At 29.7% G+C, this 60,763-nt stretch overlaps 1 protein-coding gene and 3 pseudogenes across 4 annotated transcripts; 3 read left to right on the forward strand and 1 right to left on the reverse strand.

The window, feature by feature from the left end:
• Positions 1 to 14,565: 14,565 nt before the first annotated feature.
• Positions 14,566 to 14,653, reverse strand: BDBG_17412 (annotated as a pseudogene). The gene has a single exon. The product of its transcript is annotated as a tRNA-OTHER (tRNA).
• Positions 14,654 to 30,775: 16,122 nt separating this feature from the next.
• On the forward strand, positions 30,776 to 31,006 carry BDBG_17413 (uncharacterized protein; the record flags this gene model as incomplete). The annotated part of the gene is made up of 1 exon (XM_031725139.1): positions 30,776 to 31,006. The coding sequence occupies one exon, from the start codon at positions 30,776 to 30,778 to the stop codon at positions 31,004 to 31,006; it is 231 nt and encodes a 76-aa protein (XP_031579493.1).
• A 10,082-nt stretch (positions 31,007 to 41,088) lies between these two features.
• On the forward strand, positions 41,089 to 41,177 carry BDBG_17414 (annotated as a pseudogene). The gene has a single exon. The product of its transcript is annotated as a tRNA-OTHER (tRNA).
• A 3,175-nt stretch (positions 41,178 to 44,352) lies between these two features.
• BDBG_17415 lies at positions 44,353 to 44,441 on the forward strand (annotated as a pseudogene). The gene has a single exon. The product of its transcript is annotated as a tRNA-OTHER (tRNA).
• The last annotated feature ends 16,322 nt before the right edge of the window (positions 44,442 to 60,763 follow it).

Here is a 60,763-nt window from a genome sequence, read left to right on the forward strand (position 1 = left end):
TCATCAAAAAAAATACAGACTTACTAGTTAAGAAATCAAGTCTCAAGATGAGAATGTGAATTCTTATACATAATGAGAGCTCTGAGAAGTTTCAATCTAGATGATTTGAACTCTATAAAATACTCAAATCACATTCTCTGAGAATATACACATTGAAAGAATCAGAGGGACCGATCTTACACAATTTAATAAATAATTCATATCTTATAAAGATAAAGATGCAAGATCTGAGTGAATTATAATTATTCACAGCACTCTCATCAGTGTTGAAGAAGAAGAAACTTATAATTAAAAAGTCTCATGAAGTAAGAGAAATCATAGATGCTTACAAATCAGATGATCTTACTTATTTCAATCTTTTCATAATTATAAGAAAAGAATGAGAAGAAATGAAGAAATCAGATGAACATCACATTTTAATAAGTAATGAGACTGTAGCTGATCATACAATAACACACTGTAGATAGCAGATGCAACACAGTAAAGAGCAGTCTCAAAGCAGCAGACTTATATATAAGTCAGATCACAGAAGAAAAAGAAATTCAGAGTTAAATTCAACTGTTTATATCAGTTCAATTGCAGAGATAACAGAGAATAAAGCATCTGAAACATTCACAGACATGTGAGATCAAGTCATCTCAATCTCTGAGAACACTCAGAGATTGAGTAAGATTAGTTTCAATGAGCTGTTCACTGTAGTGATCTGAGTGAGTGAAGAGAGACAGTATAATATATGAGAAAGAATTATAAAAGATGAAAGCTGCTGAATCTAGTCACTGAACACTGTATTATATAGAGATTATATAAGAGTAGTAACTAGCAGATAAAGAAAAAGTGTAAGAAAGAAAAGAAATAATGAATTGATTATCAACTGTAAAAGTCAGCTGTAAAAAGATAAATATTATTATACACATCTCATTCATTTTCATACATCACATGTTAATTCATTTCCAACATCATATCATCTGAAAAACAATAAAAAAATAAGAAAATCTCAAAACTCAAGATCTGTAAGAGATTTGAGAGCTGTAAGTCACTCTTGTAACAATGCTGTACATGTCTCTGATTTCTCTACTGCTCTATGTACAACATTAATATTATTTATCACAAGATTGACTGGAATGCTAATATAGAAATGTGTATATGTGTGTGTAGAAAAATTAAAGAAGAGCATGAAATCTGCAGAATTAGAAGCCAGAATAGAGAAGACAGAGATAGAAGAAATGAAAGAAGAAGAAGACACAGAATCAGATAAATAACAGTGAGAGTCACTCAAAGCTGAATACTTATAATTCAGTGTACACATAATCTTTCTCACAGAGAAGAGAGAGAAAGCACTGAGAGAAGATTAAGAGTGAAAGAAAGTAGTCTCAGCAGTGTTATCATCTTCAATTAAAATAATCTCTAGCATCAGAGCAACTAAGAACTATTATTAGTATATAAAACTGTAAAAAGCAGAGATAACAATTATCAAATGAATACTCACTGATCTTAGAATTGTATATGTAATTTCAACATGTATAAGACTTCTTAGAAAGAGAGAGAGAGACACAGAGAAATGCAGAAAGCAGAACACAGTGTGTGAACAGCTCATTCTCACAATAACATCTCAGACAAGGCATATAAGTCTTATATCTGTGAGTGTAAAAGAGTACAACATCTGTATTCTTATTTCTGAAAACACAGATATTCTTCATCTGCATTATAAAGTCAGATAATAAATATTAGAGAATAGACTGATACAGATCAATCATTCTAAAAGTATTCATTAGAGCAGATATATCTATAATATTGAATTTAATAGTTATAAAAAAATTTCTTGATATCTGTGAATATCATGACTTCATGTATAATAAAACTCATAACAATTTTTTCTAAGAATAGAAAAATCAGTATCAGAAAGAGAAGAGAAAAAAAGAAAGACTTATAATTTTAACACTGTTAAGAAGAGAGATGATTCTTCAGTATAAATGAATAATTGCTTCATCATGAATATTTAAAATAAATATAATAATCAGTATCTGTAACTGAGCTTCAGACAGTTATATTATACACAGTCTTCATATAATAAATTATTCTAGAAGTCAGTAAGAAGGATGAGAGTGTATATACTAATAGATATAATTCATTAAGTCTATATAATATCTTCTTGAAACAGGGAGAGCTGATAATGAAAGCAGAGATAGCAGAAGCAGAGAGAGTAGAAGTAGTAGAAGTGAGAGTTGCAGAAACAGAGATAGTGAGAGAGAGAGAATCAGACACAGAGACAGATGTAAGAGATTGAGAGAGAGTAATAGAGAAAGAAACAGAGAGAGTAGAGAGAGATATGAGAGACTCAGTTATATATAACACAGACAATTTCTTCATTATTATATTCTTCAAGTTTTCAATTAATAATTCAACATTGAGATATTCATTATCATCAGTGAACACAGATCTATCAACATGTGAAGATTCTATATAAATTAAAACAAAATATCAGTATCTGTGTTCATGTAAAACATGATCAGATACTCATTAGAACAAGAAGATCAAGAGTGTATAAGAAGATGAAGAAGATGTGTTATTTATAATAGTATATTCTGATAATCATTAGAAGATAAACAAGTTCTGATCATATTTCATAATGTGTTATACTTACTGCTAATGAACTGCTCAGTATGAGTACTATGAGAATGCTTATTATGAAAATAGAAGGCTATTATCAGAAATACATACAATGTGATAGATGAATAACAGATAGAAGATGTTAAACAGAAGAAGAGACAGAAATCTTGAATGAGATGATAATGTTCATGATGACAATGATAAAGAAAATGATTGAAGAATGAGAAAAGTTAGTGAATGAGTGATATAATATAGTGAAAGTTTCTTGATGAGAGTGTATATGAGATGCTAGCTGAATCAGGAATAGATTACATGATTATGAAAATTAGTGACATGCTAATCTGCATGAAGCTAGAGTGGATAACATAGTCACATAGGTGTGACCAAATCTGATAAGAGAGAATGTAATTTGAAAGAACATACAACTGTCAGATAATAACACGGCCGCTCCCGAACTTGCTTACAAATGTAAAGGGGCCATAGCGGCCATCAATTAATTTAGTGTATGATATAAGAAGCCGGCGTACACCTGTAATTGTACGCTGGCTCAAGCAACCTTTGAATCACAATGAGCTACAGAGTTATTATGAGAATATCATAGATATAGTACTTAGTATGCTAAGAAGATTGTATGAGAAATGCAGTAACTCTTGTATATATTATCAGTAGAAGAAAAATAAATCACTGACTTTTTTTAATAAGAAGTCAGTATCTAGCTATTCTATATAAATAATGAGTGAATATCTCTCTTCTATTCTATAAGTGAGAATAGCTGAAGTGATATCTCAGCAGTGTCTTACTATTGTAAGAGAAGTAATCTGCTGACCTTATATAGAAGTGAGATTCTTATATTTATTAATTAAATCTCTCTATATTGCATCTGAATGATATCATAGAGCGGTTGAAAACTGGTTCAAACAGTCTGTAGAATGAATAGAATCATTCACAGAGAAGTAATAAGCCGTGTGAAACCGTAACAGAGTCTTAGCGCGGCTGGGAGCGTGACAGAAGTGTAATTATATAAATATTTTATATATCTAAGATGTCAGAACTCTCAGATTCTTTACTAATATTTTCTTTGTAAGATCTTATTACCGAGTCAGAGCAGCTGATAAGTAAGCTTTTATCTATCTAGTAGAGACTCAGTGTTCATCTAGCTGATTATTTATTTCTTTATTATTACATTTTATTACATATTCAGATATTTTTTTAATAATTAAGCATTTTTAATGAGAAGATAATGAACATTTTTCAAGTGTAATAAGCCTACACTGAATAGATCAGTATTAAGATATAGATCTTATATAACAAAAGTGAAAAATATTAGAGAAGAAAAAAGAGAAAGTGTGAGAATCAGTGATTGAAGCAGATGTTTATATATGTATAAGATGAAGCTTCAGAGCTGCAGAATAAAAACTTTGTGAGTTCTTCAGCTGAGAATCAGTGACTGAGAATCAGAGCTTTCAGCAGAAATCTATAAAGTGTAATGAAATGATCTATCAATTAAGTGTAGTCTGCTACATAATAGTTCAGTGTATAAGATGAGTATATAATCTGTATATTTTTAAGATTCAATTATATCAGATCTTCTATCTTATATTACTCAGTGAGATTTTATCAGACATTGAGTTAATTCTCTTAATCTTATTTAATACTTATTATAAAGACTTCTACTCAGTCATACATGTCTTAAAGCTTTATTACTATATTATTAGCAATCTGAATTAAACTATAAGAGTTCAGTATGAACTGTGTAATCTCTAAAAGATTCAACATCTTCATGTGATAATTATATAGAAGAAAGAATAAGCTTACATCTATTAAATCAGCATCTCAGCTATTGATAGTAACTTCTGTATATAGAAGATTATGTTAATTATCTTATAAATAATTACAGAACTTATAAAGATAAATCTTTATAGTCTGAATTATTCATTCTGATACATTATCAGTCTCAAAGTGATAAGTAGTTAATAAATAGTATGTAATCTTGAGAAGTTGACAGATTCTTATTCAGAGAGTACTTATAAATTAACAGTCTCAGTTAAATACTATAAATCTCAGCAAGTTATATATCTGATAGAATAAGCTTGATAAGAAAGCTTTACTAATCTATTCAGTGTTTATCTTATTACAAGATTTTAATATTATATCTTTACTTAATTGATTATAATGATCAGAACATTCTTACAACTCTTACTCTCAGAGAGATTAACAGTGAAGTTAACAATTATATCTCATCAGATTTTATTAGAGATGTTAAGTAGTTTCAGTAGATCTTTTCTATAATTCTTTTATAAGATGATAGAAGAATAATAATTACAGTTTCAGACAAAGTATCTGTTACTGTTCAATATCTCAGATCAGTAGAACTCTCAAGAGATTATTTAATATAGTTATTTATAACTCAGATAATCAGTTATATACAAATTATATATCTCTTATATTATTCAGATATGTAAGAGTTCAGACTAAGAAACTCAGTATTATTTATAAAATTACAGAGTATTATTATTATCAATTAAATATTTTAAGATATCAATTCTTATATATAGTTCTGAAAGAAATCAGAATGCTTCTTAATATACTACTTCAGTAAGTACTTAAAGAAGTTTATCAGTTTAAGCTATTATACATCACAGTTTATTCAGTGTAGATTTGAAAGAAGTTGAGATATCAGTAACAGTTCAGAGAGAGAGTATTCTAATTAAAAAGATATATATAGTGTCATAAGGTATTTCATTGTAATTAACTAGTATTTTCAGATTCAAGAGTCAGTACTCTCAGTTTATTCATGTAAGAATAAGTGCTCGCAGGCGATTATTCAGGTGTTTGCAGCTTGGTGTGATATGTACTGTTAACTACTAGAAGTATTTGTGATAGAAAGATAAAATGTAGAGATCAATGTATAATAGTATTCAAGCTGAGTTGTGAATCATATTCGCGAACTCCAGTCTATATAGTTGTGTGTAGCCAAGGGCCGCTAACCCTATTGATTACGCGAGAGATAGGAATAGAGGTAAAGAATCCGCGAGGAGCGGGATTTCTTACAATTCAGTAAATATCTATTATATCAGAAGACATACCTTACTCTTATTATAAGAGAGTATCTATTATTGAGTTCTGACTACTTAGATAATAGTATATTATGAAATGAAAACAGCTTAATAGTTCAGATCAGTGTATCTGCTGTTCAGTAAGCTTATAAATGATTATAAAATATTTAAGATTCTTATAATGTGTGATTATCTTAAATTAAAAGATACTTCAGAGTTCAAAGTCTTATTCTTTTAAACAGTATACTATTATAAGAAGTTTCTTATCATAGATCTTATAATTGCACTTAACAGAACTCAGTTTCTTAGATATAATGATATATGATTGTAAGACATCTTTATTATTATATTACAATATAGCTTCTTCTATATTATAGTTAGAGAACTCATTTTTAACAACTATCTTATAATCAGAATTAAAGATTATTAGCAGAGAGGTATTAATAAACATCTTCTTCATTTATATAAATGTAGCTTCAGTGTCTACTAATTATTAAAATACTGAGTTCTTCTTAGTAAGTTCTATAAGTGATTAAATAATATCTGAGAAGTTTCATATGAATCATTGATAGAAGTTGATGAATCTAATAAAGCTTTATACATCTTTCACAGTATATAAAGCTTCTCATTCAAGAATAGTAGAAACTTTCTCAGAGTTTATTCAGATACTCTTATTAACTTCTATAATAAAATCTAGATACTTTATACTCTTGACTTTAAAATCATACTTATCTATATCTATCAGTAGTTCTGCTTCTTATAGTTATTATAATACTCTTTATATATATTCTTGGTATTCTTTTCCAAACTTTTCAGTAAAGATGAGAATGTTATTAAGATAAGTGAATATAAACTTATCAAGAAAATCTCAGAGTACTCAGTTGATATACTTCTAAAATATACTCAGAGTGTTAGCTAATTCAAAAGATGTGACTACTCATTCAAAGAAACTATATTATGTTCAGAATACTGTAAGCTATTCATCTTCTTCAGTGATATAAATCTTATAAAAAGTGATGATGATATCTAGTTTCATAAATCATTGAGCTTACTCAATACATGTTAGAATTTCATTGATAAGAGATAAAGAGTAACAGTTCTTCTTTATTAATCTATTCAGTTGTTGATAGTTTATACAGAATCAGAGTTCTCTGTCTGATTTCTTTGCAATAAGAATAGAAGCTGAAGTGAAGAAGTTGCTAATATATATAAATCTCTTATTTAACAGATTATTAAGTGTCTTTTAAAGAAGAAGAAGTGCATCTCAGAATATATTATAAAGAGAGTCTCATGATAATTCAGAATCTTTATTATTCTTCTTTTTCAGTATGATACTATAATCTATCTCTGACTCTTATAAGAGTAATAGATTTGTAACATTATCTTATCAGAAGACATCTAGATATTCATAATATTATTAAGAGAGTTTTGTACAAGAATCTGTTATTTTAATATGAGATAACTTTTCTAGAGCTCTCTTAATATCAGCTAGACTGATGCAGTAGATTATTATATAATTCTGTGATCAGTGATCTTATTAGTGACTTTATTAAAAGCTCTTTCAGAGTATTTTATAAGTATTAACAGAGATCTGAGTAAGATTCATAGTCTTGTAAATATCATTCTCATGAACTCAATCATTATTAGAGAATATTAAACTTCTGTTTTAAGTATTTAATAAGATATCTTATTCAGATAGTCAGAAGAGTTCTAGTATAAGATTATAATTAAGATTATTAACTTTGTATATACAAGTGTCTTCATATTAATATTCTCTGACATCAATGTTTAGTTTTATCATATAATGATTGCAAACATTTCTTAGACTATTAAATTCTACGAGAAGTCAAATTTTTGATAGGAAAATACACTGAAGATTACAGTGTCTTATAACTGATGATTTAATTATTACATAGTAATATAGATCACTGTCTATTATAGCTTTTATATTATACATGTTATTTATCACAGTAGATATAATAATTATATTCATTATCATTTTCTCTTTAAATTATTATTATCTGACTTCTTCAAGCTTCTACTTACAAGTTTGAGTAGAAGTTAATCTTTTCTCTATTTCATTGAAGTGTTCTTATAGTTATCATCTGAATCTTTCTCTAATATAATGTGATTAATGCAGACTGACACTGATCTTTTCTTTGAATAAGAAGATATATAGATTAATTAACAGTTGAAACTGATATGTTCTGATTAGTTACAGTTGATACATACTTCTTATTAATGTTAAACAGCTGCGATATCTCGGATCATTATCAAGCGCTCCACCACGAACTCGCTCAATTTTTCGAATAGGAACGCGCCGATAGATCCATCGAAAAGCCCTCGATCATACGAGCATTTTGACCCTATCGCCGACCGCATACCCCGTGTGGTGGTGGAGTTATCCAGCCAAACATGAACCAGACGTTGTTCGAAACTCCTGTGTGGGGTTATCCCCCATTCACCCCTACCACACCACAACCCCGGGCCAAATTGCCATGCAAATTGTAAGGCGAAGAGACCTAGCCATATGCATCAATCTTCTTAAGTTTGAAAGATCCTCAATCTCTCTATATATTATAGAAAAACCAACTTTTCCGAGTAAAATGCCCTGCAATGTGACCTCACATGATATCATGTGCACCTTATCAAAATGAATCCATCTGAACAGCCAGCTCTGCAGCCTGTACAGCTCTGATATTAATCTTCATTCTTTCCTTTACAGATGTTCTCTACTGTATTTACATTCTTTATACTCTTCTCCACATTCATTTCAATCTATATGTTCATTAATATACTCATTTCATGCACTGCTGCTCAGTGTGTGAGGATTCTCATTCGCTCAGTGCATTTGAATGATCTCAATTCAATGCATTGTTCTGTATATGCTCTACATGCTGTCAAGCTCAATGTTACATATATCAGTCATATTCAGTTCAAATCTCCCGCCCGTCATTGAAGGATGTAGCTGCTTTTATGCTTAACTCATAGCAAGTTAAGCTGTTACACTATGATACATGCTGTGAAGACTGTTCATCTCATCTGTTCTGCACTGTCAATTGTGTCTTCAAGAACTGCAATGACTGTCAGACTCTTAATCATGAATATGTCTGTGATGTCAAATATTATTGTTTAGCAGCTGCTGCAGCAGTTGCTGCAGCAGATAAGTCTGCTGATCATATATATATGAATTCACTGAAGCAGCTGACTCTTGATGATCTTAACACTTGAACTGACTCCACTATCTCTGAATCAGTTATTAATTCTTTAATCACTCAAAGTCATCAGTCTGTTCTCTGTAGCTTTCACTTCTACATCTGTCACTGTCAATCACTTAATTTTAACTGGATGAATATCTGCTGCTCTGTCTACAGAGCTAAGTATTGAATTGATAAATATATACACAGATTGTCAAAGACTCTCTCAGTGTTTTTCACATGATGTGTAAGAGATGCTGTAAGACTATCATCTGTCAGAGAACTCTTATCAGAGCTATATAAGCTGTTTAATGATAATACAGCTGATACAAAGCATTTCTGTAAGTATATTCAGAACTACAACTCTGCTCTGACATTTACATCTCTTAAGTACAAGCAGAATTCATGTCTGAGTTATCTAACTACTAGCAGTCTAGTGTTATTTCAAATATAGAGAGAACTCTATTATCTGTAAGAATTATTAGAGTCTGAGTCAGATAATGATATCTGTTTTGTACAAATATGAATTCACAATCTGTAGTTTGATACAGATATTGTAAATGATGCAGACTCTGTTATATATTCTAGCATATTTAATCATATCTGTATTACATTGCTTACTGTTTATTCATTTACTTTTTTATATTCTTCTATTATATTGTTGACTGCTAATGTTTCTAAGATTAACTCTTTTATTCAGCTTTACTGATCTGTATGAAAGATACTACAGAGTAGTTCTGCTATGTATGTTGATTTAAACTCTGTTATATAACTGAAGACAGACAATGATCACTGTCATGAGAATCTGTCTACTGTCTCAGAGATTGTAGTTGTTATATAGAATACTTCTAGCAGCACTCATCATTCTCATATCATTCTTCTGACACTATAACAACTCAGTGCTGACTTGAGTCTTACATATATTAACTCTCACAGTTCATTATATCTTTCACTGTATTACATTCTACTTTTTTCTTCAGAAGATCACAGCTGATATATTGATATAAACATGCTTACACATCTCTCACCTATCTGTAACAGCTCTGATGATGATGATGTTAATAATGCTGCTGAGAATGAAGATGAGTGTGACAGCTGTAGCCTGACTCTGCATATGTAGCATGCATATAATCTTTTTTAATAAGATGATGTTAACACTTCTCTTTTCCAGATCAGACATCTATTTCAGCAGTATTTAATTAATGTCTACACAAACATTGATAAACAGCAGCTGAATTGAGTTCACACTCATCAATCAGAAATTCATACAGATCAATATAGTGATCTATATGATACTATACAGACAGATGATACAGATTACAAGTAGCTTGATTACTATATGATATTATCTGCTTCTCATACAGACAGTGAACATTTTATGTATAAACTATTTCAGAATTCTATAATAATTGTCTTTAATTACAGATATTTAATTCTTTTCATTATATTCACAGCTAACTCTGAGTGAAAGAAGATTATCTATAAGTTACTCTCTGATCAGACTGCAGTGAATTATTCAGATTTGATTGTATATATTTTTACAATGAAGATTTTTCATTTTCTTAATATTCTTAAATTCAGACAGCTGTTCAGACTGATGTTGATCAGAATATGAATAATTAAGTATTAAAAATATAAACTGTCTTATATATATCTGTTGATCTGACTAGAGAACTCTGAGCAGTTTTTACAGTCTGAGACAATTGATGAGATTATATCTGCAGAGCTGCTAAGCACTGCTGAGAATATAGACAGATTGAGTGAATTGATCTATAAATTCATAATTCATGATTCATGTAATACTGACAGAGTGAGTCTCTGTCACAAGAATGACAGATGTATAAAACATTTTCTCAAAGCTTTTCAGAGTGCTACAGCTGTTGAAGAGAAAGACTATTCTCTGTACAGACAGTAGTATAATTCATCTATCTTCTTTAAATATACTGTTAATAACAGTGAGATTGTAATTAACAACTGATGAATTATTTTATACAATCTCTATCTCATTCATATATATAAAGTGCATATAAATGTTGAGATCTGCATCTTCATTAAAGTTATTGAATATATTAACAAATACATCTACAAGGGCCTGAACTGCACTATTCTTCATATTATTAGCTTCAATGATGAGATTGATATTTAACTGCACAGATGTTATATCAGCTCAACTGAGACTGTATGATGTATATTCATATTCTGTATATATTAGAAGTTTTCATCTGTTGAGATGTTATCTATTTATCTATCAGACTGTCAGATGATTTACTTCTCTGAATCTGAATATGAAGATTATAAATGTATGACTGATTATTTAATAAATAATATATCTAAGTTCATAGTATTCTTTATCTATAACTGTTTACATCTGAATGCTCAGTATCTCTATCAAGAATTTCTTCATCATTTTATTTGAAACAAATGTAATCAGAGGTGAAAGAACTGTGTGAAGAGAAGATCAGTTAATTATCTGTCTCATCTCAGTTTATATAATAATGAGATATTCTTTTTACAGCTGCTTCTTATTAATATACATGATTCTTCAAGCTTCAAGACTCTGTGAACAGTGTATGATGTTTGCTACTCTATATTTTATACAGTATGTCAGACACTTGATCTTCTGTATAATAATAATGAGTGAATTATTACATTTGAATCTGCTGTTGTATTTACAACTGTTTATTACATAGAGTCAGTATTCATCACTGTATTAATTCATAAGAATGTTACAGATTCATCTGTTCTCTGAGTATATTTTCATCATACTCTCTGTAATAATCTTCTATATTAACTGTATCAGATGAATTCAGACTGTGTTAATAATACTTCTTCAGAAGATTTATATTATAACTATAGTCTGTTTCTTATTCAGCAGCTTCTGTATGAGTTTGATAAGACTCTTACAGACTTTAATCTGTCTGCATGCAGCTCTGTATAAGATAATCTTATTAAAAACTAGCTACTTTTTAAGAAGTAAAACTACAATCTTATAGAGGAAATCATCACTGCAGATGCTCTGCAGATGCAGTTGAATAATGATCAATACTATGCATATGATTTAATTCTGGTCACAATAGAATTACAGCCATCTCACTATTTTATACAGAGTTCAGATAGTACTGATAAAACATTTCTTTACAGAGCTCTCTATAGCTGTCTACATGCAGGTGAAAAAACAGTTCTTTATATAACTTTCTCTGACATTGCAGCTGTTCTTTTACTATGTAGCAGAACAGCTCACTCATGTTTTATTATTCTGATTGAATTGAATGCAGATTTCATATCAAAGATAACTGTTCACAGTGAACTGAGTTATCTGCTACAGACTGTGAATTTGATTATTTGAGATAAGATTCTCATACAGCACTGCTATTATATGAAGATTGTTGATCATCTTCTTCAAGATTTACATTCATTAGATAAGCTTTTTAATGATATCTCTGTTATATTTAATAATGATTTTGCACAGACTCTATCTATTGTATTATATGATAGCTATACTGCAGTTGTTACAGCTTATCTACAGTGTTTATATATATAACAGTGATTAACTGTACTGTGCTTGATAAGATATATAAGACTCACTGTGAATAATGACAATGTGATATTTATAAATTGACTTGATTAAATATCATATAATTCAGACTGTATTGACTGTATTAATCTTTCATTATATATTCATTAAATCACTAACATCAGTGTGCTGTGTAAGAGAGTGTTTTCTACAGCTGAATTTAGAACTGCAGTAGTCTGCTTTAATTACTTCAAAAGCTATGTCATTCTCACTGTATTAAATCAGATTGTATTTTACATTAATGAATGAGTTATAACAGTTATATCAGAGAATATTCATACATTCTATACTACAGATATGACTTATACAGATGATCTGACTCTGAGCTGTAAGAAGTTCTTCTGTAAATATCTAACTGTTATTAACTATTCAGCTCTGTTATCATCTATATTAAGATTGAAAGTGAGTACTTCTGTTATACTTCTATATAATCTCTGATCATCTGAAGAGCTCTGTAATAGCATAAGAATAATTATATAGTAGATGACAATCTGTTTACTCAAGATAAAGATTATATTCAGTATATATAAGAGTTCAGTTCATATACTGTCATGAATTAATTGATATACTCAATCTATTGAGATTTTATTTAATATAACTTATCATTAGTTTTCAGTCTGTTCATGCTTTGCAATGATAATTAACAAGTCTCAGAGACAGTCTCTTTCTACTGTTGATATTAATCTCAGAAACCCTGTATTCTTATATAATCAGCTGTATATTGTACTTGCTCAAACTACAGATATTAGTCAGTTAACTGTTCTGCTGAATGAGAATGATAAGAGATATATATTAAATAAAATATATTCAGAGATTCTACAGTTTCTTAATGAATTCTTCTACTACTGCTGTTTTTTCTTCATTGTCTATAGAATGTTATTTTCAGATATTAAAATAAAGATCTTTAAATATGTAAAAAACTGTCATTTCAAATTGACACTAACTATTAAAAAAAAGAAAAAAGTAATAATATCTCATCAGGCTCATACAGCCTGTTCATATCATTTTCTATTTTTTGAATTTTTTAATCAGAGCTGTAATATCTATAAAGATGCTCTATTAACTGAGCTGAGTTATCTGTAACAGACTCACAGTCTCACTCTACTCTCTATATAAATACTTCATCTCTTTCTCTATCTTACAGAGCTGAGACATCTTTATCTACAGCTATAATAACTTCAACTTTATGATCTTACTGTCACTCATCTCATCATTCTTCTCTTCATTCTTCAGAGTTATAAATATTGTCTATTTCTTTTTAACTGAACTGAATGACTCAGCTGTCTGATCTGACTTTATACTAACAGTCTGCTTCTTCTTCTTTCTCTTTCTCTTCTTATTCCTCTCTATAGCAGTTATATTAACAGAGACAGCAGTCTGCTGATTCTCTGTTATTTACATGTCAGTATATACATTTTGTATATACATTTTACTAATGAATTTACATGCTGTAGAGATAATTTATTACTTATCAGACTGCAAGCTGCAGTGTTTACTTAGTAAATTATAGTGATAATTTATACAGACTCTCTTCAACATGTAAGAGATTATAATACACTTAATAAACAGATTATAACTCTTCTCACATGAGTCACCCAGTGAGATGACTTTGATATCACAGCTGTGAACAAGTGCTGATTCTATATTTATTATTCTTTTTAGCTGAGACTTAAAATTCTTCTTATACAGCACTATATCTCTCTTAAGCTTCATCTCTCACAGCTGTGTAATGACTCTACTGTCATTCTTAATAATCTATTCTATCAGCAGCTGTAGTCTACATTCAGATGTTCACATGTTGATGAGCTGCTGGCATGACTGCTGAAAGACAGGTGCAGGCGGGTTGATGATTATTATTATTATTATTCTTTCATTATACTCATATGCAAGCGAAGCTTATGATGAGTCCTTGCGTGATGTTAAATACAGGTCAAGTGTTAGTTATACAGGAGGAAATACAGGTGTTGAGACCATGTCAAGATAACAAGAACATAGGAAAATACAAAGGAGTGACAATTAGATACATGCGATAATAACTTCCCAGCCCAGGAACATAGAGCGATTCATTGGAGCGATTTGTACACCTCTGTATTTATTAGAAACCTGAGGTGCTTGAGTTCCAGATTTAATATATCCCTGCGGGTTTCGAACCCACGCGCCTTGGTTTCCCACGCCAAGGCGCTACCAGGTGGCCGCATTAACCATTCGGCCACCGGGGCGGCGGGTTGATGAGCTGCTGAGGCTGCTGAGAGTGAGACAGAGACAGGTTGACAAGCAGTGCAGGCTGCTGAGTCTCTAGAACTTACTGAGCTTGCTCTGTACTATTATTAACTGTAATTTCATTATTTCTGAGCTGTTTTTTTTTTTTTGATTTTTTAATAGTTCTCTACTTATATTCAGTCATTTTATCTGCTTTGATGTTTTGAAGATTGATAGGTGTAAATTATGATATTTCAAATGCTTACTATTTGATTGTAATTACTATATTCTCTATATAAGCTGTTTGATATTTAATTACATCTCACTTAGAGCTTCTACATTTACTCTACAACACTACTATGATATTATTCATCTTTTTCATCTATGTGATTGTTCTCTATTAATATATTAACAGTTGTGAATTACATGAAATTCATCTATATAAGTTATATGCAGTTGTTCATATCTCATTACATTCATCTGAGGGATTAAACAGCGCGTTTTTCAAGCTGAATAAGCGAGCGCAAGTGAGTGATTGAGGCTTGTCTGTAATTATGAAGATATCTGAGAAGTAACTTTCATAAAAACCCTGTCTATCTTTGATGTTTCAAAACATCAATGCTAAGTCTCACTCACATATCACTCTTCTCAATCTGGCTCACCTTCAGCAGAAAAATATAAAAAGATACCTTAGTAATAGTATCAGACATATAATCAATGAATATATCTGAAGTGTATTCTCTGTAAAAAACTCTCTCTGTCTTTGATGTATCAAGACATCAACACTAAGTCTCACTCTTGTATCACCTCTTTCAATCTGACTCATTTCTGGCAGAAAAATACAAAAAGATACCTCAGCAACTGTATTCAATACATAATCAGCAGACATAATAACTATAAAATTAGTATATCTCAAGATCTGACTGAGCCTTTGATCCCTGTACAGTGAGATATATTAAATCTAGTTTTAATATCTTAATATTCAATAGATTCTGTAAGAGATTAAGAACAGCAACACTCAATTTCTATTGAATTTGAGAATTAACTCTATATTAATATAATCATTGATAAAGTCTTCTATTTTGAGATATAAATAATCAGTTTCTCTACATTCTGCGGATAATATTTATATTATTATATAGAAATAGACTTATATTCTCTATAATATCAAGACTCTGAAGAGAGAAAGTCTTGATAGAGAGTATACAGTAGTATATATCTTAGCAGTTTCTATCTCATTCTTCTGCAGCAGTTAATATAAAAAAAAGATCTTAGAAATAGTTTTTTTACTTCTCTTGAAAAAGTAAGATGTTTTTCTCTGAATTTTATACAATATTCTTACAAAGAATTAAAAACAGAGTTATTTTCTATCATAATTTCATATTCTTTTAAGTAAGAATTACTTTTTCAGTGACTGAAGAGCTTTCATTAATACTTAATTCTTTTTTACACTCTTTATTAACTGATTTGAGTTGTACACTTGTTGTGTGAGAAGAATTGAATGATTTAGAATAAAATTGAATAGTTTTAATCAATTTCTCTGCAAAAAATTGATTTATTTTTTGTCAGTTTTTCTCTCAAAAACTGTTATATCATCTAATTTATTATCAATTGATATCATACTTTTTCCCACTGTATTTCAAGAAAGAGATTGTAAAGATTTTATTAATTTATCTTAAAAATCAATCTCAGTTTATTAGATTCTCTTCAAAAATCTAATCTAGTTGCTGAACGAGTGTGAAAAAAATCAGGTATTCTATACATAAAAGTCTTTTATTCTTCTTTTAAAACAGTCTGATCAACTTTTCAATTGAAAACAGACTTAGAAATCTCTTAATTGAAACAGTCTGATCAACTTTTTAAAAGAGTTCAATAAATATCTTAATTGAAATAGTCTGATTAACTTTTCATTGAGTGAGAATAATGAGTTCAAAAATACACTCAGTTAATGTGAAAAAAGATGCTTTCTCAAATGCTATTTCTGAGTTTGAAATTCTGAAGAGAAGAAAGATAGAAGAAATAGAGAAATAACAAGTTCTTGAAATACAGAAACTTGAAAAAGCAAGCAAGATTCTTAAAAAGCAGTGTCTGAGTGAGATGAATGAAGAAGTTCTGTTAATTCTTCATACTCAGACTAGATAACTACAGAAGATGATCAAGTTCAAACTTGGAATTTCAAACACAGTTCAAAAAACATTGAAAATTCCAAGTATAATTACTGACTCTTCATTTTACTCTTCTTCTTTTTGTACTTCTTCTTCTTCTTTAAATTAGAAGAAAACATATACTCAAGCAGCTGAATCTGCTGTTACTAAACCTGCTGTCTCAAAATATACTCAAAATCCTAAGAAAACTGAGAAGAATACTGCTCATACTTCTATTCATAGAAAAGTAGAGAAAAAAATGTAAAAAGAGAAAAACTTTCAAATCTTCAGAAATAGAAGACTTATTCTTAAAATCTTAAATCAGAACATCTTGCAAAGAAACAAGCTAAACTCAAATCTCATTTTCAGAATCAGAAATAAAATTAATCAGTAGTTTTTTTCTCAGTTGATAATTAATATTGAAGTTCAAAAATCAGTTATAGCTTCAATTAAGCTAGTCTTCTTTGAAAACTTCATCATTCTGACTACAATATCTGAATTCAGTGCAGAATTCCTTATTCAGAATGAGAATCTCTGAAAATTAGTAGTAGAATCTTTGTTAAACATAATAATTCTATCTGAGAGAGATGAAAAGTGAGATAAATTCATTCTTTATAATATTTCAGTTGAAATTTTTGACTGTGAAGAAGAAATACTACTTCTCAAAAATAAATTAGAAGAATACAACTCTATTCAACTGAGAAAAGAGTCTGTATAACTAAATTCAATTGAGTTCAGATAAAGCAGAAGAAATGCCTCTGTTCTAGTATATATAAAGACACTTAAACAGTTAAAGATCTCTGAAGTAAGAGTAGCAGGTTTGAAAATAAGAGTTCATAAATACAAAGACTCAAGAATGAATCTCAAAGCTTAAACACAGTATTCAAATCATCAGAGATATAAACACTTTACAATCTCTTGTTTTAGAGACTCAAAATGTGTATTCTGTGTCAGAGATCACAAAACTAGTGAGCATAAATGTGACATATGCTTAAAAAGAGATAAAATATGTTAATACACTCTACTTAAATGCTCTAATTGTAAAGAAAAATATATATCTAGCTCAAAAGAATGTATGTTTGCTTCAAGAACTCAAAAGAACTGAAGAAAAGATGAAGCTCAAAGTCAATCTAGAACTGAAGAGAATAGTCAAGTCAGTAAATTCACAACTGTAAGCTTAAAAAGAAGAAACTCTCAACTATCTAAATCTTCAATCTTCAATTCTTCAGCTAAATGTAAACAGAATTTGAATTCTCACACTTCTGTTAAGATTAGAGAATTGAGAAATGACTCTGATAATAAACTAGATATAACACAAGCAGTTAAGATTCCTACTTTTTAAAATAGTTATAATCTACTATCTGATGATAGTGATTAGATTCTACTCTATCTCTACTCTCTTTTAGTATGAATATACAACAAAAACAATAAAAAAAGTTTAAAAACTCTTCAAAAATCACATTTATTTTAAAATAATATGAATAGAAACTCAAATTGCATTTATTCTTATCTTCAAATTGTATTTGAATAAAAAGTTGATTTTATACTGCTTCAGAAACCGAATTTTGATGCTGAGTAAAAATACATTATTTCTCATTCAAGCTACTACACTACTGCTTTCTATTTTAAAAGTCTGAGATAAAGTCATGAGAAGTGATCTATGAAAGAAAGAGATTAAGATATTAATTTGATTCTAAGATTTAATATCATGTCTGACTCTGATATTCTGATGAGTGATATTATAGATAAAGAGAATGAGTTTGATACTATACAGCTTATAAATATCTATAATGAAAAGTCATTGAAGAAAAATAATAATATCTGAACAATTAATAGAGAATTTCTAAACATATCTTCATTAAGAAACTCTATAATTGCAGGAGATTTCAATACACATCATCTCTGATAAAATTCAGAATGCAAAAGAGCAGTAAGAGCTGATAATCTGATTAAATGAATCTTTGAGTATTCAATAGATTTAGTTAACAAGTCTGATTAACAAACATTCTTTAGAAAAGATATGAAACAGAAATCTATTATAGATTCAATCTTCATGTCACAAAATCTAATGAAAAAAAGACTTATAAACTGATTTATTAATTCAAATAAGACATCAGAATAAAATCATGAGATTATTCATTTTAATATTGAACTGAGTGAAAAATAAATAAGTGAAAATTCTCTTCTCTCTAATCAGTTTAACTTTGAAAAAGCTGATTAGAAAGCAGTTAAAGAAAGTATAAAACTGTTAAAATCTCAAAGACAGAGTGAGCTATATTGAAATCCTGATCAAGATATCTCAAATGAAATGCTTGAGAATAGAGTAAAGCTTATTACATCTATTATTCTAACAAGTGTTAGAGATAATATTTCAAAGAGAAAGTCTTCTGAGTATTCAAAATCTTGATAAAATGAGAATATCTTATCTAAAAGAAAACAATTAGCTACTGCTAGAAGAGATTGAAAGAATGATATAATATCTGATAAAGAGTTCAAAGCTGTCAGAAATGAATATTTTTCAGATATTAAAAGAGCTAAAACAGACTGCTGAAATAAATTTCTTAAAGAAGCATAAGAAAAGAAAGTTTTTAAAGCTTTTAACTATACTAAAACAAGAAGTATGGCAAAACTTTCAGTCTTAGAATATGAGTTTCAGAATGAATCATATACAGCACACTCTTTTGAGAAAAAATGTCAAGCTTTTATAAGAATTCTCTTTCAAAACTCATCAGATTCAGAGAAAGAGAAAGAGAATATATTACTTCTTAACTATATTAATGAAAATGACTGAAAATGATCTGATCTTACATAAGATGAATTAGAGTCAGCTATCTTCTCAAGATCAGTTAAAACTGCTACAGGGCCTGATTCAATTAATTACTTAATTATTCAAAATACATACTTCTACTTAAAGAATGAATATTTTGAGCTCTTTTTTAATCACTTGAAAAATGAATAGTATTCTGAATGCTGAAGAGAAGTTACTGAAGTGATTCTTATAAAATCTAATAGAAAAACTTCAATTTCTAAGTTATATAGAGTAATATCTCTATTGAACTGTCTAGAAAAGGTTTTAGAAAAGATAATAGCTACTTAACTATCTTTTATAAGCTCTATTAATAACTCTCTTTTATTCAGTGAATAAATGAGAGATAGAAAACAATGTTCTACAATTGACACTGTTCTCTCAGTTATTCATGATATTTAAATAGCAAAGTATGAAGATCTGTTCTCAACTGCAGTTTTTATTGATATAAAAGAAGCATTTAATCATGTTTCAAAGTCAAAGTTAATTCAGACTTTGAAGATGTTAAAACTGTCACTTTCTCTAATAAAATGAGTTAACTGTTTTATATCTAAAAGAATCATACAACTTTTCTTTGATGAAATAAAATAAGATAAGACTGAGATAAAAATAGAAGTACTGCAAGAATCTTCAATCTCACTCATTTTATTTGTAATATACACTGTATACCTATTCAAAAATTGAAATATGAAAATAGTGTGATCTCTGAGTTATATGAATGATATTGATCTACTCTACAGCTCAAAAACTATCAAAGAAAATTTGAAAGTGATTGAAAAAGCTGTAAATAAAATCTTTGTTAGAGCAGATATTAATTAAATTCAATTTAATATGAATAATACTGTGGCGGGCTGCGCCCGATCAATCATATAGACTATTTCGTTACACACCACAGATTTCAACCGCTCCGCCACGAACGCGTACGCTCCGATTCTTAGCCATTCTTGATCGCTCATCCTCGGCCACCACGAACGCGTATAGATTCTTCCGCTCTGAAGCTTCATCATGTACACCATCACATACATGTATAAATATTCACTTTGATTACTGATTCTCACACTTTCTCTTTCTTTTTCTTCTCTAACATTTTTCTCTTTGTTATATAAGACCTATTAATATAATACTGATCTATTCAGTATAGGCCTCTTATACTAGAAAAATGTTCATTATCTTCTTATGAGAAATGATTATTCATGCATCATCTTCTCATTGGAAACAATTATTCATTAAGAGATATTCAAACACATAACAATACATAAGAAAGAGAAACAGTTAAGTGAATACTGAGTTCTCAGATAGAAGCTTGCTCATCAGTCACTCTGATCTTATAATATGATTTTACAAGAGAATGTCAGTAAAAGGCCTGAGAGTTCTGACACTCAGTTGTATGAGATATTCATATAATTACATATCTGATAATTGATATAATCATGTCTAATGATAATATGAAACTCTCAAATATGAGCATAGATGTGATGTCACAGTGGCTTTAAACAATGTTAAAATTACAATAATAATAAATAGCTGATATACATGTAACTCAATAACACTAATATAAAGAGATTTAACAATTATCATAACAAGAAACTCATGCAATTTCAATATCTACAGAATTGAATATAAAAGTGCTGAAAGAATACTTAGATACTTCTATATATTTCAAAACTTTTAATCTCACTCTCTACTTATTATGAAGAATGGAAATGCTTACAAAACTGAGTGTAGATGAAGATGTTATCAGTTTATTAATTAATCAAGATTGATATATCAATGAACAATTGAAGAATTGTATGAAATAGAAATTTTATTCATGAATGAAAGCATGTGAATCAGCATTACAAACATCTGACAATATTATCAAATATCTTGATATTCTGTTCTGAGACACTGCTATGCAACAGAAAGTATTAAATTGATTACAGAGTATCTGACAGAGAAGCACTTCTCTTACAATATTCATTTCTGACTTCAACATCAAGATTCTAGAAGCAGGTGATCAATCTTGAGAGAATTGAATAAAGATTAGTATGCTTAAGAAGACATTAATCTTCACACTCTTACAGACTCTTGTAAGTATAGATAAAGATCAGACTTATGAAGGTTTCTGTACACAGCTTCAGACATTGAATGAGTGTCTTATCAAGCTCAAAAGTATACAGAACAGAGATACAAGATATTATACTTCAGTTATTCACACATCTGTGCTGAGAAATAATAATAATGATACAGATGCTGTAAACTGAGTAGACTTAAATATCTATGTATAAGCAAGAGTTTCTGCTGTCTGAACAGGCTTCTGAGTCTCTGAGATCACTTCTGAAGAAGTTGTCAATCAATGTTAATGAGAAGTGTGAATCAACTGTAACTGATCAGAGTATATTACTTTTAACTATCAATCAGCCTATGTATCTTCTTATTCAAAGAATGAATCAGTGTCTGTCTGCATCAATCACATTACATTAGAGAAGGATTTAAAAGATAACTATGAGAATATTCTGATGAAACAGGGAAAAGATTAGCTCCTGTTTAAATTTATAAACAGAAGCTTGAAGAGATCAGATGATAATAATTTGAAGAGAAAATAACAATAAATACAATTCTTGTATCTACTGTGATTAATAACATGTATAATATGAAAGTCATGATAGAAAGTAATCTATGTCACTATGCAATGATAAAATCTTCAGTTGTAAGATATCATAATCTTCAGTGTATTCTCTTATCAAAACTCTGACTTCTCACAGAATTTGATGATTTAAAAGATGTTTGTACTCATTACATGATGAAACTAAATATAGATGTGAGAGGACATCAATATGAAGATGTCTATATATACAAAGTTGATAATCTTGATTATAATCTTATATTAGAACTTGTCTGACTATCTGAATAAGACATCTTATTAAATACTTGAAACAGAAGCTTGATATTCTCTAATAATAATAGAATTCATAAAGATGATATTTACAAGACTATGAACCTTACACAGATCTCTGTCAACACTTATAAAATACTCTGAAAAAGAGGTCATCATCAAAACTGCTGACAGAGTCACTGATAAGATTATTAATAGCAGAATTATATATCAATCTATTTCATCAGTCTGACTGATATTAAAAAGACTCTAGAAAAGTTATTCTGTGTTATAATAACAGATTCTCATACAAAACTCTCTTAATAATATCATGAATATCTAGATGTCTTCTGACAAGATAATAATGTTACAAATCTACCTCTCTTATAAGGTTTAGAAGTGAATCACAGTATCAGATTGAAAAAGAGAGACAGTAAGAACTCTGAATTATTATAAGACTCTCTTTATAATATATTCTGAGATGAACTTCTTCTTCTTCAAAAGACACTCAATGATCTGTTGAATAAAGAATTTATATATATTAGTAACTCTTCTACTGCAGCCTCTATTCTCTTTACAAAGAAACTGAGTGAAGAACTTCAGTTCTGTGTGAATTATTGAGAATTGAACAGATTAATAAAGAAGAACTGTTATTCTTTATCTCTTATTAATGAAACTCTAGCTTGTATTGAACAAGCTCAATAATTTACAAAGTTAGATGTCATTACTGTGTTTTATAAGATCTGTATCACTGAAGAAGATGAGTGACTTACAATATTCTAAACATGATATGATCTCTTTGAATGAGTAGTCACACTCTTTGAACTGATTAATACTCTCAGTATATTTCAGAAGTATATTAACTGAGCACTCTGAGACTTTCTTAATGAATTTGTATCTGTATATCTTAATAATATTCTCATCTTCACTAATGAATTTAGAAAAGAATATCAAGAACATATGTGAAAGATACTATAATAACTATGAAAAGCAGAACTGCTGATAGATATACACAAGTGTGATTTTGAGATTAAAAGTATAAAATATCTAGACTTTATTATAGAAGCTGATAAGAAAATCTGAATGAATTCTGAGAAGATCTCTGCTATTCTTGAATAAGAGATTCTATGCACTGTGAAAGATGTACAGAGCTTCATCAGATTTACTAACTTCTATTAGTGATTTATATAAAACTTCTCAGATATTGTGAGATTACTTACAGAACTTACTAAGAAAGACTCAGTATTTCAATGATCAGCAGATGCTGAAGCTGCATTTATACAGATAAAGAAGATATTTATTAATATCTCTCTGCTAATAACATTCAATTCTGATTATAAGATAGTTGTTAAAGCGGATTTCTCTGACTATATTATATAAGAAGCTATATTATAATATAATAATGAAGATGTCTTATAATTATACATCTTTCATGTCTAAGAAACTGAGTTCTGCTGAATGCAACTATGAGATCTATGATAAGAAACTTTCTTATGATTATATACTATTTAGAAGAATAAGACTCTGAACTCTGAAGTGTCTCTGAATTTAAGATAATCATAGATTATAAGAATCTTAAGTACTTTATAACTATCTATAAACTCACTGAATGACAGATATAATAATCTGAGTTCTTAAGCTGCTTTCATTTTATAATACACTACTGCTCTGACAGTCAGAACTCAATGATAGATGCTCTCTCATGATGAGAGTAAGATATATCATCTGATATAATAGATACTTACTGAATGAACTGAGAGCATCAGCTCTTGAATCTGAAGATATTAGTTGATTAAGATGAAATAGCTCATGACACTATACATGCTTCTCTGCTTAGAATACTCTCTCTCTGAACTGTTACTGATACTGACACTGATACTGACACTGATATCTCAACTTCTTTTAAATCTATACTGAATGAATTATAACATGTAACAGCTCAAACTGATGAACTTCTCTAAGCACTCACTGAAGCAGTATATCAAGAAGCACTCTGATTTCTCTCAGAACTATGTATAAGAACTGACATCTCAGAATGCTTAATTGATGATAATAATACTCTACAGTTTCATAAACAATATTGAGTTCTTTACTCTGAACTCTTACATACTCAGATAATACAAGAGATGTATGATTTATATATAATTAGTCACTCAGATTATGAATAATTATACTGAATAATCTCTCAAGAGTTCTACTAATCTGAGATATTAAATAGTATCAGACATTTCATTTGAAACTGTAATCACTGTTCTTCTATCATCTTGTGAAAGAACTATAGAAAAGATCTACTAAAATCACTTAATATTTCTGATAGAATCTGATAAGATATGATAATTAACTTCACTATTAATCTCTCTAAGAGTAAGAATTATAGAAATATTCTGATCATTGTAAACTGATTGAGTAAGAGTGTAATATTGAAGTCTTGTAATAAGATAAATATTAAACAAGTTACTAAAGCTTTTCTACAGAGTCTGTTCTATCAGATATATAAATTACTGAGATTCATAGTATTAGATCAGTGTCATCAATTTACAAGCACTCTCTGAACAAGAATCTGTTAAGTTCTTAAGATTATATACTATCTATCAACTGTCTATCATTCTGAGACTGATGATATGTCAGAATGAATAATTCAGACTATAAAGAATTATCTTTATAAGTTTTACAATCACTTATAAGATTATTGATATAATCTGTTTCTATATATAGAGATTGCTATCAATGAATAAGATACTGTTTTAACAGACATAAGTCTGTTCTTTCTTATATATAGTTATTACATGAAAGTGTTGAATCTTCTAGAGATCACACAGTTCACACTGAACCTCTGCAGTTTAATTCAGATCACTGATAATATAGTAATAAAGCTCTGAGATACTCATAACTGAGCAGAGATCTTCATAGTAACTATAAAACAAGATCAAGAGAATTAAATTAATGTTTATTAAGACTTCACTGAACAATATAAGATAGAAGACTTGATATAATTGAATCTTAAGAATATACAGATCACATATTCATCTTATATACTGAATTACTGCTACATCAAGTATAAAGTAATAGAAGTTTTAGATAGTCATAACTACTGTCTTAACATATTATCAGAAATTCATGATATCTTTTATACAAGCTTGCTTCACTGCACTATCACTGATCTATTCTCTTCTCAACTGACTTCTGACTGACAGCTGTCAGACATCATAGAAGAAGATAATGAGCTTGAGTGAGAGATTGAGAATATTCTTGATAAGAGACCTCACATCTGCAGCTGATAATATCTCATGAAATGAGTCAGCTATAATCAACTGATCTGAACTCTGAGTTTCATGCTATCTGAAACAGCAGCTCTTGATCAATGAGAACTGCTTCTGAAAGAGAGAGGCTAATGTAATGAGCTGCGCTCAATCAATCATATAGACTATTCTGTTACACTTCACAGATTTCAACCACTGTGCCATGAACATGTACACTCTGATTCTCAGTCATTCTCAATTGCTGATCCTCAGCCACTATGAATGTGTATAGATTCTTCCGCCCCGAAGCTCCATTACATACACCATCACATATATGTATAAATATTCACTTTGATCACTGATTCTCACACTTTCTCTTTCTTTTCCTTCTCTAATGTTTTTCTCTTTGTTATATAAGACCTATCAATATAATACCGATCTATTCAGCGTAGGCCTCTTACAAAAACTGAGTTAATTCATTTCTTTTCTAGATTCAATGAGCAAGAACTATCTCTAACTCTTTTAAATAGAGAGATTAAACCCAGTTTAAATGTCAAATGATTAGAAGTATGGTTAAATTTCAAGTTGAATTTTAAATATTATATTCAACAAAGAACTGTTAAGGCAGAAAGACTATTGAATAACATAATCAGACTATTAAATACAGAGAGAGATCTATTCTTCCAGACTATGAGACAGTTATATATAGCCTGTATTACCTCAGTAGCTGATTATGAAGTTCAAGTTTAATGAAATAATCAAGGAAATTTCACTGAACTCTTTCAAAGTCTGTAAAACAGAGCTTTGAGAAGAATTCTGAGAGTATTCAAATCATCTTCTATTAAAGTAATAGAAATTGAAGCTTCAATTCTCTCTTCTGCTATTAGATTTGAAAAGGCCTGTATAAACTATGCTCTGAGAGTTATAAAGATGAGCTCAAATCATATAATCAGAGATAGACTGATCGTGTGACCGTGTCTGAGACCAGGATCAAACTTTACAGTTATTATATTGCCTAAAAGCATTACTTCTGATCATTGTTTATATTTATCACATTGATCTCAAATCACATTATTTTAAATATTAAAGGTCTCAGATTCACTTTTCAAATAAAAATCTGATTTCAGATAAAGAATATATTTAAATTCTTAGTTATATTTTCATTCTGATCTCATTATTGAAAATGATATTAAATGAGATTATGAAATTATTTCTCACTTATATAATATCATAATATAGTGCTCATTTGTTGAAAATTTAATAGAGAGTATTATTAAATATCATTACTTTTCTGAACACAGATTATAATTCATATAATTTTAATTATGAAAAAAATATAAAATACAAAAAAAAACAAAAAATAAAAAACAAAATAAAAATAAGAAAAAATCACAATGAAAAAAAAAAAGAGAAAGAAAAAAAAAAGAAAAAAAAAGAAAAAAATAAAAAAGAAAAATAAAAAAAATCAAGATTGCAGAGTCACAGTATTCTTAAAATACTCACTTTTCAGAGTCTTTGCAATATTTATTATCAACTGTGTATCTCTTACAGTGAGAATAACACAGCTGTAATAAGTTATTATCTTAACATTATCTAATAAATAATCAGTATATATCTGTATAAATGTGAATAATTAGAAAATATACACTTAAAAAGTGTGATCAGAGTAAACTCTGCTGTCACTTGAATAATATCAAGAGTAGAATACTGAAATCAATGATTTCTCTTATTAATTGTATAAATAAGATATATAAAGATGATCTTGAGAAATATAAGATCTTCTGACTTCTGATAAAAATGAATCTCATGAAGAGACTCTATTTTTATAATATCAGAGACTGAGTGTTATTAAAAAGTGTTACTTTCATATAATGTACATGCACTTACTACAGTAATTCACTCTCTGTATATATAGTTAAGAGTTATAACTTTCTTATACTGTATAACTCTTTCTGAGATGCTGCTGTCAGTTTGTAACTCACACAGTCTCTCAGTTCAGTATATACTGTATGTATACAGTTCTATATGCTGAAGCTGTATTGATTATTATGATCTGACATGATACTTACTTTTCACAGGCTATGTTTCATTTGATGAGAGGAAAGAAAGATATAACTGTTGTTTTATTAAAAGAGAAATGAATAATTAGTATTATTGAATATAACTTAATTCATCTGTATTTAAAATTTGATTAGTCTATACTCTTCAATTTGAGAATTTCTAGAAGTGTTTTAATCATTTTCATATCATCTTGAACGTAGTGATGAGTTGAAAAAGAAGAGAAAGAAGAGAAGAAAGAAATAAGAATAACTTATCTTTATAATATAAAAATAGAGAATTACTATAATTATTCTTTCTAGTAACAAAGATCTGTTTTCTGCATGTATCTCTAATATAGATTATATAATAACTGTATATAAAGAATATCAATAGTATTATTATTATTATTCTTCAATTATAGATGTATGCAGTCAGAGACTATGACATTTACTTGAGAACCTTTAGATCTCAGAGTTTTTCCTATATCTATAGATTTAACTATTATACATTTATCAATTTCAGATATGTAAAATCAGAAAATTCCAGATCAGAATATAAAAACTGTTTATAAATTGCAGTATATCAACACCTTCTGATACTTTGAAATCATTTGAAAATATCATGACAAAGAAAAAGAGAACATAGTCTTAAAGATAGACACATTAAGTAGATAGATAGAAAAGAACAGAAAGAAACAAGTACAGTAAAGAGAGACTATAACAAAATAAAATTATTAAAAGATAGTATATAGCTGTTTTAACAGACTATATCTAATCAATTTCCATCTTTTCATATTGAGATACTTCTGAATTCAGCTATTTTCTTGTAGTGGCTTGAGTTTCTGAAAGAAAGTCTATTAAGTATTTAATTCCTGTCTCAGTTGAGAATAATAACCTCATATTTAATTGATTGAAATCATACTTCTTCTTTAATCTGACTCTCAGACTATTATATAATGCACAGTGTATTACAATATACTCAGAATTCTCATTTACATTGCAGAATGAGTATTCTATTGAATCAAATCTATCATTAAATCTTTGTATGTAAGATTTGAAATAGCCATGTTCTAGTTTCAGCTGTATTATAGATGAAAATATTTTCTTTTTACATTTAATTAAACAAGATTTTCACTTAGGTTTTATTTCAAATCTTGAATAATGTATACTCTTCTTTTGTTTCTACCAGCTTTCATTTCACTTATCTAAACAAGATTCTTTTATTTTTCTCTTTATAAAAGATCAGGACACAATTTTTTGAATAGATCTGCTTAATTCTGAACTCTTTTTTACAGCTGAATCAGCCAATTTATTGTCATGAATATTTATATGAGCAGGAACTCAATGTAGATGAATTATCAGTTTTGATGTTCTTCTCTTTTGAATTTTCAAAACAGAGTTTAAAATCAGTTCAAGATTCATTTGATCATTATGAATCTGACTCTTTCTAAGTCTTTTTAAAGCAGCTTGACTATCAGAGAATATTCATGTCTCTTTCAAACTATTTCCTCTTTTATGAGATTTTATTTCAATGAGTTTGAAAGCTTTCACTATTGTAAATAGTTCAGCATCAAAGACTTCAGATTCACAGCCTAAATTTCAGAAATCTGAGATAAAATTGATATTATCTTCAGTATAAGCAATGCCTGCGCCTAATCTATTCAAATTCTCATTTTTTGAGTCATCTGAGTAAATCAGAATAGAGTCTTTTATATTGATTATAGAGATCTTCTTCAAATGCTGTTCATATTCTCTTTCTTTAGATAGTTCACTTATTTATAAGTCTATGAGAGATTTCAGCTTTTCTCTTCAGAGAGATATCTTCTCATGATCAATTTTCTCAACATTTAATGTAGAAAATTGATTCTTAATAAGTGAACATAGTCTATACAGTTGAGAGGGCATTTTATTTAAAGCATTATTCACATTTCAATCAAGAAATCTATTTCAATTCAGTTCATTTCCTGAGTTAACTGATGAAAATGAAGAAGAGACTCTTTTCTGATTATATAATTTACACTCATCTTCATGACTCTCAGAGTATAGTTTATACAGGCCTTTTCAAATTGAATAGCAGAAGGTGAAATTGAAGCTTCAATTTCCATTGCTTTAATAGAAGATGATTTGAATACTCTCAGAATTCTTCTCAAAGCTCTGTTTTATAGACTTTGAAAGAGTTCAGTGAAGTTACCTTGATTGTTTCATCAAACTTGAACTTCATAATCAGCTACTGAGGTAATAGAATATCAATAGTGTATATATTGAATAAAGATAATATTACTATGCAATACTGTAGTCATTTCTATATATCTCTGAAAGCTATTAATAGTTTCTTTGTCTCTTTATATTTGATAAGTTAATAATATATTCTGATACACTTTCCCTTTCATCATTATCATCATTATTATTATTATCATCATCATCACTATCATCATCATCATTATTATTATTATTATTACTATTATATCATTGCTAGCTGTCTTCTCTGTCTTCACTCTCTCTTAACACTTATTAAAATCAATTATATCATTCTTCTTTAAATATTCTGCAGTCCTGCGGATCATCAAGGTATATAAGCATCATCACAGATTGAAGAGAGAGAAGAAGAAGGTGTTTAAGTATAGAGAGATAGATTGTAAGATATATTATAATGCCTTGAAGAGACTCTGTAAGAAAGTAGAATGATAATGATTTTAAGTAACACTTCTGATAGATTTAGACTGAACTAAGTATAGAAATAATACAGATGACACTGCTTATAAGAGATTGAAAAAGAAGACAGTGAAGAGTCTTATACAGTAGTGATAAGACTAGAAGAAGTTCTGAGAATGATTTAAGATTGAGATGAAGAGAGAGAGAAAGAAGAAAAGTATTATTATAAATAAGCAGTGACAGAAGAAGATTAAGAAGATATTAAAGTAGAAGATAAAGAAGTCAAAACTGATAAATTTTTTATTAAGAGATAATGATTTTTGATAACACTTCTGTTCTCTAATTGATTAGCAGGAGCTGACAGAGAACAAGGAAATTGAGGCCTTGTTCAGATCTTAAATATGCTTCATGATTCAAAATATTAAGAAGATAGCTCTGCTCTCTGAGCATGTCAATCTGCTTACTGCTGAAGTGAAATCTGAGACAGCAGATCAGAAAATGCAGGATTTTAAGATACAGATTGATCTGACTGAGAGAGAGCAGCAGAAACTCTTCTCTGAGAACATAGCAGAGAGAGATTTTGAGATGATTATTATCTCAGATAAGAAGAAGAAGAAGAAGAATAAGAATAAGAAATGAATTATAAAGAATAATAAGAAGAATGACAAAGAGAAGAAAGATAATAAGTAGAAAAAGTTTTTTTCTTTTTATATTAATTAGTTATAAGTTCATAACTATTAGTTAATAATTAAAATTAATTTTGAGTTTTCAAAAATTATTGTATAAATTGTAATCAATTATCAATATCAGAAATAATATATATATATATATTCAACTATTATGTTACTATAATATATAAGTATCAACATTTTTTCAATATTGATATTTATAATATTAATATATTTTTAATGATATTATCTGATAATATAATTTGATAACACTCTCTTTCATAATATTAATATATTTCAAGAAATATGACAGAGATTAATCAAGATTATTTATTTACTTTTATATATTAATAATATTCAATCTGAGTTAGTACTAAAATTATAACTAAGCTAAGAAAGAAGATTATTTTCTCTTATATTCATTCTTCTTATATATATCAGTAATCAGTTATTGAAAATAAATTATTATCTTTCTTAAATTATTATTATATCTTCTAAATTCACTTCTTTCACTTCTTTTACTTCTATTAAAGATTCATAAACTCTTCAAGAAATCACTATGAATTATAAAGTCTATGTTATTTATAATTTAACACAGAATGCTCTCTTTTAATTATGATAAATAATCACTTCATTCTTCATATCTGATTCCAGGTCATGAAATTTATAGAAAACTTAACACAAATATCAAGATGAACTATGAAATAATTATTAATAGATTGTATTATAGATTACTGAAGAGTCATCTCTCTGCTGTAATTACTATAACTTCATTCAGAAATATTCATTATAAACTGATTATAACTCTGAAGAAATTTTCTGACATCTGAAGTTATCAGAATGCAGACAATAAAAGAAAAGTAATCAGAAAATTACTACTGAGCTGATAAGTTACTCTATCAGATAATAATTTTTAATAATACTCACTTTCTAATTTGAAGAAAATCATGTGATAATAATTATATATCAGTACTCTGATTTCATAACTCTTATCTGATAACTTCTGTGAATAATTACTTTATATATATATATCTCTGAATCTTTCTCTTCAATTAATTGAAAATCCTGAATTCTGAACACTTCTTCAAATACTTAATTCAAATCTTTATATTTTATATCAATTCTGTCTTCAGTCTAACCTTGAGATATACTACAAAGTTAATATGCAATATCTAGAATCAGAGTTGAAGAATTATCAAAGAGTGTCTCTCACAGTGAATGTATAATCTAGTACAAATAATGTTACATTTATAAGAGTTATATGTTATTATATTGATAAGAACTGAACATATCAAGAGACATTAATTGAATTTAAATCATTGATCAGTAGTCATACTGAGAATTATATAACAGAGATATTAATGACTATGATTAAAAATAACTATTAAGATATTAGTCTCAGTCTTCTTATAATTATAACTGATAATGCTGTGAATAACTATACTATGATAAAGAGCTTGAAGCAAAAATTGACTTTGTATTTCTGAAATAATAAACAAGGTCATATTCTCTGCATTGCTCATATGATTCAACTTGTAATATAAACACTAATAAAGAATCTTAACATTGAGATGAAGAATAATGAGATGACTGATTCTTGAGATAAGAATAAAATAAAAGTGATTACTTAAGTAACTTTTATATTCATTTTATAAAAGATAATGTTTTTTAATACTACTTTTTAATATTGTTTTTTAATAACACTTTTTACTAATGCTACTGTTAATTTTGAATAGATTGACTAATAATTTAAATATCACAGATTTGAAATATTACTAATGTAATTTGTATCTTCTCTAAATAATAATAATAATTCTATAATATTCAATAAATAAATAAATCAGTTATATCACTGAATATGATACAGAATGTTAGAACATGGTGAAGTTCAATATATAAGATAACTATTCAGACTCTTCAACTGTATCAGATGATTGATTATTAAGTATAACACTCTAATTGAGAAAAGATTCAGATATTGAAACTTTCTGATATGAAGTGAACTCAGTTGAAATATATGATTGATTTACTGTTTCAGTTTTATAAGATAATAAAGACAGTTTCAATTACTTATACATCAATGCTGCAGTCAGTCTGATGAGTGTATAACAGTGTATTTACTCATCTTAAGAAGCAGTTGAATCACTTAAAAAGAAATTCAGTCTGAGATAATACTATAGCATAGACTATTATTACTGTAAGAAATAAACTGATATATTACTACAGTAAAACTGAATAATTATTTACAGAGTACTATGCTGTAGCAGCTCTACTAGATCTCTCTTATCAAGTTAATATCTACACTTCTCAAGATTGAACAGAGAAGAAATAAGACTTGTATATTAAATTAGCTCAAGACTACTACAATGTCAACTATCAGAGATTTAAATAAGCAGATGTTAAAGATGTGAAGACAGTGAAATACAATTCTCTAGTAAGTAACAATCTTTGATAACACTTTATATTATATAGAACTATAATACTAACTTTGAAACAGAACTTACATATACTAATTACAACTGAAAATCAGGCAAAACTATATACTTATAAAACTGAATTTGACTGCTATCTTCAAGATGATTCAATAAATTTATACATCAAATCAATTCTAGAGCTATAAAAAATTATTAAGAGTATATATTTAACTGTTGTACTAATAATACATGATATTCTGATAATTTCATTAACAGAGATGAAAATGAAGTGAAAGATCAACTCAAACTGAGATATTTATCACTATTATCAGAGACAATTACAAGAAGAAACAATCAAGAAACTCATGATTGTAAAATATGAAATTATCAGACAGTTAAATACCTCTGATTACAGTATATCAGAGAAGTGTAGTTTTCATGAGAAAGTAAAGAATAAACATGTATAAGAATGTATTTAGTTATTTTATAAGTGTTATCAATAATCATTATCAAATTCTGATTATATAAGCAATCACTGAATGAACTGAATAAGACTGAATTTGATCTTCAGTCTCAGTTTCATTCTGATTTTGAAAGAATGATTATCTTTCACAGTTTATTCTGAGAAATTACTTTCATTTTACTGTTCTTGAATTAAATCTGGTCATTTTTCACATCATTTCTCTCAGAAATGATTCATTTTCAGATTTTTTTGAGACTTGATTCTGGTGGGACTCACTTCAAGAAATGTATGAGACCAGATCAAATGAGACTAAATGTGAAATTCATGGTCCCGGCAGCCAGTCTAATCAGAGAAAGAGTCTCTTCTTTATTTTTATCAACTAACTCTGAAAATGAACTGAATTGAAATAGATTTCTTGATTGAAATGAAAATAATTCCTCAAAGAAAATGTCTTCTCAACTGTACAGACTATACTCACTGATTAAAAATCAATTTTATTCTTTAAATGTTGAAAAAGTTGATCATGAGAAGATATCTCTCTGAAGAGAAAAGCTTGAATCTCTTATAGACTTACAAATAAGTTAACTATCTAAAGAGAAAGAATATGAACAGTATTTAAAGAGAATTTCTACAATTAATATAAAAGACTCTATTCTGATTTATTCAGATAACTCAAAAAATAAGAATTTGAATAGATTAGGCACAGACATTGCTTATACTGAAGATAATATTAATTTTATCTCAGATTTCTGAAATTTAGGCTGTGAATCTGAAGTCTATGATACTGAACTATTTACAATAGTGAAAGCTTTCAAACTCATTGAAATAAAATCTTATAAAAGAGAAAATAGTTTGAAAGAGACATGAATATTTTCTAATAGTTAAGCTGCTTTAAAAAGACTTAGAAATAGTCAGTTTTATAATAATTAAATGAATCTTGAACTGATCTTAAACTCTGTTTTGAAATTCAAAAGAGAGAAATATTGAAGCTGATAATTCATCTACACTGAGTTTCTACTCATATGAATATTCACGATAATGAATTGGCTGATTTAGCTGTATAAAAGAGTTCAGAATTAAGCAGATCTATTCAAAAAATTATGTTCTGATCTTTTATAAAGAGAAAATAAAGGAACTTGTTTAGATAAGTGAAATGAAAGCTGGCAGAAACAAAAGAAGAGTATACATTATTCAAGATTTGAAATAAAACCTAAGTGAAAATCTTGTTCAATTAAATATAAAAAGAAAATATTTTCATCTATAATACAGCTGAAACTAGAACATGGCTATTTCAAATCTTACATACAAAGATTTAATGATAGATTTGATTCAATAGAATACTCATTCTGCAATGCAAATGAGAATTCTGAGTATATTATAATACACTGTGCATTATATAATAGTCTGAGAGTCAGATTGAAAGAGAAGTATGATTTAAATCAATTAAATATGAGATTCTTATTCTCAACTGAGACAGGAATTAAATACTTAATAGACTTTCTATCAGAAACTCAAGCAGCTACAAGAAAATGACTGAATTCAGAAATATCTGAATATGAAGAGGAGAAAATTAATCAGATATAGTCTGTCAAAACAGCTATATACTATCTTTTAATAATTTGTTTTATTACAGTCTCTCTTTACTTTACTTTTTTCTTTCTATTCTTTTCTATCTATCTATTTAATGTGTCTATCTTTAAGCCTGTGTTCTCTTTTCTTTTGTCATAATATTGTCAAATGATTTCAAAGTATCAGAAGATGTTAAAATACTGTATTTTATAAACAGTTTTTATACTCTGAGCTGGAATTTTCTGATTTTGCATATCTGAAATTGATGAATGTATAATAGTTAACTTTATAGATGTAGGAAAAACTCTGATAACTAAAAGTTCTCAGGTAGATGTCATAGTCTCTGACTGCATACATCTATAATTGAAGAATAATAATAATAATAATAATAAGTCAAACAGCTGCTTCTTCAGAGATGATCTCAGAAACTCAGAAGTCTGTTCAGATAATGAAGACTCTTGCTTATATATAGATATTTAAATCTACTCAATTTATAGCATCTGTATTATTATTTGATACAGATATATAAGTAACTGAGATGTAATATCTTCTATCATTATTCTGTATACTCTTAAGTTTGATAAGATAGTTATTCAATATTCAGAGTTGTATGCAGAAGACTTTATAAGTGAAAGCTTTATTAACACTTATAAGAGCTTGTAATAGTTTAAAAGTTAGTACTTTCTTAAGCATGCTAATGTTTCTTTAATTCTTTTAAGATTAACTGCCTGCTTCTAGAATCTTGATATTGAAGTCAGAGATGAATATTATAAGAGAAGTATTTCTCTGTTAAATACTCTGTAATCAATCTAATATCTTCTACTGTATAGTAGTATATCTCTGAACAGAATGTCAAGATCTTTAATAATATTATCAGAGATATATAACACTGATTCACATATCTTTATATATAACTAACACTTCTATTTCATGCGATTCTTCAATTGATTATTAATGCATTAATCTGGATTAGTTAATGAACTGATGACATCTTTATCTATACATAGTTTCATGAGTATGTTCAATCTTTATAACAGATAGAGAGTGAGATTAAAAGTATCTCTCTATATATTAAAGAAAAACCAACTTTTCCGTGCAAAAAACGCTGTAATGTGACCTCACATGCCATCACATGCACCTCATTAAATTTATGATTGAGATTAACAGCTGGCTCGGCAGCCTGTACAACTCTGATAGATAATCTTCATTCTTTTCTTTACAGATGTTCTCTACTGTATTTACATTCTTTATACTCTTATCTACATTCATTACAACCTGTATATTCATTAATATACTCTTTCATGCACTGCTGCTTAACATGTGAGGATTCTCATCCTCTCAGTGTATTTGAACATTCTCAATTCAATGCATTATTCTGTACATACTCTATGTGCTGTCAAGCTCAGCATCATGCATGTCAGACACATTCAGTTCAAACCTCTTATCTGTCATTGAGAGATGTAGCTGCTTCTGTACTCAACTCACAGTGAGTTGAGTCGTCACACTGTGATATATGCTGTGAAGACTGTTTATCTCATCTGTTTCACACTGTCAATTGTGTGTTCAAGAACTGTAACAACTGCTAGACTCTTAATTGTGAATGTGTCTATGATGTCAAATGCTGTTATCTAACAGCTGCTGCAGCAGTTCATGCAGATCATATATATGTGAATGCATCAGAGCAGCTGTCTCTTGATATTCTCAACAATTGAACTGGCTCAACTATTTCTGAATCAGCTGTTAATTCTTCAATCACTTGCAGCTGCTGATCTGTTCTCTGCAGCTTTCAGTTCTACATCTATTACTGTCAATCACTTGATTTTGACTGAATGAATATCTGCTGCTCTGTCTGCAGAGCTAAGTATTGAATTAACAAATGTGTACATAAGTCATCAAAGATCTTATCAGTGTTTTTCACATGCTGTGCAAGAGATGCTGTAAGACTGTTATCTGTCAAAGAACTCTCACAAGAGCTACATGAGCTGTTTAATAATAATACAGCTGATATAAAGCATTTCTGCAAGCATATTCAGAACTACAACTCTGCCCTGGCATTTACATCTATTAAGTGTAAGCAGAATCCATGCCTGGGTCACCTGACTACTAGTGACACAGTGTTATTTCAAATACAGAGAGAACTCTATCATCTGCAAGAGCTGTTAGAGTCTGAGTCAGATGAGAATATCTGTTTTATATAAATATGAATTCATGATTCATGATTTGATACAGATATTTTAAATGATGCAGACTCTGTTATATATTCTAGTGTGTTTAATTATATCTATATTGTATTACTTACTGTTTATTCATTTGCTTTTTCACATTCTTCTATTATGATGTTATAACTGCTAATGTTCTTAAGATTAATTCTTTTATTCAGCTTTATCAGTCTGTATGAGAGATACTACAGAACAGTTCTGCTGTGTGTGTCAGTTTGAACCCTGTTTTACAGCTGAAGACAGGCAATGACTGCTGCTGTGAGAATCTGTCTACTGTCTCTGAGATTGTAGTTATTATACAGAACACTTTCAGCAGTGTTCATCACTCTCATATCATTCTTCTGATGTTATGACAGCTCAGTACTGACATGAGTCTCACATGTATTGATTCTCACAGTCTGTTATATCTTTCACTGTATTATGTTCTACTTTTTTCTTCCAGAGATCACAGCTGACATGTTGATATGAATGTGCTTGCAGATCTCTCACCCGCCTGTAACAGCTCTGATGATGATGTTGATAATACTGTTGAGAATGAAGATAAGTGTAGTGACTGTAGAATAACTCTGTGTATGTGACATGTATATAATCTTTTTCAATGAGATAATGTTGATACTTCTCTTTTTCAGACTAGACATCTATTTCAACAATATTTAGTTGATATCTACATAAATGTTAATGAACAGCAGCTGAACTGAGTTCATGCTCATCAACTGAAAATCTGTGCAGATTAATATAGTAATCTACATAATGTTATACAGGCAGATAATACAGATCATGAGTCACTTGATCACTGTGTGATATTATCTGCTTCTTATATAGACAGTGAATATTTTATGCATACACTATTTCAGAATTCTATAATAATTATCTTTAACTACAGACATTCAACTCTTTTTATTACATTCACAGTTAACTCTGAGTGAGAGAAGATTATTTGTAAGTTACTCTCTGACCAGACTGCAGCAGACTGTTCAGATTTGATTGTATATGTTTTTACAATGAAGATCTTTCATTTTCTTAATATTCTCAAATTCAGATAGCTGTTCAGACTGATGTTGATCAGGGTATGAACAATTGAATATTAAAAATATGAACTGTCTTATATATATCTGTTAATCTGACTAGAGAACTCTGAGTAGTTTTTACAGTCTGATACAATTAAGAATATTATATCTGCAGAGCTGTCAAGCCCTGCTGAGAATATAGATAAGTTAGATGAATTGATCTGTAAATTCATGATTCATGATTCATGTAATGCTGATGAGATGAGCCTCTGTCATGAGAATGACAGATGTATAAAACATTTTCTCAAAGCTTTTCAGAGTGCTACAGCTGTTGAAGAGAATGGCTATTCTCTGTACAGATAGAAGCATGATTTATCTATCTTCTTTAAATGTACTGTTAACAATAGTGAGATTGTAATTGATAATCAATGAGTTGTTTCATACAATCTCTATCTCATTCACATATATAAAGCATATATAAATGTAGAGGTCTGTGCCTCTGTTGAAGTCATTAAATACATCAATAAATACATCTATAAGAGCTCAGATCACACTGTTCTCTGTATCATTGACTTCAATGATGAGATTGATATTTGACTGTATAAGTGTTATATCAGCTCAACTGAGACTGTATAGTATATATTCACATTTTATATACATCAGAAGTTTCTATCTGTTGAGATATTATCTATTCATCTATCAGATCATTAGATGATTTACTTCTCTGAATCTGAATATGAAGATTATGAATATATTACTGAACATTTGATAAATAATATATCTAAGTTCATGATATTCTTTGTCTACAACAATTCATATCTGAATATTCAGTATCTCTATCAAGAATTTCTTCATTATTTTATTTGAGACAAATGTAACTGAAGGTGAAAGAGCTGTATGAAGAGAAGATCAGTTGATTGTCTGTCTCATCTCAGTTCATATAATAATGAGATGTTCTTTTTACAGCTGCTTCTTATTAATATATGTGATTTACTGAGCTTTAAGACTCTGTGAATGATGAATAATGTTTATCACTCTATATTTTATACAGCATGTCAGACACTTGATCTTCTGTATAATAATAATGAGTGAATCATTACATTTGAATCTGCTATTGTATTTACAACTGCTTATTACATGCAGTCAGTATTTATCACTGTATTAATTTATGAAAATGTTGCAGATCTGTCTGCTCTCTGAGCATGTTTCTATCATACTCTCTGTAATGATCTTTCATATCAACTGTATTAGATAAATTCAGACTGTATTATCAATGCTTCTGCAGAATATTTATATTATAACTATAATCTATTTCTTATTCAGCAGCTTCTGCATGAGTTTAACAAGATTCTTACAGACTTTGATCTGCCTGCATGCAGCTCTGTATAAGATAATCTTATTAGAAACTGACTACTTTTTGAGAAGCAGAACTACAATCTTATAGAGGAAATCATCACTGCAGATACTCTGTAGATGCAGTTAAATAATGATTAATATTATGTATATAATTCAATTCTGGGTGTAATAGAACTACAGTCATCTCACTATTTTATACAAGATTCTGATAATACTGATAAAACATTTCTTTACAGAGCTCTCTATAGCTGTCTATATACAGATGAAAAAACAGTTCTTTGTGTGACTTTCTCTGACATTACAGCTGTTCTTTTACTGTGTGATAGAACTGCTCACTCACATTTTACTATTTCAATTGAATTGAATGCAGATTCTGTGTCAAAGATAATCATTCACAGTGAACTGAGCTGTCTGCTGTAGGCTGTAGATTTGATTATTTAAGATAAGGCCTTCATACAGCACTACTATTGTATAAAGATTGTTGACTATCTTTTTCAAGATTTACATTCATCAGATGAGCTTTTTAATGATATGTCTGTTATATTTAATAATGATTTTATACAGACTCTGTCTGTTATACTGTGTGACAGCTGTGCTGCAGTTGTTGCAGCTTGTCTGCAGTATTTATATATATGATAACAGTTAACTGTACTGCACTTGAGAAGGAATATAAGTGTGGCGGGCTGCGCCCGATAAATCATATAGACTATTCCGTTACACTCCACAGATTCCAACCACTCCATTCTTGAACGCGTACGCTCTGATTCTCGGCCATTCTCAATCACCAATCCTCGGCCGCCACGACCGATTCTCAGCCATTCTCGATCACCGATCCTCGGCTGCTATGAACGCGTATAGATTCTTCCACTCTGAAGCTCCACCATGTACATCATCACATACATGTATAAATATCCACTTCAATTACTGATTCTTGCACTTTCTCTTTCTTTTTCTTCTCTAATATTTTTCTCTTTGTTATATAAGACCTATCAATATCATACTGATCTATTCAGTGTAGATCTCTTGCCCCGGTGGCCGAATGGTTAATGCGGCCACCTGATAGCGCCTTGGCGTGGGAAACCAAGGCGCGTGGGTTCGAAACCCGCAGGGGATACATTAAATCCGGAACTCAAGCACCTCAGGTTCCTAATAAATACAGAGGTGTACAAATCACTTCAATGAATCACTCTATGTTCCTGGGCTGGGAAGTTATTATCGCATGTATCTAATTGTCACTCCTTTGTATTTTCCTATGTTCTTGTTATCTTGGCGTGGTCTCAACACCTGTATTTCCTTCTGTATAACCAACACTTGACCTGTATTTAACATCATGCAAGGACTCATCATAAGCTCCGCTTGCATATGAGTATAATGGAAGGATAATAATAATAATAATATAAGTGTAGATCTCTTACACTAGAAAAATGTTCATTATCTTCTTATTAGAAATGATTATTCACACACTGTCTTCTTATTAGAAATAATTATTTATCAAGATATTTAAACACATAACAACATATAAGAAATAGAGAAACAGTCAAACAGTTAAGTAAATACTGAGTTCTCAGATAAAAGCTTGCTTATCAGTCACTCTGATCTTATAATAAGATCTTATAAAGAGAGTAAGATCTTATAAGAGAATATCAGTGAAAGATCTGAGAGTTCTGACATCTCAGATATATGAGATATTTATATAATTACACATCTGACAATCAATATAATCATGTCTAATGATAATATGAAACTCTTAAATGTGAGTATAGATATGATATCACAGTGACTTCAAGTAATGTTGAAATTACAACAATAATAAATAGCTGATATACATGCAACTTAACAACATTAATATAAAGAGATTTAATAATTATCACAACAAGAAACTCATGCAATTTTAACATCTACAGAATCAAGTACAAAAGCACTGAAAGAATGCTTAGATACTTCTGCATATTTCAATGCTTCTAATCTCACTCTCTACTCATCATGAAGAATGAAAATGCTTATAAAACTGAGTGTAGATAAAGATGTCATCAGTTCATTAATTAATCAAGATTGATATATCAATAAATGATTGAAGAATTGCATGAAACAGAAGTTTCATTCATGAATGAAAGCATGTGAATCGGCATTGCAAATGTCTGATAATATTATCAAATATCTTAATATTCTGTTCTGAGACTAGACTGGCCGCTGAGATCATGAATTTCACATTTGATTTCATTTAATCTGGTCTCATACCTTTCTTGGTGTGAATCCTGCTGAGACTAGTCATTAAAAAAACATGCAAAGTAACTATATATGAGATCTTAAAATGAAACCATGACTTGAAAAAAATGAGAAAGTGGTTTCATTTAATCTCATTTAGTCTCATTCTTAGCATAAAGTTACTATTTTTAGACATTTTAAGGTTTTTTTTAGACTATTTTTAATTTTTTAAAAAGTAACACTTTTTGATAATGCTCAAATGAGATTTAAAGTCATTTAAAACAATAAAAATAATTTAAATTGAGAAGTGAAAATCATGATCTCATTTGAAAAATGTGGCAAGAGTAGACAGTAAGTCTCACTGAAACAGTATGAGACTACTATCTAATGTTAAAACCGTGTAATGAGATCGGTCGAATTGGTAATAAAACTATCAAAAAATCTGGTTCTGGTCTCAGACACGGTCACATGGTCAGTCTATCTGAGACACTGCCATGCAACAGAAAGTATTAGATTGGTTACAGAGTGTCTGACAGAGAAACACTTCTCTTACAACATTTATCCCTGACTTTGACATCAAGATTCTAGAAGCAGGTGGTCAATCTTGAGAGAATTGAATAAAGATTAGTATGCTCAAGAAGACATTAACTTTTGAACTCTTACACACTCTTGTAAGCATAGATAAAGACCAGACTTATGAAGATTTCTGCACACCGCTTCAGACATTAAATGACTGTCTTATCAAGCTCAAGAGTATACAGAATAGTGGCAGAAGATGTTACACTTCAGTCACTCATACACTCACACTGAAGAACAGCAATGATGCAGATGTTATAAACTGAATAGATTTAAATGTCTATGCATAAGCAAGAGTTTTCACTGTTCAAACAGACTTCTGAGTCTCTGAGATTACTTCTGAGAAAGTCACTGATTGATGTCAATATAAAGTATACATCAACTGTAACTGATTAGAATACATTGCTTCTAACTGCTGATCAATCTATGTATCTTCACACTCAAGAGAAAGATTAGTATCTTCTCAATGAAGAGAAAGATTAGTGTCTTCTTGTTTAAAGAATGAATCAGTACCTGTCTGTGTCAACCACATTGCAGTGAAGAAAGATTTGAAAGATAACTATGAGAATGTTTTAATAAAACAGAGAAAAGATTAGCTTCTGTTCAAATTTGTAAATAGAAGCTTGAAGAGATCAGATAATAATAATTTAAAGAGAAAATAACAATGAATGTAATTCTTATATCTACTGTAATTGATAATATATATAATATGAAAGTCATGATAGACAGTGATCTATGTCATTACACAATGATTACATTTTCAATTATAAGATGTTATAATCTTCAGCATATTCTCTTACTAAGACTCTGACTTCTTGCAGAATTTAATAATTCAAAAGATATTCACACTTGTTATATGATAAAACTAAACATAGATGTTGAACAACATTAATATGAAGATGTCTATGCATATGAAGTTGAGAATCTTGACTATAATCTTATGCTAGAACTTGCCTAACTATCTGAACAAGACATCTTGTTAAATGCTTAAAACAGAAGCTTAATATTCCTGAATAATGATAGAATTCACAAAGATGATATTCACAAGACTATAAATCTTACACAGATCTCTGCCAATGCTTATGAAATACTCTGAAAAAGAAGTCATTATTAAAATTATTAACAGAGTCACTGACAAAGTCACTGATAGCAGAATTATATATCAATCTATTCTGTCAGTCTGATCAATATTAAGAAAGTTCTAGAAAAGTTATTCTGTACTATAATAACAGATTTTTACACAAAACTCTCTCAACAATATCATGAATATCTAGATGTCTTTTAATAAGATAATATTATAAATATACTCTCTTTACAAGGCTCAGAAGTGAACCACAGTATCAAGTTAGAAAAGAAGAATAATAAGAACTCTGAGTCATCATGAGACTCTCTTTATAATATGTCTTAAGATGAACTTCTTCTTCTTCAGAAGACACTCAATAATCTGTTGAATAAGAGATTTATATATATTAGTAACTCTTCTACTACAGCTTCTATTCTCTTTGTAAGCCCCGGTGGCCGAATGGTTAATGCGGCCACCTGGTAGCGCCTTGGCGTGGGAAACCAAGGCGCGTGGGTTCGAAACCCGCAGGGGATACATTAAATCCGGAACTCAAGCACCTCAGGTTTCTAATAAATACAGAGGTGTACAAATCACTCCAATGAATCGCTCTATGTTCCTGGGCTGGGAAGTTATTATCGCATGTATCTAATTGTCACTTCTTTGTATTTTCCTATGTTCTTGTTATCTTGGCGTGGTCTCAACACCTGTATTTCCTCCTGTATAACCAACACTTGACCTGTATTTAACATCACGCAAGGACTCATCATAAGCTCCGCTTGCATATGAGTATAATGGAAGAATAATAATAATAATAATATTCTCTTTGTAAATGTGATTCAAAGGTTGCCTGAGCCAGCGTACAATTACAGGTGTACGCCGGCTTCTTATATATCGTACGCTAAATTAATTAGTGGCTGCTATGACCCCTTTACATTCATAAGCAAGTTCGGAAGCGGCCGCGTTATTATCTGACAGTCGTACATTCTTCTGAACCACATCCTCCCTCATCAGATTCGGTCACACTCATGTGACCATCTGCCCTAGCTTCATGCAGATTAGCGTGTCACAAGTGTTCATGATCATGTGATCTATCCCTGATTTGACTAGTGTTCTGTGTACATTCTCACAAAGAAACTTTCACTATATTACACTACTCATTCACTAACTTTTCTCATTCTTCAATCATCTTCTTCATCATTATTATCATTGAACATTACTATCTCATTCAAGATTTCTATTTCTTCTTCTATTCAACTCTTTTCATCTGTTCATCTATCACATTATATACATTTCTGGCAATGATCTCTCATTCTCATAATAAGCATTCTTATAGTGCTCATATCAGGCAGTTCATTAGCAGTAAGTATAATACATGTGAAATATGATCAGAACTTGTTTATCTTCTAACAATCATCAGAATATACTATTATAAATGACACATCTTCTTCATCTTCTTATACACTTTTAACTCTCTTTTCTTCAGTGATATCTGATCATGTTTTTCTGATTGTATTGTATAGTCACAGATGCTGATATTTTAATTCATATAGAATCTTCACATATTGACAGATCTACATTCACTGATAATTATAATCTCAATGTTGAATCATTAATCAAGAACTTGAAGAATATAATAATGAAGAAATTACTTATATTATATATAGTCAGATCTCTTACATTCTTCTCTGCTCTCTCTGTTTCTTTCTCTACTACTTCTTCTCAATCTTGTACACCTGTCTCTGTGTCTGATTCTCCCGCTCTCACTACCTTTATTCTCATGATCTCTACTTCTGCTACTTCTGCTCTCACTGCTGTCTTTGTTACTAGCTCTTCCCGTTTCAAGAAGATATTGCATAGGCTCAGTAAATCACATTTCTCAGTGTATACACTCCTGCTCTTCTTGCTAATCTCTAGAATAATTTATTATATAAAGACAGTGTATGACATAACTATCTGAAGCTCAGTTGCAGACATCAATTATTATATTCATTTTAAATATTTATAATGAGATAATTATTTATTTATATCAGAGAATCACTCTCTTCTTCAACAGTATTAAGATTATAAGTCTTTTTCTTTTTATCTTTTCTTACTGATACTGATTTTTCTATTCTTAGAGAAAATTTTTATGAATTTTATTATACACAAAGTCATAATATTCACAGATATCAAGAAACTTTTTACAACTGTAAAGTTTAATATTATAGAGATATTCACTCTGATGAATTTCTTTAAGATAATAGATCTGTATCAGTCTATTCTCTGATATCTGTCATTCAACTTTGTAATACAGATAAAAGATATTCATATTTTCAGAAACAGAAATATAGATGTTGTACTCTTTTACATCTGCAGATATGAGACTTATACATCTTATTTAAAATATTGTTATGAAAATGAGCTGTTTATATACTGTGTTCTGCTTTCTGTATTTCTCTGTATCTCTCTCTCTCTTTCTGAGAAGTCTCATGCATGTTATAATTACATGTATAACTCTAAGATCAGTGAGTGTTTATTCAATAACTATTCTTATCTCTGATTTTGCAATTTTTATACACTAATAATGATTCTTAGTTACTCTGATATCAGAGGTCATTCTAATCAAAGATAATAACACTGTTAAGACTACTTTCTTCTGCTTTTAAGCTTCTTCTATTACTTTCTCTTCCTTCTCTGCAGAGAAGATTATATATATATCAGATTATAAGTGTTCAGTTCTGAATAACTCTCACTGTTATTCATCTGATTCTGTATCTTCTTCTTCTTCTGTTTCTTCTATCTTCACTTTCTCTGTTCTGACTTCTGATTCTGCAGATTCTGTGCTCTTCTTCAATTTTTCTACATATACATTTATGCATTTCTATATTAGCATTTCAGTCAATCTTGCAATAAATGACATTAATGTTATACACAGAGTGATAGAGAAATCAGAGACATGTATAGTGTTGTTATAAGAGTGACTTACAGCTCTTAAATTTCTTACAGATCTCAAGTTTTGAGATTTTCTTTATTTTTAATGTTTTTTAAGTGATGTGATATTGAAAATAGATTAAATATGTAACATATGAAAATGAATGAGATATATATGATAATATTTATCTTTTACAGCTGACTCTTATAATTAATAATCAATTCATTATCTCTTTTCTTTTCTTATGCTTTTTCTTTATCTGCTAGTCACTACTCTTATACAATCTCTATATAGTACAGTGTTCAGTGACTAGATTCAGCAGCTTTCATCTTTTATAATTCTGTCTCATATATTATATTATCTCTTTTCATCTGCTCAGATCACTACAGTAAACAGTTCATTGAAACTAATCTTATCTAATCTCTGAGTGTTCTCAGAAATTAAGATAACTTAGTCTCACACATTTATAGATGTTTCAGATAGTTCATTCTCTGTAATCTCTGTAATTGAACTAATGTAAACAGTTGAATTTAACTCTGAATTTCTTCTTCTTCTGTAATCTGATTTACATACAAGTCTGCTACTTTGAGACTACTCTTTACTGTGTTGTATTCACTGTCTGCAGCATGTTATTATATAACTGGCTACAGTCTTATTACTTATTGAAGTGTAATATTCACCTGATTTCTCTATTACTTCTCATTCTTTTCTTATAATTATGAAAAGATTGAAATAAGTGAGATTATCTGATTTGTAAGTATCTATGATTTCTCTTATCTTGTAAGACTTTTTAATTGTAAGTCTCCTCTTTTTCAATGCTAATGATAGTGCTGTAGATAATTATAATTTACTCAGATCTTACATCTTTACTTTTATAAGTTATGAATTATTTATTAAGTTATATAAGATCTGTCTCTCTGATTCTTTCAATGCATATATTCTCAGAGAATATGATTTAAGTATTTTATATAACTTAAACTATCTAGATTGAAACTTCTCAGAATTCTCATTATATATAAGAACTCATGTTCTCATCTTGAGACTTAATTTCTTAACTAGTGAGTCTTGTATTCTTTTCAATTGAATTGCTCAGTTCAGGAGTAACTCATTAGCTTTTGTATGTGTGTGGCTAATCTCTTTCAATCTTGATTCTGTGTCTGTGACTGTTGTGTCTGCAACTGCTGTTCTCTTCTTCATCTTTTCTGAAGCATTTTTCAGAATGCTCAGATGCAATTCATACAACAGATAGAATGATGAACACTTGAAGACTGTATACTGCTGAATTCATGTGACTAATAGCATCTGTCTGAGATATTCATTTCATAATCTTGTAGGCTTGCTCACTAGATATTTCATCAGTATATTACTCAAGATTTTATTTAAGTGTTTTATCTTCCTGTTTATCTGTAGATAATATGATGTTATTCTGTAATATCTTGTCTATAACTGGCTCATGAAATGTCTCACTACTTCTTCTATAAGATTCACACTGTTATCAGTTAGAATCTCATGCAGCATTTCATAGTTAATATAGATTTTATTATATAGAAACTTCACTATCATCTTCTCTGTCATCTCTGAAACTGCTTTCATGACTGATCAGTCAGTAGTGTAATCAATAGCAGTGATTATTCATTGATTTTCATTTGATATTTATAATAATATGTCTATGAGATTCACTTCTTATTGTTTAAACAGTTATATTATACACTTCATCTGATATTGTACTTTCTCATATTCTAATCCTTTCTTGGATTCTTTCATAACCTGATAATTCAGACACTTATAAGTGTACATCTGAATGTCCTCAGTCATGCTTGATCAGTATACTCTTAATTCAAGTATATTTATAAGTTCAGGGCTTTCTAAGTGACTAAATTCCTTGTATATGTGAATCACTAAGTCATGTCTAAATAAAGATTCTAGATAGAGAGCTTCTGCATATTCTAGATTATGATAAAGCATTATATTGTTTTTTAATTTTCTCAGCTTGAAGTTCAGAAGCATCTCTTCTACTACTCTTATAAGATGCTTATTATTCAACATCTTGTCATTCTTTAAGTAAGAGATTATAATGTTCACTCATTCTGATTTCTTATACTCTCTCAGTGTATTTAATATAAACTTCTCTTGTGTCTGATTTGCAGAATTCTTACTCATGAAATCAGGTCTGTGACTGATTGCATCAGATATCACAGTGTTTGATTTCTTTCAGTATTTGATATGAAGATTATATACTTAGAACTCTGAGATTCAATGTGCTAAGTGTTTGAAAGGTTTTATTATTAATTATAGATAGATAAGGCTTTCATAATTCATAATTATCATTATTATATGTCTGTTATTGATATATCTATTCTATAATATCAGTGTGTGTTTGATTACTAGCAATTTCTTTTCATACACTGAATAATTAAGCTCAGTGTCTGATAGTTTTCTATCATTGTACATTATCAGATACAGCTTGTTATTCTTACTCATCTGTAGAAGAGTGTCTCTGATAGCTTATTCAGATACATCTGTCTCAATGTAGAAAGATTTATTACAATCTGATTAAATAAGCACTGAGAATGTTATTATATATTCTCTTAGTGTGAGAAAAGCCTCTTCACACACAGTATTTCAGATGATTGAATGAAACTTCTTCTTTCACAGATTTGCATTCATTTCTCTTAAGAGATCTAAGAGTGATACAGATATTCATATAAAATTCTTGATGAATCTGCAGTAATATGAGATCAACTTAAGAAACTGTTATATATAGTATACATTTCTCAGCTGCAGTCAATTCACTATAGTATTCAATTTCTCTGAAATGAGATGTATACAGTCATCACTCACTACATATTCTACAAACTTCAACTCTTTCATTTCAAACACATACTTTGTTAATTTAATATAGAGCTTATACTCTGTCAGAGTTGTAAGCACTTTATCAAGATACTTCAGATATTCATTATATGAGTTTGAAAAGACTAGAATATTATTAAGATATACAAGATATGAGATTTCATTCTGTTTATAAAGAATTATATTCATCATTATTTGAAAGATAATGAGTGTATTTATTAGACTGAATAATATTATCAGAAATTTGAACTTTTCTCATTATATATTAAACATAGTTTACAGAACTGACAGTTTGTTTACACAGATCTGTCAGTATTCTGAGAGAAGATTAATCTTTGATAGATATCAGATATTTTTAACTGTATTCAACTGTTATTGAATTCATGACAGTGAATATTCATTCTTGATCATAAGCTTGTTAAGTGCTCAATAATTGATATATATTCATCACTTCTTATCTGTCTTTTTTACAAATAGAACTGGAAAGTCTCACACACTTGATGAGAATTATATGAGATTATGTTCTAGAAGATCTGTGATCTGATACTTCTATTCTTTAAGATGCATTTATGACAGAGAGTATACATTCTGATTGACTGATTTTGCATTTCTCATGTTAATCTCATATACAAATCCTCATTTCAGTGATAATTCTGATAAAAGATCTGTTCAGAAGATTTTCTCATACTTCTTCAGAAGCTTCTTCATACACTTATTCTTCTATATATTCTTTATCTTGATTTTCTTCACTTTCAGATTCTATATGATATACAGAATGCTCTCAGATGAGGTCTTGTAAATCATTCTCTTTACTTATTAGTGTATAAGCAGATTTAATTCTTCTATATCAGAGATATGAAATGTTCTTCTCATATCAGTTAATAGAATTGTATGAACTGTTTTCTTTCTATCAGTCAATCACATATAATATGTATATTATTGAATCTGTGAATTGAATCTTTAAAATCAATTAAGTCTGAGAATAAGATCATATTTCACATTCCACCGCTCTTACACTTAAATATAGTAAGATAATTCTCTGAAGTGCAAGAAAACTCTTACTCTTGCAGATAATATTAAATATTGATTATCAGATAATCTTATATATTAAGAATTCTTTACTCAGTAGACCTCTTTCAGTCTTCAGATTATATAATTATCAATATATTATATAGAAGCTTCTGTGTCTGTTATCACTTTTACAGCTATATCTTAATTCTTATTCTAGTATCTCTTATACATTAACATTTCAGGTCTTAAGATATTGAGATGAGTGTTTACTTCATTCTCATCTGCATTTCAGTCAGAAGTCTGCTTTCTCTTGATATTCACAGAATTCAGAGAGTTATCTAATATAAGCATCTCTTTCACTTTGAAGACTTTTCATAGAATATCAGTGAGTGTCTTCAAGCTTACTGATTCTGCTAGTTTTTTAACTCTCTTACTTCTCTTAACTGTGCACACTGAGTGCAATCTTTTATATCATGATTTTAATATTCATAGTTAAAGCAAGCTCAATGCTCATGATATCAAGATTTTCACTCAGAGAATCTCTTTTTCAGAGAATTCAATACTTTAGCAATAATATTCAGATCTAGATTCATTATATTCAGATATATAGCTTGTATTATAGAAGTCTGATTACTCATTCTTCACTGAGATATACTTAATTGCAGTATTTTCTATTATAATTGACTTACTTATTTCTGTATAATAAGAATATTATATACTTCTTTCACTGTGTCTGATTATAAGATTAAGTATTTTCATTTCACTCTCAACTCAGATGTAAGATCATGAATGAAGATCTGTAAATAGAAAGATATTAAAAGCTCTTCATTCAATATGAGATAGTATAAACTGAAGTGTATAAAGTATAATGTAAGATCACTTACTTATCTACACTTAGTGAAGTGTTTATAATACTTATCTTATATATTCACTTTCTCAAAGTTATGCAAGATTCATTTGAAAAACTCATTTCATATTCATGAGAATAAATATCACTTCAGATCTGTGAGATTCATCTTTTCATCAGTTATTTATAATGACTTCACTTTTTCATATAGAAACACAGCAGATTTTAAGACTTGTTGAAATTCTATTAACTATCTGTTTATAAGTTCATATTCAATCTGATAATATGATTGTATCTAACTTAGTCAGCTGATTGCAGCATCATTTTTTCAGTTATTATTAAAGCTTAGTGACTCTGATAGATCTCTTAACTTGATATATCTCATACTCAGATTCTCATTCTGTGTAGTAATCTCTGATAATGTATACACTTCTGAAGAGATTATGAATGATTATGATGAGATCTTCAGATTCAGTGTAGTTATCTGTCTGTATAAATATTCAATCTCTCACTACAGGTCTAAGACCTGGTTTTCTCTACTCTTATTAATAATGATGATTGCATTGATGAAGCTCTTCATAGTAAATACTTGATTCACAGTGAATGTTAATTGTTATTTGACTTTCATCTCAGCCTGTCACTGTGTACACAAGATCTCAATCTCATTTAGAATTCTTGTACATGTACAGAGCTTCAATTTTAGTGCAGCAGTTTCAGCTGCTTTTCTTACTGTTTTGAGTAAACTCTCTGAGAGGTTCTGTATATCTTCCAGTTCAGATAGCAGAGAAGAATGTTATTCATATTAACTAGAAAAGATATTCATTTCAGTGGTTTCTTATTAATTGTATGATATCTATTATTATATCACTATATTGTTATATTACTATATTGTTATATAATTTCTGTTATCATTGTATGACTCTGATGATGATCACTTCTCTCTTTTATCTCTCTGAGTGAAGAGCAGTCTTCTTTGAATCTGGTTCATCACTTTCATTTCCTTTCTCACACCTCATCTGTTCATGTCTCATACATGGCATTCATCTGAGTGTGGAGTTTTCCTCTGACAAGTGAAGCAGTATCAATCAGATGCTCTTCCACTCACTGCTCTTTGTATGCTATCTTTTGAGGTGTTCTAGAACCACACTGGCATAATAACTATGAGTCACTTTGTAGATAGAATTATCATGCTTTGAAGAAGTCTGCACTTCTCACCAGTTTTTAGACATGCTACTAGATGTGATTCAAAGGTTGTCTGAGCCAGTGTATGATTACAGGCGTACACCAGCTTCTTATATATTATACGCTAAATTAATTAGTGGCCGCTATGGCCCCTTTACATTCATAAGCAAGTTCAGAAGCGGCCGCGTTATTATCCGACAGTCGTACGTTCTTCCGAACCACATAAAGAAGTCAGATGAAGAACTCTGATTCTGTGTGAACTACTGAGATCTGAATAGATTGACAAAGAAAGATTATTATCTCTTATCTCTCATCAATGAAATCCTAGCATATATCAGATAAGCTTAATAATTTACAAAGCTAGATATTATTACTGCATTTCATAAGATTTGTATCACTGAAGAAGATGAATAACTTACAGCATTCTGAACATATTATAATCTCTTTGAATGAGTAGTCACACTCTTTGAACTGACTAACATTTTCAGTACATTTCAGAAGTATATCAACTGAGTACTCTGAGATTTCTATGATGAGTTTGTATCTGCTTATCTAGATAACATTCTCATCTTTACTAATGAATTCAGAAAAGAGTATCAAGAGTATATATGAAAAGTATTATAATAACTATAAGAAGTAGAACTATTAATTGATATTGATAAGTGTGATTTTGAAGTTAAGAGTACTAAATACTTAGGTTTCATTATAGAAGCTGATAAGAGAATTCAAATGAATTCTGAGAAGATCTCTGTCATTCTTAAATGAGAAGCTTCATATAATGTGAAAGATATACAAAGCTTCATTGAATTCACTAACTTCTATCAGTGATTTATATAAAACTTCTCAGATATTGTAAGATCACTTACAGAACTCACTAAGAAAGACTCAGTATTTCAATAATCAGCAGACACTGAAGCTGCATTTACACAGATAAAGAAGATATTCATTAATATCTCTCTACTGATAACATTTAATTCTGATCATGAGATAGTTATTGAAGCTGACTTCTCTGACTATATCACAGAAGAAGCTATATTATAATATGATGATGAAGATGTCTTACAATTATATATATTCATGTCTAAGAAACTGAGTTCTGCTGAATGCAATTATGAGATCTATGATAAGAAACTTCTCATGATTATACACTGTCTAGAAGAATGAGACTCTGAACTCTGAAATGTCTCTGAATTTGAGATAATCACAGATTATAAGAATCTCAAATACTTCATAACTATCTGTAAACTCATTGAATGATAGATATGATGATCTGAGTTTCTAAGCTGCTTTCATTTTATAATACACTATCATCTCAGCAGTCAGAACTCAATGACAGATGCACTCTCATGATAAGAACAAGATATACTGTCTGATATAACAGACATGCACTGAATGAATTGAGAACATCAGCTCTTGAACTCAAAGATATTAGTTGATTACAATAAGATCACTTATGACACTATATATACTTCTCTGATTAGAACACTCTCTCTCTGAACTAACACTGATATCTCTACTTCTTCTACACTAAATGAACTGTGGCATACAGCAGCTCAGACTGATGAACTTCTTCAAATCCTCACTAAAGCAGTATAATAAGAAGTGTCTCAATTGTCTTCAGACTTACATATAAAGACTGATATCTTGAAATATTCAATAGATGATAGTAATACTCTGTGATTCTGTGAACAATGCTGAATCTCTCACTCTGAACTCTTATACATCTGAATAATGCAAGAGATGTATGATTCGCATATAACTGATCACTCAGGCTGTGAATAACTGTATCAAATAATCTGTCAAGAATTCTACTAGTCTGAGATATTAAATAGTATCAGATGTTTTATCTGAAACTGCAATCATTATTCTTCTATCATCTTGTGAAAGAACTGTAGAAAAGATCTGCTGAAATTACTCAATATTTCTGATAGAATCTGATAAGATGTGATAATTAACTTTACTATTAATCTCTCTGAGAGTAAGAATTGTAGAAACATTCTGATCATTGTGAATTGATTGAGCAAAGATATAATATTGAAATCTTGTGATAAGATGAATACTGAACAAGTTACTAAAGCTTTTCTACAGAGTCTGTTCTATTGAATGCATGAATTACTGAGATCTATAGTATTGAATTAAGACTGTCAATTTATGAGTGCTCTCTGAATTAGAATCTGTCAAGTTCTCAAGATTACATGCTGTCTGTTAACTGTTTATCACTCTGAGACTGATAATGCATCAGAACAGATAATTCAGACTGTAAAGAATTATCTCTGTAGATTCTGTAATTATTTATAAGATGATTAATATGATTTCCTTCTGCATACAGAGGTCACTTTTAATGAATGAGATGCTGTTTTAACAGACATAAGCCTGTTCTTTCTTATACATAGTTATCATATAAAGGTGTTGAATCTTCTAGAGATTACACAGTTCATACTGAATCTCTGCAGTCTGATTCAGATCACTGATAATATGATAATAAAGCTCTGAGATGCCTGTGACTGAGCAGAGGCCTTCATAGCAACTACTAAACAAGATTAAGAAGATTAAGTCAATATCTGATAAGATTTCACAGAGCAGTATAAGATAGAAGATCTTGTATGATTAAATCTCAAGAATATAGAGACTACACACTCATTCTGTACATTGAACTATCATTATATGAAATACACAGTGACAGAGATTTTAGACAGTTATAACTACTGTCTTAATACTTCATCAGAGATTTATAATGTATTTCACATGAACTTGCTCTGCTGTATCATCACTGACCTGTTCTCTTCTCAACTGACTTTTAACTGACAACTGCCAGAAATTGTAGAAGAAGATAATGAACTTGAATGAGAGATTGAGAATATTCTTGATAAGAGACTTCACAGCCGCAGCTGATAATATCTTGTAAAATAAGTTGAGTATAATTATCTGATCTGAACTTCAAGTTCTGTATTATCTGAAACAGTGATCCTTGACTGATGGAAACTGCTTCTGAAAAGAAGGGACTAATGTGACAGACTGTGCCTGATCAATCATATAGACTATTTCATTACACTTCACAGATTTCAACTGCTTCATTCTTGAATGTATACACTCTGATTCTTGGTCATTCTTGATCACTGATCCTCGGCTGTCATGACTGATTCTCAGCCATTCTCAATCACTGATCCTCGGCCGCCATGAATGTGTATAGATTCTTCCGCCCCGAAGCTCCACTGTGTATGTCATCACATATGTGTATAAATATTTACTTCAATTGCTGATTCTCACACTTTCTCTTTCTTTTCCTTCTCTAATGTTTTTCTCTTTGTTATATAAGACCTATCAATATCATACCGATCTATTCGGCGTAGGCCTCTTACAATAAGACTGGCTGTAGATAATAACAATATGATATTTATAAATTAACTTAGTTAAATATTATATAATCTGAATTGTATTAACTGTGTTAATCTTTTATTCTATATTCATCAGATCACTGACATCAGTATGCTGTGTGAGAGAGTGTTTTCTACAGCTAAACTTAGAACTGCAACAGTCTGTTCTAATTACTTTGAAAGTCATGTCATTCTCACTATATTAAATCAGAATGCATTTCACATTAATAAATGAATTATAACAGTCATGTCAGATAATGTTCATATATTTTATACTGCAGACATAGCTTATACAGATAATCTGACTCTGAGCTGTGAGAAGTTCTTCTATGAATATCTGACTGTTATTCACTGTTCAGTCCTATTACTATCTATATTGAGATTGAAAGTGAGCACTTCTATTATACTTCTGTGTAATCTCTGACTGTCTGAAGAGCTCTGCAATGACATAAGAATAATTGTTCAGTGAATAATACTCTGTTTACTTAAGATGAAGATTATATTCAGTATATATAAGAGTTCAGTTTATATACTATTACAGATCAATCTACATGCTCAATCTGTTGAGATTTTATTTGATATGACTCACTGTCAGTTTCCAGTCTGTTCATGCTTTGCAATAACAATTAATAAGTCTCAGAGACAGTCTTTTTCTACAGTTAATATTAATCTCAGAAACTCTGTATTCTCACATAATCAGCTATACATTACACTCTTAAACTACAGATATCAATCAGTTGACTGTCTTGCTAGATGAAAATGATGAGAGATATACATTAAATAAGATATATCTAAAGATTCTATAGTTTCTTAACTAATTCTTCTACTACTGCTGTTTTTGCTTCATTGTCTACACAATGCTATTATCAGGTGTTAAAATAGAGGTCTTTGAACCTGTAAAAAACTGTTATTTCAATTTAACACTAACTATTAAAGAAAAGAAAAAAGTAATAATATCTTACTGAGCTCATTCTCACATCTCACACAGCTTATACAGCTCATTCATATCATTCTCTATTTTTCAAATTTTTTAATCAGGGCTGTAATACCTGTGAAGACACTCTGTTAACTGAGCTGAGTCATCTGCAACTGACTCACAGTCTTATTCTGCTCTTTATACAAATATTTCATCTCTTTCTTCATCTTACAGAGTTAGTGCATCTCTGTCTGTAGTTACAATAACTTTAACTCTGTAATCTTACTGTCACTCACTTCATCATTCTTCTCTTCATTCTTCAGAGTTATAAATATCATCTGTTTCTTTTTAACTGAACTGAACAGCTGAGCTGTCTAGCCTGACTTCACACTGATAATCTGCTTCTTTCTCTTTCTTTTCTTCTTCTTATTCTTCCCTGTATTGATGAGAGTGAAGGACTGCTGATTCTCTGTTATTTTCATATCAGTATATATGTTTTATATATACATTTTGCTAATGAATTTACATACTATAGAGATGATTCATTACTTATCAGATTACAAGCTGCAGTGTTTACTCAGTGAATTGTAGTAATAATTTGTACAGACTCTCTTTAATATATCAGAGATTATAATATACTCAATAAACAGATCATGACTCTTCTCACATGAGCTGTATAATAAAGTGACTTTGATATCACAGCTGTGAGCAAGTACTGATTCTATATTTATTGCTCTTTTTAGCTGAGGCTTGAATTTCTTCTCATGCAGCACTATATCTCTCTTAAGCTTCATCTCATACAGCTGTGTAACAATCTCACTGTCTTTCTTGACTATTTGTTCTATCAGCAGCTGTAGTCTATGTTTAGGCATTCACACATTGACGGGCTGCTGGCATGGCTGCTCAGAGGCAGGTGCAGGCGGGTTGACAGGCTGCTGAGTCTTCAGAACTCTCTGAGCTTGCTGAGCTTGCTGAGCTTACTCTGCACTATTATTAGCTGTAATTTCATAGTTTCTGAGCTGTTTCTCTTTCAGTTCTCTACTTACATTCAGTTATTTTAACTGCTTCAATTGTATTTCAGATAATTTGATGATTAATTGAAGTAAATTATAACATGTTTCAATTGCTGACTATATATATTATAGTTCTAAGATCTTTACATGAGCTGTCTGACATTTAATTACATCTCACTTAAAGCTTCTATTTTAACTCTATAACACTGCTACAGTGATATTCATCTTTTTTCTATGTAGTTGTTCTCTATTAATAGTTATGAATTATATGAAATTTATCTATACAAGTCACATGCAGCTGTTCATATTCATGAATATCTCATTATATTCAACCTGAGAGATTAAACGGCACATTTTTCAAGCTGAATAAGCGAGCGCAAGCGAGCGATTGAGACTTGTTAAAATATATAGAAATATCTAGACATTTCTTCAGTATTTACACTATCTCTGATGGCCCGGTGGCGTAGTGGTTAACTACGCTACCATGGAGCCCCAATTAGCGGCCTTCCCCCCGGGGAATGAATGCCAAGAGGGGGCAGGTTCGAACCCTGCAAGGGCCATCTTAACCACAGCTTCCACTGTTAAGTCATAAAACAGTACTGGGGGCCCCCGGGTGCACTATAGCGAATCATCATCAAGCTTAAGATGTCCATCCTGGGGGTTCCCGGGCGCTAATTCTCACTGATCTTAGGGTTAACAGCCCCCCGGGCGCTTCAAGTTAAATCAGTACTAGAGTGATTGAGGTCTAGGATGCCTGCAGGATAGTGAATCATTGTCAAGCTTAACTGGCCAGGTCTCATCCCCTCTACTCTAGGCACTCACTTCCGGGGAATGAGATTTAAAAACTATCTGATTAGAACACCCTGGGCCTAGCGAGGACCTAGGTTAGACAAGACCTAGGTGCCCTTAATAGGTGGTTAGTGCAAGCAAGACCATGACAGTCAATTGATAGGCTGAAATGTCGAGATTGACAGCTGGAAGATTAGAGACTTAACTAGAATTAAGTAGCTCTGATGTTATTCTTAGTGAGAATCTCACTTATGAGTAAGCTAGTTACAGGAGCTAGCTGAGCGGCAGCCCTTTAGAGGGAATAATAACCCCTGAAGCAGGCCTGAGAGGACAGAGGCGGCGGTCGGTTATATAGAGTGTTAAAATATGTATATAGCTTAAGGTGTAAACTGCAGAGGTCTTGTTCTGTAGCTATTTAATATGTCTATCTTTGAGACTGTGTTCTTTTTCTCTTTTCTTTTGTCATGATATTGTCAAATGATTTCAAAGTATTAAAAGATGTTAAAACACTGCAATTTGTAAACAGTTTTTGTATTCTGAGCTGGAATTTTCTGATTTTGCATATCTGAAATTGATGAATGTATAATAGTTAACTTTACAGACATAGAAAAAACTCTGAGAATTAAAGTTCTCAGATAGATATCATAGTCTCTGACTGCATACATCTATAATTGAAGAATAATAATAATAATACACTATCTCTGATTCAGTCAGTGTTGAAATTATCTATGCAGAAATTTCTTATTAAGTTAATTATTAAATTTCTTTGTATTAGTATTATTAATTTACATACATATTAGCTATTTACTACTATTATAATTTCAACATTGTTCAGAGTCACTGCAGTACTATGTCTATACTCATGTTTAAGAGTTCTCTTATATTATCAGTAGACATAGCTATATCATTTATTAGATATACAGTATCTGTATTTGAGAGTTCTTTGAAATTAGAAGAAGTTTATTTATATAAATATTTCATATATCTAAGATATCAGAACTCTCAGATCTTTTACTTATATTCTCTTTATAAGATCTTGTTACAGAGTCAGAGTAGCTGATGAGTAAGCTTCTATCTATCTGACAGAAACTCAGTATTTACTTTAACTAATTATTCATTTTTTTCTTCTTATTATTATATATTATTATGTGTTCAGATATCTTTTAATGAGTAATCATTTCTAATAAGAAGATAATGAATATTTTCTAAGTGTAATAAGCTTACACTGAATAGATTGGCATTAAGATATAGATCTTATATAATAAAAATAGAAAACATTAGAGAAGAAAAGAAAAGAAAGTATAAGAATCAGTTATTGAAGTGAATATTTATACATGTATATAATAAAGCTTCAGAGTGAGAGAATAGAAACTCTGTGAGTTTCTCAGTCAAGAATTAGTGACTAAGAATCAGAGCTTTCAGCAGAAATCTATAAAGTGTAATAAAATAATCTATCAATCAGATATAGTCTGTTATAAATAATTATAAATTTATATTCAGTTACATCTTTAAATTAAAGAATATACTGATTTTATAATAATTGAGTAATTAACTCTGTATATTCTTAAGCTTTAATAATGCTGAATATATAATGTTGAGTGAAGCTATATGTAAAGTAATATAATTAAGAAGTATAATAATAAATCTGAGCTTTATTACAATAGAAGACTCTCTATTTATGATTCAAAGATTGCTTAAGCCAGTGTACAATTACAAGCATACGCCGGCTTCTTATATACATTATACTAAATTAATTAGTGGCTGCTATGACTTCTTTACATTCGTAAGCATGTTCAGAAGCAGCTGTGTTATTATTTAGCAGTTATATATTCTTTCAAATCACATTCTCTCTCACCAGATTCAGTCAACCTCACGTGATCATGATGTAAGCTGCTCTCAGAGAAGCTTTCACTATTTTTACACTACTTATTCACTAATATTTTCATTCTTCAATCATCATCTC

The sequence above is a fragment of the Blastomyces gilchristii genome (genome assembly GCF_000003855.2).
Source record: "Blastomyces gilchristii SLH14081 genomic scaffold supercont1.14, whole genome shotgun sequence".
Lineage (NCBI taxonomy): Eukaryota > Fungi > Ascomycota > Eurotiomycetes > Onygenales > Ajellomycetaceae > Blastomyces > Blastomyces gilchristii.